At 35.7% G+C, this 72,089-nt stretch overlaps 1 protein-coding gene across 2 annotated transcripts; it reads left to right on the forward strand.

Moving 5' to 3' along the window:
• The first annotated feature begins 5,462 nt into the window (after positions 1 to 5,462).
• LOC121415936 (very long-chain acyl-CoA synthetase-like) lies at positions 5,463 to 35,705 on the forward strand. Of its 2 annotated transcripts, none has more exons than XM_041609337.1 (9): positions 5,463 to 6,122; positions 13,992 to 14,207; positions 20,123 to 20,284; positions 24,202 to 24,326; positions 25,118 to 25,318; positions 28,925 to 29,018; positions 30,604 to 30,802; positions 32,883 to 32,980; positions 34,117 to 35,705. In XM_041609337.1, exons 1-9 carry the CDS (start codon positions 5,609 to 5,611, stop codon positions 34,422 to 34,424), a joined length of 1,917 nt encoding a protein of 638 aa, XP_041465271.1. In that variant the 5' UTR covers positions 5,463 to 5,608; the 3' UTR covers positions 34,425 to 35,705. The 2 variants fall into 2 exon arrangements, with proteins under 2 accessions (XP_041465271.1, XP_041465272.1); XM_041609338.1 differs by lacking the exon at positions 5,463 to 6,122 and adding an exon at positions 10,234 to 11,219.
• Positions 35,706 to 72,089: the final 36,384 nt, after the last annotated feature.

The raw sequence follows: 72,089 nt of genomic DNA on the forward strand, positions 1-72,089 counted from the left end.
GGGCAGTGACTTATTTTGATGAAACTGAAACTTATCAGATTGGCATCTTCAGAGAAGATCACAGTTAATTATTGCTATCATGTGACATTCGTTATTATTATTGACTTTCACTTTCTGATCAGCATGACCACAATAAAGGTCGATTAGACAATAGCTCAAGCTATGAAGAGTAAATTAGTTTTCCGTTAAATAATAATATGAACAAGGGCATAAGTTGTGGGTAAATTATAAGGTGTGTTCTGAACATGATCTCGTTTGCAGTGAGCACGATGATGGTTCATTTACTGTTGATATTGTTCTTGCTAGCTATGAATTGAAAAAAAGTAGAGTAAATGTCCCAGTAATGTAACATATTATTGAATTCATGCACGGCCTCTCTGGCTTGCTTGTCAGGCATGATACACATAATTAGTCATGTTAAACGACAAGTCCATCCCAACAAAAAAAATTGTTTGAATAAAGAGAGACAGATCTAAGACAAGCATAACACGTACTATAGTAAAAATGAGTATACGTATAGCAATACGAATTGTGGCAGCGATGGCTTTCCATAGCTTTTCATATCTACTACTCCACGCTAGTGCGTACGCTGTGGACATATTTATCTAACCTTTTTATTTTGAGGAAGTCAACTTGGCAAGATACTCTATGTCGCCATGACGATATAACTTTTTATAAGTCGACTAGGCGATATAACGCATCTCGCCATAAACACATTACTTTTTATAAGTCGACTTGGCAAGATAACGTATCTCGCCATGTTGACATATAACTTTTTATAAGTCGACTAGGCGAGAAAATGTATCTCGCTATGTCGACATGTAACTTCTAAAAAGTCGTCTTGGCAAGATAACGTATCTCGCCATGTTGACATATAACTTTTCATAAGTCGACTCGGCGAAATAACGTATCTCGCCATGTCGACTTGACAAGATAACGTACCTCGCCAAGTCGACTTGCAAGATAACGTATTTCGCCATGTCGACATAATAAGGCTATTAAGTCGACATGGCAAGATAAAGTATTTCGCCATCTCGCCAAGTAGATGGCCTTTTAAAGGCTCCATAAGTTTCACTTAATTTCACAAAACTGCCATCCTGGACGGTATATGCAAATGGGGAGACTGATGACGTCATCCACTATATCTTTTGTATTTTATTGTGAGAAATATGAAATGTTTTAATTTTCTCCTCATTGCCAAGTGAAACAATTAGCTCTTCTTAGCTCTTCATTTCTAGTGTGAATTATTAATGAAATTAAATGAAAGCTGTGGGTGCGGTCGGACTATTGAGGGCATGGGAGTCGATCGGTGTTCATGGTTGGGAATGACTGACAAATATATTGTTATTTGTAAGGTGTTTTATGAGCCTAAACTTTTTAGGGGGCCAGACATGGCATTCAGGGCAAAATTCATTTAAAGGTGCGAGTTAGCGAGCAAAAATTTAGATTTATTAATACACAATCTGATTTAGAGATAGATGTTTACTTCATACATCAAAATATATATCATATTATCTCGCCCTTTTCTATTCTTTCTTGGTAGTGAAACTTTCATTTTTTTTGGGGGGGGGGGTCCAATGGCTCATCGATTATCACTGTTATTTTTCTGTTATTCCCCGTATCGTTTGTTTGTTCTCCACTTATTTTATAACATACCTTAGAAATCTATTAAAAAAAAAAAAAAACAAGTGATATTAAAAAGTGTGTAAAATGGGACACATCACATGCATCATGCGCTTGGTTGTGAGGAGGGAGTAAATTAAACAAAGATAATGTCCTGTGTAAGAACATGAAATAAACATGAACATGTTATTCTATTTCATACTTTTTTATATCAATCTATTTGTAACGGTTTATACCAACTGAATGGTTCCAATCAAGAGCATCAAACATTAGAACAAAGTGAAAAACAAAATTTTAGGGTCATCACCAATACGGTAATCATATCATCATAATCATAATCGTCGTTGTTATAATTACTATTATTATTATCATTTTATTCATTTATCTATTTATTCATTCATTTGGATAATCCATCTGAAATATTGGAAGGGATATATCCCCCGGCACATGCACCTCCCTCTATACTGTAGGACAAGGGTTGTATCATAGTATTTTGATCTGTAGGGGTAGGGGCTTTGTAGGGGGGGGGGCAAACAACAATTAATAATGACTTCGGTTGTTTTTCTCGTTACTCAACCCGAAACTTTCCTATAATAAATACATTTCTTTTCCCCGTCTGTCCCACTCCTTCGTTTTAATTTTTATTTTTTTTGTATTCATTAGCACGAGAGATGTCCATTGTCGGATAAAATATGCAGAAGGGATTGAAGTGACAAAAAAGTGACAAACAAAATCATTTATCATCGATATGTTTGTATAATTATGTTTGAATCTCTTACAAAAGCTAAATTGTATTTGTTCATAATGCACACACCATTTTGTATAAACGTGCAGAGGGTTTTAATTCGCTATGTATTTTTTAGATATCGATCTAGTGTTTGGGGGAAGAATATGTTGAAAAATAATTTAAACAACACTGTTGACAACGTGAATCGCAAAGTAATTGTTTAAAAACTTTAAACAGATGGTTATAGATACAAACAACCATGCTAAAATTATTGATAATTATATATTTGAATTTGCACTTTGTTGTTTAAGATTTTTAAACACCTTTTAATTTTTTCAAACAGCTACTGTGCGATTCACATAGTAAAAAGCGTTGTTTAAATTATTTTTGACAGTGTATATACGGCATTATTATATAAGATATTCCTTCTGGCGGTGTCTGTGAGTCAATCTCTCTTTCACACATCAAGCAATGTTTTACGACAATCTAAGTTTCTCAATACACAGTAAAAACGCTGCAATTTGCATACAACTCTGTTTACTATATGAACCTTACAGTAATTGTTTAAACAGTTTAAACAAGTGTTTAAAATCTTGAACAACAAAGTTTAATTTTCAATATCTTATCTTCAATAAATTAAACATGATTGTTTAAACTGTTAAGAACTACTGTAAGGTTCATATAGTAAACAGCGTTGTATAAAATCTTAAACAGCGTTTTTACTGCGTAAAGTCATATTTTTCAGATACGACAGTCGGAAAGATTTCTACATATATACAAAATTGTAATCCCCTTTTTTACAAAGAAATAAAAACATTCTCACTATGAAATTCAATTTTCACACACTCTCTTCGATATATTTTGTATCTGACCTGATAATCATGATATAGAAGAATTTGGTTGATGGAGGACAAATAAGCATGATAATCGACTGGTAGGGTAACATATAATGTCCACTAGTTTCTTATTATCTTATAGGAATATACGCAGTAGATATCAATATTGTTTTTACTTAAAAGAAATATTTCTCGCCAAAACGAATGTTATCGACTTAGAATGTCGGTTGTTTTCGAGCAATACGAGTGGAAAATAAGAGTAATTTTTGACAAATTGCCATTTCTATCATCATTTTCAGTGAGGAAAGCTGAAACATCGCCCCTGTTTGGTATTTGGCAACAGATAGGATAGAAAAGCCAGTCTGATTAATAGCATGATAGTGGACAATGTAATAATGCAGATTCCCAACCCTGTTTCATCTGGGGGGGTATTCTGAAAAGTCTCGTAAGTTTCCACTTAAATATCCTTCATGGTCTTCATGGTTTATGTGTATGCAGTGATTCATTCATTGGAGTTGAGAATAGCGCAGATTGGTATATAGTCATTATATTATTAATATAATGCCATTAAGAAAAAAGAAAGAAAGAAGTATACTCGTTGACAGAATAAAAAAGACTCAAACAAAATTAAACAGTACATATACAAAATTGTACCGCATTTTTATTGCGTGCTATTGGGTGACAGTGTTTGACACGATGATGAATATGAATTGATATAGGACATAAATACCATCCCAAATCTCAAGCGCAATCGAAAGCAATAATAGTACAACAATAAAGCAATAAATACTTGTTTGTAATAATTATTGTCAATCAAGTTCCGATCTAAATTTCATTATGCCAGTGCTACTGGAATTTGACAAAATAAAGTGTATTATTCAGCAGGGGCGGAAATCTCTCCGAAGAGGTAGGAGGGGGGGGGGGACAAAGGTCTGGAAAATTTGACAAGCACAAAAAAGGCTATTACCTAAAATTTAAGGTCATTTCGACGAAAATATATTTGACAAGTAAAAAAAAAAAAAGGTCATCTCGTCCCAAAACGCACGTTTTATTTCCATTTTGAGTTATATATTTCTTAGCATCACCAAAGACCCAAAATAGTAGACATTTGATATTGTGTCCCCCCTACTATTTTGAGTAGGGGGGACACGTCCCCCCTAGGATTTCCGCCCATGTTATTCAGTGAAAATTGTTAGTGTTAGTGCAACGGTGTCCCTGAAATGGTAAATCGAGATTGGATCACGGTAATCGAAACTAGGAGGGGCGTTTACTAATAGAAATGATAAGCCCCCCCCCCCTTCCTCGACCCAGACTCTCTGCCAACACATCCAAACGCTCATCCAGATTGAAGTTACACCATATTTTCATCTGAAAGTAAATTATTTGGAACCATTGAATTTGTCACAAGGGGTAAAAAAGGTTCCTTTCCTCAAAACACACACACATTGAACGTGGCGGGAGTTGGATTTCAGTGTGCAGTATTTAGATATCTTGATTTCTGGCATCAAACTTCAGTCTCACAGGATGCATGCCTGAACTCCAATGAGCACCCCCTCCATCCCACCCCAATTTTACTAACACTCACTCTGATCTGTTTTCGTTCCCCCTTTTTCAGCTTGTTATTTTGATTTCTTTATAAATTAATTAATTTCTTATGTTAATAATATAGAACTATACATATATTTATTTCAATTATACATTTATTCATTCCTTCTTTCTTTTCTTCTATCTCCCTCTTTTTTCTCATCTCGATGTCTGTCTTTCTTTCTTCCTTACAGTTGTTCCTTCCAGGCTTACAGTTGTTCTGTCCACAGAAGCTGCAATAATTTTGATGGTAATGGCAACTATGATTTGTCAGGTTCAGTCTTAGAAGCCGTGTGTATTTCATTTATAACACAATAAAAACATTCACATTTAACGATGTATAATCATGCCAACACTATAAATTGTGATATCTGGTTTCCCCCATTACAAAAAATATAGGATCAATTAAATTATCGATATATATGTATAGTAAACTGTATTTCATTTTCTTTACTAAATTGTATTGCCCTTGGTAACACAATTCTGGAAATATAAACGACGTTGTAGTCGAGTCGACCAAGATTCATTGATCATGTTGATTGCAATACTTTGTTCCCCTTTCACATATTAAGCAGTTATATCACACTCAGTTGAAAAGTATAACAAAAGAAAGAAACATCCAAATTTATTTACTCTGGATTATTTTCTTCTCAGGACTATTATTATGATTCACGGTTGGATAGGTTATTTCAAATGAGCGGTTGTGCTCAAGGTAATACAGGTCACCAAAATTATACAACTAATGAAATAGACATTGTGTCGAAGAGCTTATTTCTCAGCGATGATATCCACACTGATGTGCCTATTTTGATTTTTGTATGAAATTCCAGTTATCACAATGTCTGGTGCGTCGTTATGGGGTGATTTGAAACATTTGATTTCCATCAGTAAACTGGTTTCGAATATAAAGCGTGATGCAAATGACGGTATCACCGTATATCACAAGTTCGTCCAAAATGTGAAAGAGTTTCCGAAGAGCGTGGGGATACTTTTTGAGGATGAGTCCTATACATACGCGGATATCTACCACTCGTCCAATGAGATCGCAGGTTGGATCTTCAAACAGCTCGAGTCCTGGACTTGGAATGAACATCGTTCTACGGCGGAGACGACCACAGAAGCGACATCGAATGGGTCAGCAACCGCAAACCAAAGCGATGTCTACGACGACGCCGGAAGTTGTAGGGCTACCGTAGCCATCTTGATGACGAATGAACCTGCATTTGCTTGGCTTTGGTTGGCATTGATCCGTTGTGGTATGACGTCGAGTCTTATAAATCATAACTTGAAGTCTAACGCGATAATACACTGCCTCAAAGTCAGCCATGCAAATGCTCTTATCGTGTCACATGGTAAGCCTTTTGCTTCCTTAAAGGACAAGTTCACCCCGAAAAAAGTTGATTTGAATAAAACGAGAAAAGGTCAACAAGCATAACACTGAAAATTTCATGAAAATCGGAGGTGAGTTTTTCTTAATTTCACACAAGAATTATATGCACATACTGGTCAGTATGCAAATGAAGTGTCTGATTTTTTTTTATTATTATTATTTGTATTTTATTACATAAAATATGAATTATTCTTATTTTCTCCATCCTGTGAAAAAAAGAGTTTTGTCTCCCCCCTGAACATGTAGAATTACCAGTGTTTTACATTTAATGGTTTAGTCAAGTTGGTCCTTGACTTCCTATTCTTAAAAATTGAAATATAGTATATTTAAAACAGAACATATTGTTTTGTGAAAAATAAGCGAAACTTTAAAATGCCATGATAAATTTCTTATTTTGCATATACGATTTGGAAGAAATTTTCAGTGTTATGGTTGATTGATTTTTCTCTATATTATTCAAATTAATATTTTTTCTGGGGTAGACTTGACCTTTAAGCAAATAAGCGAATCCGTCAAACGGATTGATAATGAAAGTGGCGGTGCGGAGGGGGCATGCAAAAATAAAAAAAAGTTTGGAAATCTGTGTTTGGCTATTAATTTTATCAAACTCCCAATTTTACACAATGCATATGTTACATCATTCAAGAGATCATTCATTTCTCTTTAAAATGATACCATGCTTGTTATGATCATGCCATCACGAAAAGAGCAGGATTAAAAAGTGTTGGATGAGGTCTAAATTGAAAAGCTGCAAAACGAGCAAAAAAAGTTTGGAAATCTGAGTTTGGCCATTAATTTCTCCCGACTCCCAATTTTACGCAACGCATATTCATTCAAAAGATCATTTAATTCTCTTTAAAATGATGCCATGCTTGTTATGATCATGCCATCACAGAAAGAGCCGGATTCAAAAGGGCTAAACTGAAAAGCTGCAAAACGAGAAGAAATAATCATGAAAGGTCAATACAGAATTATAACATGATTAGTTTGTCTGTGTCAATGGTAGTGCATAGTGTATTGATTGTTCTGTGAGATAACATGGTTTGAGTCGTGGTTTGAAATACCCATGCATGTTTGTTTGTTTGTTATGTGTTTGCTTGTGCAAAGGTGAGTTTGATTCCACGTTAACGTTGATATTAAGGTGCATGAAAAAAAATTGAATGAAACTGCTGAGAAACTCACTCATCATCACTGAATAAAGGACAGTGACTTTCAATATTGTGTCATTTTGCAACTTTTGAATTTTGACCTTGTCCCACATTTCAAGGCACTGCACCTCCATCCATGTGAACCATCATCATATCACGTAGGGTATAATAAAGAGAATTAACTGTTCTATTCATTGATGTTAATTACACATTGATATTTTCTAAAAATGAGGAGGGATTATCGATCAAAGTCAGATTTCCAAACTTTTTGAGGAGTTTATATAATAAGCAAATAATATAGTATGATTATTAACTATTATATAGTATAGTATAGTATACTGTAGTATAGAATTAAATATATAATTTGTATTCAAACAAAAAATTGCACACATTCATTGAAGAGAGACAGAGAAGGAGGAGAAGAAGAAGGGGGAAATAAGAAAAAAGGGAAAATGTTGTGCATAAACTCTTCTTCTTCTTCTTCTCATCCGAGAACAAAATCAATCTCCAACATTGGAAAAATCGTAGGTCACGCCATCTACGGCAGCTGCATTATCTCGATTATCTCACAACACGAATTAAACTTCTTTCACAAGTCCACAGTTGCTCTCATACCATTCTTCTGTACTGCAAACACAATGAACAACAACAAAAGCAAATTAATAAATAAAAACAACAACAATGGAATACCCGATTATGTACTGGAAACCATGATAAAAGGCAGTTAACTTGATGCCCTCATTAGTGCATGTGAGCAAATAGGGGCAGTCCAGCGCTCTCTAGCAGGAAAACTGTGACAAAATTGGAGGGGGAAAGGTCATGAGCGAATGAACGAGCAAAAACTGCATATGAAAAATGTAATTTTGTGATAGAGTATAATATAGTACAAGGTAAACCACTAAATGTCTCATAACTGGCTTGATCCTCGCCCCGCCCCCGACTCAAGGAAATGAAGATTAATCACTGCCGTATAATGATAATAATCAAACACTGTATGGGGAATCACGGGCCACGGTAGGCCTACTCCTTTACAAACCAGTGAAACAAAATAAATATTACATTACACTGCCTAACTATAGATTTTGCACAAATATAAACTTTACAGCAAGTATACAGATAGGGCCTATATTTTTAACCTAATTGCCTTTGTCATTAATAAAAAATGGAAAAACCCAGGTCTGTCCAGTTTAGACATGAATTGCTGTAAAAAAAAAACTCCAAATATGAAGGGCTCAGTTCCAAAAGGGGTAGGTTCATTTTTCATCTTCATTTTTTGTCTCACTAGACTTCCAGTTTCTATATAAGAAGAAATCAAAGAAAAGTTGAATTTTCCATCAAAAAGCGAATAAATATGGCAAAAAAATCACCTTTTTTCATTAGGAGTCAGGTCCATTTTAGTTTGGTTGCAAAATAGGTTAAGTCCACATATTTAAAAAAGACACATATTTAAAAAAGAAAAACAGAATATTTAAAAAAGTATGAAGACAGGTAGATTTTCTTTTATACCCAATTTTATGTTCACATGGTAGGGTAATAGGGTATCATAGAATTTAGTTTCGCATGGGGGTCGTGTGGTCCAGTGAGAGCATTGGACTCATAATCGCAAGGTTGTGAGTTCAAATCCCAACTCTACCATTATCTCCACTTTGATAAAAAGGCCCGAGAGTGATATCTGTCGTCTATAACGTCAGCAGCTATGACTGATTAACATAAACGTTAAATGTTTCATTGGTAATTGGTTATATACCAGCTTGGCGTTTGCCAGCAAAATGCTGTCCTGCCGAGTTCCTACGGGAGTTACCACAAACAGAAACAGAAACAGAGTATTGTAATATGAGAGAATAAAAAAAAAGATTTTTCTTGGAGTGGACCTAACCCCTTTTGTAACCAGACTTTTCTGAAGAGCTCATTTGTCGAAAACGGGTTAGATCAATTTTTCACAAATTTCGTTGTTTTCTGTCTCAAAACCTATAGGTTTTCTGCTCTGAAAAGCCTCTGCTGCAAGAAAAGCCTATGAAATAGCATGAATGAAAGTGGCAAAGACTTGTTTGTATTGTTATCCAAAAGAGATTGGATTCATTTTAGTTTGCTTGCAAAAGGCGTCAAGTCCACTGTGATATTTTTTGAAAAATAGTATAGAAAAAAATTAAGACAGGTAGATTTCTTTTACACCCATATCATGTTCACATATAGTATTATGACAATTTATGTATTGCAATAAGTGAGAATAAAAACAGATTCTTCTCGGAAAGGTCCAAATTGGACCTAACCCCTTTTTAGAACCAAACTCTTCATAATTATGTCGGGTCTCTGCTTTGAATGCCCCCCCCCCCCCCTGAGTCTCCTTCGATGCTGCCTTTGACACTGGGATTGACCTAATTCAAAATACTGTAGAAATTTGGTTTTTAATAGGCTTTAGGGTGCAGTGTTAAATATATCGCAGAATCGAATTTCATGGAGCCGACACATTACAAGCAAACTGAACCAAGGGCAAAAAAACGACGAAAAAACAACAACGAAAAAAGTATGTAAAAAAAGATGATGAGAAGGCGTTCACCCAATTTCATTTTAAAACATTACTTTTTATGTCAGTGTGCATGCATTATAGCCCCGGTGCATAGCTAATACTACGGCCTATGAATGTCACTACTACTAGTATTGGGAAGTTTCTAAAAGTTACAAAATACTAGTATGTAAAGCTGTACGATTTATTACACAGATTACATATCTCTTCATGATCTGGCAGGCCCTGTTCGAATTCAAAATACAGTTATCGTATTTAGGTCTTGTTTTTTATCATTAATTTTGTCTGTTTGTATTAAAATATAATTATCTCTTGATTGCCGCACAGGATTCATTCATGCCGCGCTCGCACGATCCACGAGGCCGAGGCCCCGCCCTCATTTTTGTTTCGCAACAATTTTCTGTTTGCACACTTATAGCACTGCGAGCCGTGCATGCTTGCGTCGACTGGCAACATTTTCTGTCATATTTTCACTTAATTGAACGATTGATTCGATGATTGGATACACTCTCTGGAAAGTCAGTTGCGAGCTTCACTATAAGAGCAGGTCTAAGATTTATTCATCTTTCGTTTTAGACATTATTTTTGCAAAACATTCGGTATGTACATGCCGTATTATGATGACAGTGATGTTGTGATCATGTGCGCCGCATCTGCAGCGGACTCAAGTACGGTACGGAACAGAGGCAGTGAATCCCGCCCGGGCTTAGTCAACACTGGCCGCTGGGGTAGCAGTTGAGCGTTGTGGACATCTCCTTATAATTCGGCCTTTCTGGCCGCCAATGCAGTGCAGGGCACCCCATCTTCAAAGTAACTATTTATCATTCTCTCAATTTGTTCACTCTATCTCTACCGGCAGTACTACACAGGCTCTCGTCTCTATCTCGTTTATGTCCATTTTCCAAGATGGGAGACTGGGAAGTTTTTGGATTTTCAGCCCTTGTTGTGAGCCTCATTGTGGCCGGAGTGAAGAGGAACTCCATTGCCAATTTCATTCAGGATTTCAAAGATGTATCCAGCTTAGCCAAAGCTTTAATTGGCATCAAAGGGGCAGAAAGGAAAAATAAAACTGTCATTACTGTCTTATCAGATGGAGTGTCACATTATCCAGACCGTCCCTTTTTGCTGTATCAAGATGAAAAATACACGTACAGAGATGCAGAGTCGGAGTCCAACCGCATTGCTCGATGGGTAAAGACGAACTCTGATTTGAGCCAAGATGAAACAGTAGCAGTCCTCATGAAGAATGAACCATCTTTTATATGGATGTGGCTAGGTTTTGCCAAGCTAGGAGTTGGAACAAGCCTTCTCAATTACAATCTGAAAGGAGAGAGCTTGATGCATTGCATGAGAATCAGCAATGCAAGATACTTAGTGATGTCAAGAGGTACATGAAAAGGGAAATTAAAGTAATGTGGATGAATAGAGACTAATACCCTTTTTTTCCTGTTATGGAGTTTATTAATCAGCTCGAATAATCTATCTTGATCAATTGATTGGTTAATTAAAATTAAAATGGTTCTTCAATTTATTGTAAACATACTAAATATGTGTACAATACTTGTGGACTGGTTTTGCATGTAAGACTTAAAAAAAGAGAGAAAAGTTCCAGTGATAAATCAAATTGATGATCCAGTCTCACAGGTTTATTACCAGGGTTGGCGGATTTAAATCACATTGATTTAAATCGTGATTTAAATCGCGATTTAAATCACCATGATTTTTTTTAAAAATCATTGATTTAAATCACTTCCATTGAAACATGTACAAATCATGGACAAAGTATTTGTTAAATGCAGTTTTAATTCTTCAAGTCAACTGAAAAACTTTGAATTAACTTTATATCAATGAAAGATCAACATAGTCTTCATATCTACTTAAAACAAATTAAAACCAAATTAATAAAATCAGGTAATTCCTTAAAAACTACAGATGTATGTTGTCGATAGGTACTCATTTTTTGTAAATTATGTCGAGTTTTTCTTCTGAAATTTTACATTCTTTGTCAGTTATTATTAGTCAATTTCTTTCTTAACGTAAAGTTTTCACATAATCCAAAGACTTTTCAGAGAGCAGTTTGTAAAAAAAAATATATAATATATAAAAGTCGATGAGAAAAGGTTTGTTGGCAGTTTTCCAGTTTTGATCCTTCGCCTACACATAACTACTTCTGTCATGTAAAATAAAAAATGATACCTGCATGTAATCAACATATTTAACATGCCTCTTATTTCGTATTGTTACATTTATCATACATTTGATGTTTTGAATAACATAAATATAAAAATCACATTAACATAATGTAGTACAGTCATAATTTGACTGTTGAGAAAAGCTTTCTCTTATAAACCTTTTAAGTCACTGCAGCCCATTTTATGTTCAGTGCTACAAATAATGGAAGTTTTGTATCTGCATGTAATAATGGAAAGAGCTCTATAACAACAATTTGCAAAACTCAGAATAAACATTTAACACTGTATTTTAACGTTAAGATGCAGGTACTTCAGTTACAATCATTGGCAGTTGTAAGCTGTGTCTCATTTAAAATAAAATACTTCTTTTTGTAATACATATGTTGTAATTTAAGCAGTTTTGCAGTTTTTATCCTTTAAGATAAAAGTAAGTAGATTTTTTTTCATACTTCATGGATCAAACAGATTTTTTTGTAGAGAATATGGGAATAAAAATTGTAGATAAATGTAAAAAAATCACAGTAACAGAATGTAGTATAGTCACCCTTTGACTAAGCTATCTCCTATATTGTTCTCCAAAACTGAGAGTTTTGCATCTATATCTGTAGCAAGAGAAGAGCTTTTTATCAAAAAAATCCTTAACATAAGCAGTTGTAGTCTCTCTTTGACTATTGTAAAGCTGTGACTAATTGAAAAAAGTCATTGATGAGAAATATTTCTCTTACAATATACATGAATACTAGTAATTGGCAAAGGGTTTGTTGGCAGTTTTGATAAGGGATTTTTTCTCTTGGATTTTTTTAAATATTTGAATGAAAAATCCCAGAGGGGAATTTTCTCTACTCACTGGGAATACCCTATGGAATATTCCTTCATAGGCCTATGTATGATAGAATTAAGTTCAGATACATGATTCCTCAAATTTATTTTTAATTGTCCATTTTTACTGGATTTTAATTACAAAATATGTGGTTAAGAACAATATTAGGGGTGAAATGAAAATTAGGGATAATTACCCTTTTTTCGAAGGAACTTTAAAAAAATAAAAAAAAATCAAAAAAATCTGATTTAATGTAAATCAAAAAAATCTGATTTAAATCAAATAAATCCGATTTTTTTGATTTTTTAAAAAAAATCAAAAAAATCGCCAACCCTGTTTCTTACACATTTAACCTTTGTAGCAATTTCGACTCATATTTCAATGTTACTTTATGTTTGATGAAATAAAGATTGAAATGATAGAATTGAATCAAATTGCCACTTCCCTAGATAAGGAACCAACCCTTTGACAACAATTATTTTGAGCCATGTTTTACGCATTTAATACTTGCCTGCGATATTTGTTTCTGCGCTTGAAACATATTTTGTTTATGCTTAATTCCCATGAAAGTATAATTGCAAATATAATACACTGTAAGTATATTTTCCCTCAGCTCAGTGTTCATTTGTTTTGCATCCATGGTACAAAAATACATGTAAAATAAACAAATAATCTCCAGGAGTTGGGCTCCAAATAAACACATTTGTTATCACAATATTAAATTCAATGAGCGAGATGAATTTATGCTTCATTACAATTTTTTTTTTTTTTGGGGGGGGGCGGGGCGGGAAAATCCTAAGAAAAAAGAAGAAGAAAGGTCTATCAACCCAATGTCGCCTTCAGTACTTTGCACAGACTGATATTTTGGTCTGAGCTTCATTAATTTTCTCAGATCTTATTTTATCTTATTTTAAATTTTAATCCAATTCATGTTCAAAATGCATGGCAGGTTTGCAAAGAGGGGCTTAAACTCTTTAACAAAGTTTGAAAACACAGGTCCTGTTCCTATGCTTTAAACGATGATTCTTAATATAGAGAAGTCATAACCTCCCACTTCCCTGTAAGGTGCAAGAATCCCTACGAGTATTATGTACTTCTGTCGTACATTCACCTGAGCACCTTTATTTTTTATTGTTTTTTCATGTAGCTTTCATCGACATCGCCAAGGAGCTCCTTCCTGAACTGCAGCAACTTGGAATCAAGGTATGGGTTTTGGGTAGTGTCTCCAATGGTACAAAGCTTCCTGATGGAATGGTTGCCATGGATACCGGTCACGTGACAGGAAATCCACTCCCAGTCGATCATCTAGCTCCCATCACCCATAGCACAATAGCATCTCTTATCTTTACGTCTGGTACTACAGGTAAGACTACAGACTTTTTTCATACTTTCTTGGTTCAGTTCCTCTACCCAAAGAAGCTTGGGGGGATGTACATGTATTTCTTTTCTATATTAGTACAAATTACAAATGTACATTGCGATTGTACTGAGCATCTTTTTCAACATGCTACTCCTACAGCAGATTCTATGTATGAAGTCAACTTTCTAAGTCAAATAAAGCGCTTAACTCAAAGCATTGGGTATTTTAGGCCAGAATACATGTATGCAACACAAAACATGGTGAACATGAAACTTGAAAATGGCTGAAGCTATTTTGAAAAGTTCATATTTAGCTTGAACTACAAAACCAAGGTGTTTGGGAATGGTCTTAGGAATGTAATCTATTATTATTTTATCCTACATTGTGTAATATCCTTAGGTTGTAATTCCACTTCCATCAATAACATTGAATGCTTCCGATACTTAATTGTTCCAGGGTTCAAGGTCAAGGCCTAAAACCTATCTGGCGTTTTGTTCGGGGACAATCATGAGATCATCATTATTGAGTAATTGAGGAAGTTGGCTTCCTTCCATTTCTGAAAAACTATATGGTAATAATAAGAGCAAGGTTTTTGGAGTGTCAACAAACCTCCACTGTGGCTTGTGAGCTTGCCATGAAGGCCATTGTAACGTACAGTTTGGAGAAATAGGCTACAAGGGATGTGGTCATTAGAGGCCTTTTTATAAAGTGTTTACATTTCTGTTTTCATTTTGTTCATCATAATTTTTTCAAAGACAACACCAATTTTACATAAATTTTATTAGCAGTATTTGAGTATTGTTGCAGTTTGGAAAAATTTGAAGAAAAAAAATCAAAAGTGTACAAAATTAATAATGAACATTCTGTTTCATGTTCTATTCCTTTTTTGTGTGTACAAGTACAAGGTTATTATCGTACTTTATAACGGAATGAATGACGAACATGTATGTACAATGTAGGTTGAAGTTTATTGAACCCTGCAGTAATGCTGTTGGGACAGGGCAGAGTAAAAAGGAATAGATCTCCCCCTGCCCAGTTTGTTTGGGTAATGGAAAGAAAAGAGATGCGAAGAGATTAGTGGAATTTGGATGGCCAATTTGAAAGGTTCCAATGGAAGATTTTTTAATTTTTTTTTGGCGGGGGGAGGGGCAGGTTGGTGGGGGATAAGTTAAGGTGGGTTGGACTTGAACCAAGCAATGGGAATACATGTAGGTACAGTTTAGCTGAAGGTGAAAGGAGACAAGGGTGAGAATCAAGAGGAATGTGGATGGCAGCTACATGTACATGTACAGTAGTCTGTTGTTCAAACCCTTCACTTATTGTGGTCTGAATACGCAGCCTACATGGACAATAATGTGTGTATTGAACTGAAGGCGCTCTCATTCACGTATAGTTTTATATGGGCTAGTCTTGTGTGACGAACCACTTGTTGACATTCAAAGTTTCAATTAGGGTCTGTGCCTGCAGATTATCAAATTGAGAAGAGGGATAAAATCACAAATTCCATGCGAAAATGATGCCCAATGGTAAAAAAATCATGAAAACAGAGACACAAGAATGGTAAACTTAGAGTATTCTGGAATAAATACTATACAAGTACAAATTTGATAAAATGTGGCCCAAGTCAGGAAAGATATATTTGTTTGTCCTGTGGACAAAAGAGTTACTTTCATAAAGACGTTGCCATATTAAAATTTGTTGCATTTTTCTTACCGTGTAAAGTTTTTATAAAAAATCTAAAGTAAAAACTGTTGCCATACAAGTACTTTCAGCTGATATAAATATAAAAAGCTCTAAGCAACCAAAATTACGTCATCGAACATGATTTTGGTAGGAAATATTTTCTGTAAAATTGTCATTTTAGTCTGCAATTCAAGTATGTAGCATTGAATAATAATATAAAATGTTGCCAATTTGAAGAACAAAGGGTGATCATGAAAGGCCTCAAATAGAATTGTCCTACAATGTACATGTACAATGTACATGTAGATGGATCGTGTCCACTCCAACAAATAGTTGATTTTCATAAAAAGAGAAAAATCCAATGAGTATAGCATTGAAAATTTGTAATGATGACATTTTTTAAGTTTCACTTTTAATTTCACAATTTTGTTACAGTTATGCACATCGTGGTCAGTATGCGAATGAGGGGACTGATGACATCACTCACTATTTCTTTTGTATTTCATTAGGATATGAAATATGATTTATTCCCATTTTCTCCTACATGTACATGTACTGGTAATTGTCCTTTGAAACAAAGTTTCCTTCCTCACTGAAAACATGGAATTACATGTACCACTGCCTTTACATTTTATGGTTGTCAAGTTATTGTCAAATCTGTAAAAATTGAAATATTTTATATTTCAAACAAAAGAATCAAAAGATTTAGTGAATGAGGGACATCATCGACTCTCATTTGCATGTCATTATTGTTGTGCATATGTAGGTAAATGTGAAAAAAAAGCAAAACTTGTCATAACATTTTACATCTGATTTTGATGAAATTTGAAGTGTTGTGCACTTGTGCTTGTTTTATTTTTCTCTATCGATTCATATCAACATGTTTTATACAGGATGGATTTTTACAATAATTACATTTAAGGAGCTACAACTGTACATGTACATTCGTGAACCAGAAGTGAACTTTCCGCAGTTTATAATAGATCTACAAACAAAATCATTATTTACTTGTACTTTGGCCGCAAGATTGTGAGATAGATGTATACATACATGTATCTTATCTTCAATTAGAAATGTACATGCATTGTCTACTACATGTACATGTATGTCCATACCACAATGGCATAATAAGCCCAACATTTTGAGAGGCATGATATGGTGTTTGTGTGGGGAAATTGAGAGCAAGCAAAGATGTTTGAAATAAAAATATTGACTTTGACTTTACTCAGCAAGTTTTATCATATTTTACTTTTCCTGTTTGTCTACAGGTCTTTCTTTCTTTCTTTCTTTCTTCCTTTCTTTCTTTATTTCTTTCTTTCTTTTCTTTCTTTCCTTTTTTCTCTCTTTCTTTCTCTCTTCCTCTCTCTTTTTTTTTTTTGGGGGGGGGCAGAGTCAGTATTGTATTAAAAGTCATTACATGTACACTCAGCAAAAAAAGTTCTTGGACACTTATAAAAAGTTAAAATATTCCATATAGATATTTGATTAAAGGCAAATTATTGTATGTCAACATGACCAGACAATATTCCTCTTCCAGTATGACATGATATTTTCATGTGAACAGTCATGCATGGGTGGTTAAATGCTTTAAACAATAGCAATGTCAGTAAAAGAAAATTGCAAGAAATTGACCGCTCAAATGATAAAAATCATGGCCATCCTGTAGGCATACATGTACATTCAACAATTTCAATAGGTGGTTATCATTCGAATTAAATGCTTAGGGATGCATCATGAGATGCATAATGAGATGGATCATTTGGACATTCACTTTCAAGATGAAGCTTTCCAATAAAGAGCATGCAAGGGCAATAGGAATGCATTCTGGGCAATCATGTAGACTAGTGGCTCGATATTTCCAAGTTTCACCAACAACAATTTCAAATTTGAACCAACGGCCATTTGGCTACTGATGAAGTCAGAGACCGCCCTAGGAGTGGTCGACCTAGGGCCACCACCCCTGCATAAGATAGGAGGTTAAGGATGCTTGCGTTGAGAAGGCGATTTGTCACTGCACCAACTATCGGATCTGAAATTCATTAATCCCAGTGGAATAGTGATGCGTCCAAGTTGGATTACATGTACATGCATTTTCTCTTCACTTTTAGAGTGGTATTCGACTTTAAGTTTGCTTTTATCGTTTAATGGATATTTATGCCATATAAACTTTCACAACTAAAAGAATGGCTGATCATTTTCTTGCAATTTCCTTTTACTGACATTGCTATTCTTGTTTAATGCCTGTAACCAGCCATGCACTGACTGATCCATTCTTGCAATTTTCTTTTTTTATACTGAAATTGCTATTGTTTAGAGCATATAACCACCCATGCATGACTGTTTACATGAAAATGTCATGTCATACTGGAAGAGGAATATTGTCTGGTCATGATGACATACAATAATTTACCTTTAATCGAATATCTATATGGAATATTTCAACTTTTATAAGTGTCCAAGAACTTTTTTTGCTGAGTGTATAATTATAATCTAGGGTAGTAGAGCATTATAAACAAAAAGAACATGAAAACAGTTTCTACAAAAACATGTATTAATACATGTACTGTGAGGTCAGAGCACTTTGTTCTATTAAATTACATGTGTAGTTGTTGTGGTTTTAAAGTCAGTTCAATACACTTTCCATGAACTCTGTTTCTCCAAAATATTGTTGAGCTAAAATCTAATAATAGTGAACTGGGAGAACAGTTTTCAGAAATGAAGTGTTGACCCGGGTAAATAAACCGTTATTATTCATAAAATTTCTTACCCATAGTATGCATCATGTGTGTACATGTACATGTATGTGATTTTTTTTTACTCGTACTAGTACTATGCATAATATCGCACAATTTATTTTTCTCTGATAGAAGACTGAAAGGGAAGAGAACTGTTGAAAAATTAATATTTTTAGAACTAAATAAAAATTAAAAACCATCAATGAATATGAATAACAGTGCTTTCTTAATAAATTGTACAGGTAATATCATTGAGTCAACATTAAAATGTAGATACATACATGTACAACTTACATGTAGGCCTAAACATGTACAATGTACAGCTTGTGTTTACACATTGACTCGGCTCGCGTGTTGAATCCGCGAGCCGGGTCGAAGACTGCGAAGAAGGGATCAGAGATCGCGTTCATACGTACATATGAAAAGGCGAGTTCAACACGGCTCGCGGATCTCGAACGGAAGAAGAATTATGACGTCGCAAAATAAAGGCGGGAAATTCACCGCCGGAATCGAATCTTGTCCGTGCGAACAACAACAATGCCAAAAGTGAAAGCGCGCGCAGTGACCTAGGTCAAGAGAGTTCGACACGGCTTTCTGTTTACACATGAAAAAATTGCCGAGTCTGACTCGGGTCGCGAATTGAAACCTTCGATTTTGTAGGATCGATAAAGCCGTGTTCGACACGGCTCGCGGATCACTCTGATCGCGTTTACACAGCATAAAATTGCCGTGTTGAGCACGGCTCTCGTGTTCAACCCCCCGAGCCGAGTCAATCTGTAAACACGGTATAAATGAATAATAGCTTCATGCTCCAACCTTGCCACTCAAAAGTTTGGTGACCTACAGTAGCTCATCCTAATTGAACTCATGTGATAATAGTCACCTGATACTGCTACATGTACTTATTTGGCCTTGCATAGACCAGCCAACTTCAAATCCTACCAAACTGAAACTGATAGTTCATAATGTGCATTAATGTTCATGAACACTAAAAAAAATAATTCAAGGATTACATGTACATGTAGGGAAAAAAAATCTCTGCTAAATGTACATTGATCTCAAATTTTGTTTGCTGATTTTCTCCTGAGCTACAAAAATGCATGATGATGAAGTAAAAGTTAGATCTTCTTCAGTTGCCATCGTCACTGTTACATTGTATTATATGGTGTCATTTTTGTAAATTTGATATTCTAATAACCATATTATGTATTAAGATCTGTATACTGTAATTATTGATGTTATTGAATATAATCATAATGCCATTGATGTATGTTTGTTATAAATGTATAGACATAATTTGTATTATTCTGATGTTCTGTTGGAAATAAAATTGGATTTGAATTATAATTTTTGCAAATACGTGTGTGCATGTACTTTTAAACTGACACATTCAAATGATCTTGAATATATTAATGATGATATGATTGCTCTTTAAAATATCACAGACCTGCAGTGTAACTTCTTTAATTTTGCACAAAAATTTCTTTTTTTTCTTTTAAGGTCTCCCAAAAGCAGTGAAAGTGCCCCATAAAACCCCAATAAAAGCACACTATGCATGGTCTTTGTGTGGAGGTCTCAAGCCAACAGATGTCCTGTATGTCTCTCTTCCTCTCTACCATTCTTCAGGCCTTTTAAATGGTGTCCTCAGCTGTCTCAGTGCAGGTAAAAATGTATAAAAAAAAGTTATAATCTACATGTATCATCAAAATTTGTTTTTTCTTCTTGCTTTTAATCCCAGGCCTCAGATTTCAATACCGTAATTTTATTGCTGTTATTTTGTTGTACACGTACAGTATGTATTTAGATTTTCCCCCATTTAAATGTTATTCTTATTCTGTATTATTATTATTAGTAGTAGAAGTAGTAGTATGATGAGCTCATCACCATTATCTTCGTCATCACCATCGTCATCATCATTTATTATTGGAGGGGACAGGAGACTTTGTCAAAATAGGTCATTTTATCACAACTAGGTGGAACAGATACCAAACAAAAATCAATATTTCATAATTTTTCATTTTACTTCGGATGATTCAGACAAATTTTTGAAATAAAACAAAGCAGCTATTGGTCTTTTGCAAAATATTTATAACTTTTCTGTTTTTAATTTCCTTCTTGTGTCCTTCTTCTTGCATAAAATTTAATAATTTGATGCTCTTTATCTTTCTTGCATTTATATTTGTTTATTTATTTTTTAATGTATTTTTTTGTTTATTTACATACATGCAGTCATTTGTTTTTCAATAACATCCTTTGCTCATCAGTCATTTCACTAAAAATAATCAGCAGATCTTTTATTGTTGCATAATTTCCATTTTGTATGGGTTCTTACAAGTATGTATTACCTATTACTTTTTGCCTTTATTTTTTTCTTCCTCACTATGCCAAGCACTGTGTTATCATAACCTCCTCTGGTACATGTACATAAATGTACATGTGCTGTTAAATTGTTTTTTGGCAGGTTTATTTACAAATTACGGGATCAGGAGTACTTGTAATTTAAACCTCCTAGTGGCATGTGTTTCATTTCACCATCCCAAGTGCTACTATACATGTATCTGGGGCATACATTTTCTGTTTGTTGTTGTTGCAAGCCTTTAGGCAACCTGCCAAGTTCTTGGGTATTGCCAACTACCCAGGATCACAAAAATCCTGGTTTTCAAGTTCATTGTAGAAATAAAGTAGGTCAGGTCAATGGACCATCCGTTGCCATGGTGATGCCCTGTTCATCCACCAGAATTTGTGGTTTTTGTCTCCTGAGATTTTGTGCCAAATTGAGCTGGAGTCTGGAGATGTTTTTTCTTGTATACAAACAAAACAAGGTTCCGCATATACCTCTGGATTGTACCCCTTTTCTCACCCATACTGGTCAGTGAGGTTTAGGGGAATCTAATACAATAGTGTTTTCTTTTTTCATCCTATTAAACAAATTATTTCACTGCTAAGGTAAAATTTGAAGGAAAAAAAAGAATACATTTTGTACACGTTGAATTAACACTACACTCCCGTACTAATTTTACCAATTCTCTCTTTTTTTTCTTTAGTTTTAATACTCTCCGCGGGGGGGGGGGGGGCACTCAGTATATAATGCATAGTGGGTATGTGCCACGAGGGGGCCCCCATTTTCACACTCAAATTTCTGTTCCAAGGCGTAGCATTTTTTGTCTTATTGAGAAAAAGAACAAAGAAATCCGCTCCAAAGCTTTGCATATTTTCCGTTACGCCGTTCCGGCCGTATCGATCTGCGACAATGAACCACAATTTTGGTGAAAAGCGGTCGCAACGCGCAGTCCGACCATCACCTCTGCTAGCGCACCCCGCGCCCTTGCCGCCGGGCTAGCTGCATGCGCGTTTGCCCGTTCCATAGGGATGAATACACTGTACGCACTCACATGCAGGCAACCCGTTCCAAGGACCCCCGTTTTCATTAACATTTGTAGTTCCGAAGCCCATTCCGAGAACACTCCTTTTTAACAATAATCCCGCTCCAAGGCCCCCGTTTTTTGTCTTGTCTCACCCGCGGCACAGACTTCTTTTTTGGTCAAGTACCCCCCCCCCCCCCCCCCCCCGGCTCTTCTTTCAATGTTATTCTTTTCATTCTCCTACAATAGTGTGAGCTTTTTCTCATGTTTCTGCTCCATACTGCTTTTTATTCTAAAAATATTTCTTTTATTTGTACACGTAATGCAGAGCTGCCCAGTTTTACTGATTTTCAGTACTTACATGTAGTACTGAAAAGTGAGAAGAATACTGATAGTTTCATGTAAAATACTGATTTCTAAAGTTTCAGTTGTATGTGTGGTTCTATGGTATTTTTTAAAATACTGATTTCCTCACCGAAATACTGACTTTCAGCTTCAAAAATACTGAAATGTTCGTTTTCAGGTTGGCAGCTCGGGTAATGTGCAGCTTTTGAAATGAATATTAGCACGTTAAGTACACTTTTTTCTTTTTTTTTCAATTGGTATTTGTATTTGCACAACAACAAATCTTGGGTGTTTGTACAGTGACATCGAGTGGCTCAAACTCAGGGAGTAATGCTTTTATAGGGAAACACATGAACTGCAAGCTTCATATCCATTTATTCCATGTTTGACATCTTTCATGTCCATGTACAGGTACTTGCACAGCTGTACCAGAAAAAAAGGTGATTGAACCAGATGTGACTTTACTCATGTGTGAAAATGAACCACAAATGGCCTTGAATCTGTTTTTTTAATGAACATATTGATTTCCTCTTGCAGTATGGTATTGTGGACAATACTGTCTTGGTTTGAATAGAGCTAACGGTGTTCCTTACTCAGATCGATGCTAATCCTTTGATTAGTGATATTGATTGATTGATATAAATGTGCTAGTGATAAAATGCATATGTATATAGGTCTTACGTCTACCAAAATTTAATAATAAATTCTCAATTTAATGAAGCGGAGATTATAAAATCTGTTTTTTCTTTCAATATTGAATGTAAAATAACAACAATTACAAAGTAATTACAAATACACATCATGAATAAGAAGAAAAAAAGACTTGCAGCACATGAAAATTTTATAAAGTATAAACAGGGAGGAAAATAATATCAGACGAATTAGGTACCGGGTACTCAAATCATATCCCAAATTTTGAAAATGAAGCAGATTAAATATGTTAAATAGCCATTTCAATGTTAGAAATATCTCAAAACTCAGAAAGTGCAGAAAGCTTTATTATAAGAATCAGAAAAATGCTTTTTGAATATTCAGTCTCATGCAGTTGTCTGAACTATAGGCCTTTATGATGCAGTGAATAATGCATATTGGTTGGGTCTTTCCACACCCTTTTCTTGTGTGTGTGGGGAGGGGCACTAATGTGTACATGTAGCTCTACCAGTACCACTATACTCATGTTACATTGGTCCTGATGATACCTTCCCAAGTATTACAATTTGCAAAATGTGCCTGTCTATTTTTAAACCCAGAAACAAGTGTAAACCCCAATGCCTTTATAGAACTTTGAGCAATTCCAAAATCGCACATAAACAGACCAGTGGGAGAACAGATAAGAAACTTCAGAAATTTACCCTTGACATAATTCTTGCAATTTTGATGAATATTTACAATGCACAAATTTTCTCATTTTGGTACATGTGCTGTACACCAATGCAGTTTATTTGTCCCCAGCCCCTGGTTTATGGTGAAGGTGACATGATGATAATCAGTAGGGGTGGAACCAGGATTTTCCCTAAAAAAATTGGGGGAGGCCCATTTTTCTAATGAAAATTTGACCAGCAAAAAAGAAGGTTTTCTCCTAAAATCGGAGGTCATTTCGGCCGCGGAAAATATGAAAAATAGGTCCTCACTTTCAAAGGGGTGGGGGCACTCTTGGGTATTGCTGTACATATTTAGATTACAAATTTGGGTTATGGCTCTCAAAGGGGGGGGGGGGCGCAAGCCAGCTTTGCTTCCCCCCCCCTGGATCTGCCAGTGAAATCAGTATTTTCATCACTTCATAGAAATACATGTAGTCTTATACATGTAGTGTACTCAATATTTTTCCCTTTAGTTATCATACCATTTCGTACTCATCTTTATTGTTTTTAGGCTGCACAGTAGCTCTGGCACCCAAATTTTCAGCATCACGCTTCTGGGACGATATCCGCAAGCACAAAGCCACAGCCTTTCTGTATATTGGTGAACTTTGCAGATATCTTCTTGCGCAACCTGAAGTAAGCCTTTTCAATCTTTCATCTAATTGCATTTGTAGAGATAGTGGTTTCCATTTCAAAATGGTAAAAAAAACTTTATTTTCAGACTTGATCTGAAATAAATCTGTTTTGTCATGCACACTGCAAAAGCATGAATCTCGTTTTTAATATCAAAGTTTAATTCACTGAATTTTCACATAAAAAGTATTATTTTAAAAGCCAAAACAGATTTTTTTTTTTTTTTTTTTTTTTTAATACAGTGTACATGTACCTGGTTTACCAGTAAATGTGGAAAATCATTATCCCTACAATTGAGAGATTCGGTTAAAACAAACACCTAAAACTCTTTTTTTCCTTTTGATTGCTGTGACTTTGGGGGAACAGAAGGGGATATTTTTTTTTTTTGAAAGATGTTAAAGTGCATATTTGGATTAGCTTGCAGGCATGCAGTACACCTATATTTTCTTCAGGGGTGAGGAAGCTATTATAATTTGCAATTTTTTATGTTGACAATGTGTTTATGGAAAACATTTTTGTTATTGAAAAATTTATATAGCAAATATATTTCAGATTTTTTTTTCTGTACAAAGCAGCTATGCCCTAACTTGTTTAATAACAACCATGTACTAGAAGGATTTTTTTTGTGCATGCATTTATTTTGCTTGATTTCTGTTGGTCTACTCTCTAGCAAGTGACTGCTGTAAAATACTTTGGTTGACATGATCCGATTATTAAAGTACATCTTTATGGTAGTAAATTTTCTTGTCAAATGCTGTCTTCACTCCTAAATTCTCTCGTTTTTCATTTCATAGAAGCCAAATGATGGCCAATACCCAAGCCCTTTGAGAATTGCTTATGGCAATGGCTTGGGGGCAGATATTTGGGAGCGGTTTCAGAAGCGTTTCAAGATCGAGAAAGTAGTAGAGTGGTACACCGCCACAGAGGCGTCGGGAGGATTCATCAATACCGATGGGAAGGTTGGATCCGTTGGAAGGTACTCCTGGTTGGCAGAAGTAAGAAAGGTTTCATTTTCCTGGAGCAAAGATGAACCAAACATGAAAAATATGTTAACAGCAGTGACAGTATTGTGGCCAGTATATGCATTAAGTTTACCCAAATTCTTCATGTTAACTGCTGGAGAAGATGGGGAATGTTTTCTTTATGTAAACTGCTGGAAAAGATGGGGGATGCTGTCAACAATTTGAAACAATACATTTATCGGCCACAATCCATTAACTGTCAGTTGCAAATGCTGTATGTTTGGACTATCATTTTTTTCATGAGGTTATGCATACAAATTCAATTTTAGATTGAAAAGTTTATTGATATAAAATCCTGATATGGAAGGATCATCATCAACCCCCCCAAAAAAAAAAACGTTTATATGAAATAAACATAACAACAATTTAGGCAAAGTCAAGGGATTAAAATTTTACATGTATGTACATGTAGTGAGATCATTTATTTTTCCATATTGTGGAAACACTTTATTGGGTGTTTGATCACTTTGTCATCTGCCAAAGTTTCAGGGTCAGACATGGCCTTCTAATCCATGTACCTGCTGTTGACTTGAAGCCATAGTAAAGCTCACAAAAATCTATAGTCCTGTTCATGAAAGGACTTAGTACTGCCCATACTTTATCAATTAAATGGGGTCTTAGGAGAATGAAAAGAATGTAATGTACTATTCAAAGGTTATGTCAGTTTCAGCTTTATAATAGTCCCTTAATCTGTTCACAATGTCTGAGGAGGATGCTTGAGCCAACCTATTGTGCTGTGGAAGTTTAATGTCTGTATGCTTGACTGGTCCCACTCTCCCATGCTCTTGTTTCCATTGTCCTAGAAAGTATCTGCAAACTCTTCCTGATTTTGCCATATACATGTATATTGTTATCCCAATGGCTTTGTTTGCAGTTGAGCACAGCAGGGACCTATGAAAGATAGACATTAATCGATTAGTCAATGAATTCACCAACATCTGACTGTCAATGTTATGTGAATAACATTCTCTAAATATTTATCTTCTGTGACCCCATCATGGTCGCCGCCAATTATGCCATGAGTTACAGAAGCCTTCGGTGATTAGACATTAACATGAGACAAATTGTATGCCCAGAAGGTAATAAATCACCTAAATTCTGGGAAATTAATGTGCAGTTCTGGTTTACAAATGGTTGTTGTAATTTCATGGTATTTATTTGAGAAATGTATGAATATTTCAAGATAGATGCTGAAATGTAATTGATTGATTGTAATTTATAATCACAATTTACAGACTTTCCTCATAATATTCCAGAGAAATATGGTGGGTTTCTTGTAGGGGTCATCCCTCTCTCGTAGCGTGCAAATCGATTATAAGATATTTGATATCACAAAAATCGTCTTCGTAGGTTGTGGGGGGCTTTTCAATTTGCTGTTCCAAATCTGAAGCATCTCGATTGCAAGGTATAATCTTATACAGGACATCAGCTAACAAATGCCAAGAATAGAAAAACGATTCCTTTGTAAAGATCTGATTCGCCTTGGTCATGTTGGTAGCTGCTATTGTCAAAACACCTGTATGTTCTCATTTATATGCACATAATCAGGATACGGCGACTATGATTGCATCAAAGAATTCTCGCATTAATCATCCATTTCAATATACATGTAGGTCCATGAGCACAGCAAGTTAGATATCATTTCTTAATAGAGTGTACCATGCTAATTTTGACACATTTGTCAGTTTAAGGCAGATGTCACATTTTGTTTCTTCCTGCAGCCATCAAAATCCTGCCTCCATGCTTCAAGTCTATCCGTCAGTAGTCCAATGTTTCATTTCCCGTTTTGTCTAGCTGTTTACGATATGCTCATGACAGGGTAAACCCCTGCCTCCACTCTCCCGGTTTAATAGTCACATGGTCTATCCTCAACCCAACCCTCCTATTCTCCTCTACGTCCTTCTTCTACATTAGGTGGTTTCAAACCGCCTCTATCATAAGAATTCCCGTAAAATTACAAGAACTTTTTATCCATTAATTATTTCTGCATTAACACTGCCCTGAAACATACCCTTCGGGATAAATTCCTGAAGTTAGGAGCATGTGCAGTATGGTCTGATAAGCAGGCAAGGCGTGAGATTCAAAACCACTAGCTCAGCAGCCACCCACGGGGCCCGCGCCCAACTTCACGCGGGGCTAAAAGTTCCCGTAAATTGCTTTCACATTGCCAAAATACTTGCGACCTTGGAAAAATCTCCGCAAAAGTTCTTGTAATTTTGCCAAGTACCTACTATTTAGTGGGTATTTTCTTTCGGGGATATTACGTGTGGTTTGCTTTCACATTGCCAATATTACCTGGTATTTTCTGATCAGGTAAATTTCCCAATCAGAAAATACCTGGAACTGACGAACTTAGAGGCGGTCTGAAACCACCTAGTGTATGTCTTCTTTGGCGAGCCCCCCCCCCCCCTTCCTCAAGCCACCACCCTAAAACTCAAATCTGTGTATCTGTAGCATAATGCTTGAAGCTGTCACACTTGATTTGATCTCAATAGGTTGAGGTTTTCCCCTTTTTGTTTGATATGAAAATCTTAGGTATCAAAAATGTCAAGGTTACAAGAGAACAATAAATGATGTCAGGGTTTACAAAAATAGAAAATATAACATCTGGATAATTTGCAGCTTCTGTGATTTTTTTAGATCTGTATGGAATATGCTTTTACAGATGAATAAAGCCAGCAAATACATCATGATGATGTATTTGCTTGCTTACATTTTGTTATAGTCGGATGAGTAGTTTTACACATACATGTGTATTTGATTTACAATGTATGTTCCCATGACTAAGCTTTAGAAAATCATTCACGAATAAAATGACGTTGGTGGGTAAATATTTTTGCTACAGATTTGCAGAGATTTGTTTGCTACGTTTCTTTTCCCATAGCTGATTTGCCTCTCTTTTTGTATCACTATTTCTCATTTGATTTCACTTTAATAATCCAAGTACAATACGCTATCATTTGGCAGCTCTAATATGTTTTAGCCGTATTTCCTACTGGCCTGGGTGTAGTAGAATTGCATTAAACTCTAATGGATGACTTTACTGAAGTAATAAAATGTTTGTACAAAGATTAGGAAAAGACACATACTTTTGAATATACAGACTATTGAAATGGTGTAAATAAAGAGGAGTTTAAGTGAAAGTTTGAGTGAAAGATTTAGAGGTGATGATAAAAGAAAAATTTAGGGGATCAAAGGTTGGAACACAGCATGGTTTCTTAAGTCAATATTTCTTAGAGAGAGGGAACGGGTAGAGGGAAAAGAAAAAAAGTAGTGGAGATGAGAAAGAGTACAATAGCATCCTACATGGATGCACGGTTCTATTTTTCCTCTTTTTTTTGTGATTTGAGTATCAGTACTGAAAATGCCCATTATTGCTTTGAAAGGATGTGGCCTTGAAACGTGACTGAAAGAACTTTGACAACTTTGAAGTTTAAACTTTTTTTTTTGGGGTAATTTCTTCTTTGGTCTCTGTACAATTAAAACATTTTGCTTATCCTTGCCTTCTGTTTATATGCGACATTGAATATCAGTAGTTTCAATATGTTTTTTTGTTGTCATTTTTCCATTAAAATTTAGAAACTTGCAGGAAACTGTGTTGTGGTTGAATGTGACTTTGCTACCGCCCAACCCATACGAGGGTCTGACGGGAAATGTAAACCAGTTCCGAGAGGTGAGTCGGGCATTGTTTAGTTAAGTAGTTTGTTCTTCTTTAAAGGGGTAGCCGACCCCCAATGAAATTATGATTTGAAATAAGAAAGGTGCATGACATTGTAAAGTTTTTGCTTGATTTCTCAAAAGAGTTATATGCACCTCCTGGTCATTTGATATGCAAATGAGGTAGACAAAGAGGGCCATTTCTCTTGTATATGACTTATGACCTAGTTTTCTCATCAGTATTTTAAGTGAAAAAAGTTTGATTTTTTTTCTTAAAATGGAAAACTGCCACTATGCAACCTATTGAGATGCAATGAAGAGCTTTCTTATTGCCATTTGTGCAGAAAATGAAATATTGTGTAATTCAAACAGTAAAATGCAAAAGAAATAGCAAGTAGGTGTCATACTTTCTCATTTAGTTTGCATATTACTGTGTTGTGAGTAAATAAACATATATGTGAAAAATGTCACATGACATTTTAAAATTTCTTAACTTTTCAATCCGATTTTGATAAAGTTTTTAGCATTTGGTATGTTCGAATTTTATCTGGTAATTCAAATCAATATTTTTGGGGATGGACTTCCCTCCCCTCTTTAACTTGTTGACTTCCGAGGTTGCATTGTTGCAATAGCCAATGGGTTCACATAATAATGATATGTATCATTTATCTAGCAACTTAAATACTCTAGATGAATGTATGTTGATGATAAACATCAGTTTGCATTACCTTTTCCCCCAGTACATCCATGAAAGAAAGGGAAGAATATTGAGCAAAAACAAAATATGTGAGCAGCATATTGACATGCTCTTGACTTCTGTGGCAGCAGTGTGCATATAGCCTACGTTTACAAAAGTACGTTCTCGATAGTATGGTAGTGGATCGTATAACCAAACACATTTCATGAATTTGATCATATCAAACACATTATTCCAATAAAATTTACCAAACTTTCACCATAAATACACAAATACCTACAAAATATAAATATGCAAAAATTTGGCCGAAATTGTTTTTCATTTTTACGACATAAACTTCCAATCGGACCTTTCTTTGCAAGTGAAATATTTTGGTCACTTGAAAAAGGTATCGTATTACCGAACGTGTGTTTTCTATGGGAAAAGTTGGGAAAACAACAAGGTCACTGATGAGCTATTTTGACCATATTTTATTGTTTTAAGGATATAAAGACTTCGAAATTGTGTTTTTGATCATTTTTCTATTCAAGTTCCTTTTGGAAGGATGTTGCAAAGGTTTGAGAGTATTTGATTATTTTCTGATGCATATGATGCGCGCGTTCGGTAATGCAAGGCCGGTCGGAAATACAATCACTCACTATACAGTCCATGTATGTGTGTATACATGTATGACGCAAGCTCAGCCCCCCCCCCCCCCCCCCCTCTTTGGCCTATGGACAACAGGCTAATAGGTGTTGTACAATATGCCGTGGAGTGCACTGTTCCATTGCCATGATTTGATATTAAAGCATTTCAACAACTTTTTTGTCAGACAAATTGTCTCCCTTGACAAATGTCTGATTGTGTGACGACTTTATTGGAAGAGAATCCATATTCTTTCCCATTGCAACCGATTCCCTTATAGGTGAGACAGGGCTGATGCTGTTCAAACTGGACAACTTCAACAAGTTTCTTGGCTACCGCGGTCCCTCGCATCAGACCCAGAACAAGCTGGTCCGTGATGTCAAGAAGACCGGTGACCTGTTCTTCAACAGTGGTGACCTGATGATGATTGATGTGGATGGGTATGTGTACTTCAAAGACAGGCTAGGAGACACTTTCAGGTAAGGTTTCACCAGAGGAGACACTGACTTTTTTTTGTTGCAGCAAACTAATACTTACATTCAATTTGTACATTTCATATACATGTAGCACCAGCGTTCATTTTCAAGAGAGGTGTGTTTGTCAACCACGTTTACTTCAGAGTTTCAAAACAGCAAGTGCTGTGAGTGAGATTTGAAAAATTCCAGAAAAATTTTATAATTAAACGATGAATCCCAAATGCAAGGAATGATAACTATTAATACTCAGTAGTATCTCAATGAGATGTATGAAAACTGTAGCGTTTAAATGGAGTTTACTCTGAAAGAGAGTCAATGATCAGTGTATGGTGTTGAATGCACTGGTTGACCTATCTCTCGGGATTGGCACAAAGGAGCAATATCACAATGAGGGTAATCAACCCACCATATGTATTATGAAACGCTTGGAATTGCAAATCTTTCAAGTGATGGATCACTTTTGAATACATGTATTACACATGTATCCATTATACTGTACTCTGTGTTGGTTAATAAAGAAAGCAAGAAGTACATGTTATTATGGATTTGAAATCAGTTGCAAGACTATGATTGGGATTTTTATGCTCTAATTACCATTTCCATTACATGTACATAGAAACTTGTCTTGGGATTATTAATGTTGTTTTGTTTTATAGCTTGTTGGTCAAATAAATATATACCGTAGCTTCTCACATAGTGTCGGTTCATCAGACAAAGAATTGAGTCACTTGAGTGCTCTCTACATTTATAAATTTGATTATTAAACCCTTCAGCTTATCTTGAAAAGTACATGTACGTGAATGTGTAATATGATTTGCAAGTTCAATGAACTTTGGCTGCTCCTACATGTAAATAGTGTATTATCTGTCATTTCAAGATAAAAAAGATTATTTTAAAAGAGTAATAGATTATAAATGAATGAAGTGGTTGCTTATATATGTATTGTACATGCTAGGTTATTTATGGTATCCATTACAAAACAGCTTTGATCTCGTGTTGAAATTTCCCTTATCAGTTATGAAAGCTTAGATCAATAGTTTTGCATAATAGATCAAATAGCATAATATAAATTTATCCTGCCCCCCCCCCCCCTTTCACCTCCATGAAAAAATTGAGACCCCAAAATATCCCCCTTTTCCCTAAGTCAGGATCGCTCATTTGGTAAAGATGACCACCCAAGTACATGTATGGTGGGGGGGGGGGTTAAGGGAAGCAAAATGCTTAGAGAGAAAGGGAGAGAGATTGGGGAGGTATATATACATGTTGATGTAGTGGGGAGAAAGAGTGAAGGTGGAGAGAGATTCTATAAACAGACATTTAAAAAAGAGAGATAGAGTACATATATTAGAATTGGGATGGGGGCAAGGGGGGGGGGGGGTACAGTACCATGCATGACACAGAAGCATGAAGACTCGGTAGTAACTACTTTGTTGTACATTTCTATATAGTTTTCAAATTCTATCACCTTAACTTGCAAGAAGGGAGTCCCAGGCACTGTTTTATTTAAAATGCCTTGACATTCAAACTTCCAGGGTTCACATTTTGTAATGAATCGAGACTATTTACTTAAGGTTGAACATGTGGTCTATTTCTCAATATCTGATCAGTCATACTATAAAGGGTTCTAGTGGATCACATTATTTACTTTAGATCAAAGGTGAGTTGTTGATTGTGATATCTACAATCTTTAAAGTATGCGCATTGTCAAATTATCTAGTATCGATAGTATTGTAGTAGTTTGTTTGAATTGAGATCTGATGTAACTTAAATACGTGTTCGTTGACCTTATTTTTCCTAACTCATGACATGTGTCCTATGCCATGAACTCTTTCAAATGAAGCAGATTTTTGTACACGTTTGTTGGCCCAATGACATGCCTCTAGAATGTACATGTAATGCATGTCCCTAATTTGTAGAATGCTTTGTCTCTGCCCAATACATGTATATACTTTTGTTGTTTTGGCAGGAAATAGGCCTACATAGAAAGAATATATAACACTTGATCCCTGCCCTTCTGACTACCTGTAGTACTCATATCTTTCTTTCTCTATTACTCTCCATGATATCTTCCCTATACATGTAGGTGGAAAGGGGAAAATGTATCCACAATCGAGGTATCCAACATCATGAACAGACTGCCATCTATAATGGAATGCAATGTCTATGGAGTGGAGGTCCCAGGTAAGTATGGAAAGAAGGATGATTTCATTTTTTTTTTAATGACTTTGGAATATGGATCAAGATGGAAGAAGTTGGAGACGAAGAAAGAAAGTGGAGAGAAGGTGGAATTGTAGGAGGAGGATCTGTTTACAGTTGAGAAAAAAAGTTAGTGAATTCCATGACACAATGCACTCCTTCATGTGGAGTGATGAATGTAGACGACAATACTCAAATGTTTGGTGAGCCCAGAGAAATAAACTTTATTGAGTCTCATATATTATCACATGACTTCACAATTAGATATTGAAAACACTTTGAATATGTTCATTTTCGGGGGGGGAGGGGGGTCATTAACTCATTGAGTGCTTCGTGCACGCTACGTATCCTACTATAACATGCCACACTCGTGCTCGCACGCCTACTATTGATTGCTTTGTGCTTGCATTGTTTCCTACCCTCGCCTGCTTCGTGCATGACTGCGCACATTCGGAATAACAATCATTGTTACGCCGTTTTGCATTGTATTGCGCATCGCATGCACGCCATAATTAGCACTATTGTGTGCAGTGTGAACTCTGCTTTCTGACAGATAAACTTACTCACGTGGTTTACATTCGACTTTTTCGAGTATTTCTACATTTTTTACAAGATATGGCTCCGCCTCTGAGAGGGAAGAGACCTAGGTTTTTGATCCATACAAAACACTCCACAAAATGGAACTACTTGATACAACTCATATTTTAGCGGTAAAGATAATAACCAATCCATATAATGAGGACATCATTATAAGGAGTATGAAATTTCCTACAACTTTACTGCACAATATTTTGTGGAAAAACTAATCGTTAGAGAGTTACAAGCAATTGTAATCATGACTATTGGAAGGAGTGAATACGACTCGCGATCCCAAAATCAATGTGGCACAGGGGGGTTTTGTGGCTGGCACAGGGGATTAGCATCGGATTAGCACTGTGGCATTGGGTTAGTAGTGTGCGTGGCATGTTAAGAGTTAACTTTCGAGAGCACCACTGTTATATATTACATCAATACTTTGGTTGTTATTTTTTTCAAATCAGTTTGGTTTCATTATTTAATTGCTACCACAACCCAAATTCGCATTTAGCATGTATGTTCCTTTTTTTATTCCACATTTTCAGGTTGTGAAGGAAGAGCTGGAATGGCTGCTATTGTTCTACAAGATGGTCACAATCTAGATTTCAAACACCTCTACGACCATGCCACCAACCATCTCCCGGACTATGCATGCCCCAAGTTCATCCGTGTCATGCTCGAGATGGACATCACCACTACCTTCAAGCACAAAAAGAAACAGCTGGTTAGCCAGGGATTCAACATAGAGACGATTTCCGATGACCTCTACGTCGTCGACAAGGCCAAAGGTGCCTATGTTCAAATTAGTCCAAACATTATGGAAAGTATACAGCAAGGAAGCTTCAAACTTTAAGCTGTTTGGGGTTCATACTTCATCTCTTCTCTTTTGCTGACTCTTAAACAATGAATCTTTGAAGGGTGTAGTTTTCTTCACGAAGTGCTTTTTCTGACATCTTTATCTTTTGATCCATTCTTTCGTAATAATATATATATCTTTCCTTTTTAAAGTATGAAATGTGAATATTTCTTCAACTTTGCATATGAATTGCAGTAAAGCCATCATATTTCACATGCTATTTTTTTATATCCTTATTTGAATTTCTTTTGGATATAAATGGTAATTTGAAAAAAGGAGAATGCATTATTAGTGATACCCAAAACTCATAAAACAAGCTAAATAGTGGTGCTTATAATATAAAATGTTGTTCTATTTATGATGGTTTGTTATTGTATTGGGAATATTGCTGCTTTCAAGATATAAAGCCATTTTTGTAAGAGATTCTATATGCAGTACTTGGTTTTATGTTTTCTAATGAGGGCTGCATGCATTGTCTTTCTTTCTATTCTGTGTTTTGTTTAAATGGTTACTGAAGATTTATTGTTCTGAAAACTTTAATTGCAAGTTTCAGGCATTTCACTATAAGATTGAAATTTACCATGCGATTCACGCCAATGATTTCTCACATGTGTAACAATGTTATTCTTATTAGGACAAGATTTTGTAGCAAAAATATAAATATTTCCAAAATTGTCAATGAAAGTAATTAGTAAAACCAAAGTTTAACAAGTTTTCATATGCTGAAGTGATTTGGTGGCTTGTTAAATCATAAGCTACGCAACCCATTATCGGATGTTATGCAAGAATAGTGTAAATATGAATCCCCAAAAATTCAAATAATAAAAATATTTTCATGTGCTCCAAAAGAAGTGCAAGTGGCTGTATATCACCACTTGTATTTTCCTTTAATAGCCTGAAGCCTGCCACACAATGTGATCGGATCACATTTCTTTTATTAAAAGACCTGTTAAGATCTTTCATTGATATGAGTAATATAAATAGTTGAAAGGTTCATTTATGTTTGTCAGTCTTTGTTAATTATTCTGTAGCCTCATTTTATTATACAATTATACTTTGAAAAGAAAAATGATCATATATTTTTGTCATATATTTTTACTGAGCTACATACAGGGTATATTTTGATTCATTAATCAGGTCAAAATGATTCGTAATTTTTTACATTCGAAATTATGCTATTCAAAATCACCTTCAACTTCTTAGCTCTTGGCATATAATGCATCTTATAGACAAAAAAAACATGAAAACAAACGCTGTCAGAATTATTGGACAAATGTGTCAGAAAGGCATGAATGAAATTTGTTGATCTCTGCAAATTATGTATTTCTATTTTTAGTACAGCATTACAAACAAATTATTTTATTTTTTCATTTGTTTCCTGAAGTACGTTTTTAGGAGCCCCGCTGGCATTTTGTGTGTGTGTCAAATTTATAACTTTCACTGCCAAAAGACTCTTTTTTTGGAAATATTTTTTTTTTCATTAAATAGATGCCCAAAATATATTGCCCTGTGTCTCACACTGTCCACTGTGCCTGCTTTTTAGCCACAAGTTAAAGGTAATAGGGTATTTTTGGTATGAAAAATTGATAAGATGGAGTGATCGATGTGGTGTTCATACTTTCAAGTCTTATACAGGTATGATAATTATAACATAGCTTTTTTGTATATTGGTCACAAATGATGATCTGTATTAAAATTACTTGGGTTACTTGGTCCTTTGAAAAATTCTTTTTTTCAGTTTGGCTAATTTGTTTCTCTTTTTTTTTGCTAAAAGCAACATTTTTCTTTTGGTGAAGTACCAAAGTTTAATGTTTTATCCTAGTTCTACTGCCTTTACCTATAGTTTCAGAAGATGCACTGTTTTTGGTTGTAACTCTGAAACTTATCGATGTCGCCTGAGCTAGAGCAAACTTGGGATAGAAGCGTTTTTTTATTATTATTATTTCTTGTAACAAATGTTGAAAACAAATTACAGATAATTGTAAAAAAAAAGAAGAAAATCCAGTTCATTCTTTAAGAATATTGATATTTATCATTTACATGATATTACCTTTACACTACATTGATGGTGACGATGGTGGATATCAGTTAATGTGCTTTAGACTGGATGAATTGACTCACAGATGTTCTTGTGAATATCCCACCAATGACAGGCATGTGAATGCAATGATGGTGGCTTTGTATACTCAGGGAAACTTTGATATAAACTCTACCAATTTTTAATAAGTCACACATATATACATGTATATGACATTATGTACTCCTATTTTGTATCTATAGCACTTATATGTATAAGGACAGTTGTTTGGTTTATGATGGGTTTTTATTCAATTGTGCATGTATATATTCTTTTTTTTACAAAACAATATCTGGCTTTACCCAAAGTGTTTTTGTGTGTTCAGGAAACTAGTGTACTCATGGACTACATGTAACATATTGTCTACATAATTATTATTTTTTATCAACATAGCATACTTTAAATATCTATCTTTCCAAGGAGGATGCAATTTAACAAATAAATTTGGAGATTACAAAGATATTGCGTATGAATACTAATTAATCTATGAATATACCAAAAAACAAAAAAAGATTAAGGTTTACAAATGTATTTGCCTTATGATAGAATTCAGGGATTTTCTTAATAGAATATGATTAATGGATTAAGTTGTCCTTTCTTGAGAGTTTCAGAGCTATTTCTGTCAGGGGAAGGGGATGTATTTATATTTTTTTGTATTTTTGTATTTTATTATACCCCTTTGACTGTCTGATGTGTAACATTAATTTTGGTTAAGAAAAAGGCGAGGGCTTAATTAATCAATATACTTAAAAGCTGATTTGATGCTAATAGTGTTGTGCCACACTGCAATTTATACAATGTAATATGATATTAAAGCAGTGAGTCTTCGAATCCATTCCATTGAGTATTTGGGTATTGCACCTTTCCTATAAATCAAATTAGAATACATTAAGGTATGAGTCCTTGTAGAGAATGTTACAATACCAAGCAAGAATGTGAAAAGACAAATAGAATGGATATTATTCATATTCTGTTATCCTTTAAACCCTTTTTTAACCGCGCTGCTCGCTGACTTTTTACTTTCAAATCTCGCACAACTTCTGAGACCAAATTTGCGATGCCCGGGTACACAGTTACAAAATTATGCAACATTATGTAAGTGCATGTCAGACCCAAAATTGCTCAAAAACGTGAATTCATGTACAAATCCAATAGAAATTGTGTATTCAGCCAAAATTCATAAATGCATCATTATTTCTTCTTTTACTGACAAAACTTGATTAATTTTGTATTGTTTATGATCAGAATTAAGTCTGCAACAATTTCATTGAAAAAAAAACAGGAAGTCAAAATACAAAGAAATACAAAGGAAATTCAAAAAGCAAGAAAATGAATAAGAAAAAAAAAGTCTGATACCAATTTTTTTAAAGTATATTTGATCGGGATCCTACAGAGAGTCTGTGATTATAAAATTTTTGGTTTTTGGGGCCGTATGATAGTTGATTAGTGCAAATGTCTTATTTCATGCGTAATTTAGCATAATCAATTCAATAAATGAAAATCTTGTGAAAAAAAAACAGCCATACAGCCTTGTAGATTTTATCGTACACAACCTCTGTGCAAATTTTTGCGGCGTTCGCACGATCGAAGGCCCAGATCTCCTCATTTCCTGGATGTGAGAGCGGTCCAAATAACCCAGCTTTTTTAGGGTTAACTTTTAGTTGACATCTGTTGATGATAATGAAAATAGCTGGATTTATATAATGCTTTTTGTTCCATCACTGGCATTCAGTGCATGCAAGGAATTAATCCTGCCAGGTACCAATTCACCTCACCTTAGACTTAGTCGAGTGCTGCACAATGTGGATAAATTTCGTGCTGAAGGAAACTCGCCATGGCTAGGATTCGAACCCACGGCCATCTGTTAAAGGCGAAAGTCAGAACCACTAGACCACAGTGTGCAAACACTTGAATAATTTAATTTTTTTGTAGGGAAAATATCTCGAGATGAATATATATGTGATTAAACTGAAATCAAGATTGGGAAGGCATCAAAGTACATAACACTAGGAAGCTGATGAATAGTTATTACAGGACCTTTTCACACATGAATCTTGAATTACGATGATTGCTATTGTAATTGTGACTGTGATTAGCGTTTGTGATTCTAATCATGTTCTAGTTTGGTTTCACACATGCTAAATATTCGTCATTAGCCTTATTTTTCACTGGAATCATCATTCAAATTGCAACTTTTTTTACCATGTGAAAGGGCGGACAGAGGTATTGGAGGGGTAAGGTTGTAATAATAGGAACAATTGATGGAAGTATATATACCTATTATGATGCTAAAGAAATTAGGTACTTAGAAAGAAAAGTAAATGATCTTTACTATGAATCTTATAGTAGATAAGTCTTGTATGGGAAGAATGAGTATATTTTTTTTCTTGTTACTTTGGATGCACTGATTGTTGAATTCTGTCTACATGGTGGGGCTGTTGATACCTCAAAAATGAAAATGAGTAACTAATTGTTAAAGTATGTTCACCATTGAAATGTCTTCAAAGATCATAGATATTTTGTATCATTTGTGAAAATCAAAATTCGTATTCCTCCAGCCTCTTAAAGAAGAATACAGTTTATTTTAAACTAATCACATTAATTATTCAACAGCAAGAAGATATTGTGTTGTAAGACTTTTCCACGTATTTTTAGAAGGGGGTTAATATTTTCACTATTTTAAAATTTACTTTTTTGTAAAAGTATTGTTTATCGATTTAGTATGATATATATTTAGTTATATCAATGTTGCACTTTGCATGTTATGTTTTGATATTAATTGTTAAAACCAAATAACTAAGAAAATAAATTTTTGACAGATGAAGTGATATGCAGTTTAATTTAGAAAAAATATTTTTCTTGACAAAAGTATTTTATTAATGTCTCAGTTGAAAGAACACAGATTTGTGAGAAGAAAATGAATTACTGTGTTGTTCTCAAGGTTGTGCCATTCATTATATATATATATTTTTTTCATTTTGTCATTACTATTTTTCTGAGGGGGGGGGCATTGTCCATTATATCCACTTATTAGACTATTAGACTGCTGTGTACTGTTTTTTCTACATGTGTTTATGTATTGTGCCATTGCATATTTAGAATAATAACATGTACTCATTTTGTAAGATCCAATTTTATTGTCGGTCTGTATCTCACTGTTGTTGAAGAAGTTGTATTTTGTATGGGTATTATTAAAATGAATTTATGATATTTTACTACAAGTGTGCAGATGTAGATTTTGAATGGTTCGTCAAGATTGATGTGATTTTTTTATATATTGTGAAAGAAGTGAATATAGAGAAAATGGTGAACATACCTATTGAAAATTTTGGTGAGACCCCGAAAAATGTCTCTGTAGGGAATTGAACCTGGGTCCTCAGCTTAGAAGGCCAGTGCCTTAACCACTAGACCACATACGTCTCAAATCAAGAACCATGCAGGGAATGTTTCAACATTTTTTTGTCCGGCAAGTTGGAAGGTCGGACAACTCTCCTTGAATTTGATTGGCTGAGTTGCACTGTTACTATGGCAACTGTGAGATAAAATGGGACTTGTCGGATCATAAACGTCTGACACGTCCTTTCGTGAAACGGTTCCATGACATTTGCTCCGCTCTATTTTCTACATGCTAATCGAATGGCCAACTTCAATGAATCAATTGGTTTCAAAGTAAATGAAACCCTCATAAACACACACACATAAAACGATTTTGAAAAAGAAGGAACATATCACATGAAATTCGTCGTAATCCAATAATTAAAATAAAATATCAAACTAACCAGGCCTTAAAGTTACTATTTTTCTTCATATATTTGATTGTTTTATACGATGTACGGAAGATCAGGAATTCCTTCAATTGTTATTAAATCCTGATTTAAAAGCATTTAACGACCGACTGTTTCTTTGATTTTACATTGAGGTTGTTCTACCCATCCCATTATTGCAAATACCCGACTGGCCGCACAATATTCAACGTAATGGTATGAAGCACAACCCTAACTCCACTTCTTAGACGAAATTAAGCACAGAGCAATTGTGGTGTCACCTCATGAAACGCTCCCCTGACCATAGATATATTAGTCTAGATGATCGGTGCAAAAAATAGCAAGAATTGTTCAGATTATGGTAAAAGCATGAAATTTGGCTGACAGGTAGAAAAAAATAGTGCTGAACATTTTTAGCAGGGGGTGCCAACCTGACCTCTTCTCATATAGCCACAGTTGCTAGGTAACATATTTACCTTGACAACCACCATTTTTGGGGTATTATCTACTTTTCAAAAACTATATTTTTACTTCGAAGCTCCCATTTTACAATCACATATCAAGAAACATTCCAACCATGTATAGCAACAGTTGCTAAGCAACACATTTCCATAGCAACTATAGATAATATTACTTAATACAACATCTGGACAGGTTTGAATGAAAGTGGTTAGAAAATTGGTCGAGGTATGACTCCGGAGTGAAAAAAATATACAAGATCCCTAAAAAGTTCAGACAGTCCAAATAATCATAATGCCTGAATAGTAGGCCTAATCTTATCTAGGTAACAAACTTAATTTCGATATACATAATTTTACTATTTTTGCATACTTTTTACTCACACATGACAAGGCTAACACACAGACAAGAATCATCATTGGGTCATTGAATGTGCAGATAGGATCTCTCTTGTTATGAAACTGAAACAGGGTATTGTAGTAGATCTAACATGGAACACTCGGAAAAACACCGAACCTTGAGGGAAAAGGGAAACTGAAATTTTATTGACATTAACTAATCACTCCCAATTAAATGACAAACCTTCTTGGGAAGTAATGGCGAGTAATGGATAGGCAGTTGTCAGTAAAATTTTGATATATTGTCTGACTTGTATATATATGTACAGTAGACCTGAAACAACCTCAAGAATCATTTCCTGTATATGCACTGCAGAGCATGTGCAGTAGATCTGAAACAGCTCAAGTATCATTGTCTGTATGTATGTTGGGCCTTTTTTATTTGATTATAATGCTGGACAGTTGAATCATTTATTTTGTAAAAGTTTCTATGTAGATATTGAAGAAAAAGTATCTTTACTGTGCAGTTCCAAATAGCTTGGGACTTTGTGCACCATTCTAGCGAATGAATAGAATGTACATTTTATGTGTCGCACATGCCTTCACAGAGTTGGGCATATATCTAGTCCAAAATTTAGGTTAAGACTGTCTGGATTGATTATTAGTCGGGAAAAGCAAAACCACTATAAAGCATGCATTATGCTCGACAAAGAATATTAGAGGCAACAGAGGAATACATCAAGAAAGTTACAGCCATCATCATCTTCGGTGTAACAATGAATTGTTCGTCAATCAGAGAGACATTTCTCCTCCTAACGACATTATATAAGGTGATAGTGCAATCAGCAAATTCATTTCCATCTGAGTTTTTTATTGGAGGTATTATGAAAGAAGAAGCATATCGGAACTTATAATGCTAATGTTCTGTGCCGGGGTTTTGTGGTAGAGTATGGAACACGTCCAGCCAACCTCGGGCCTGTTGCAGAAAGAGTTGCGTTTAAACGCAAGTCCTTAACACGAGTGCTTTATTGGCTGAAAATCAAGTTGCGCAAGATTTTTTTGATTTGCGTTTGATCGCAACTCTTTCTGCAACGGGCCCCAAATATTACAAGTGCGTTATGGTACATCCTGCAAGATCTTTCAAGTAATGATCCATGAAGCTGCAGGATCCCAGTCAAAACACCTGCAATCGGAACTGACTGGTCAAAATCAACTTCTGCGAGAGCTTTCAAGTCATGATAGACCCCGGAGCAGCAGGATCCAGGCCAACAAGCCTAGAAACAGAACTGATGGTCGGTCCAAATCAACTCTTGGGAGATCTTTCACGTGATGATAAATCCTGAAGCTGAAGGATTGCACCAGGTCAAAACACCTACAACAGAACGGACATGTCCAAATCAACTTCTGCAGGGTCGAGTCATGATAGATCAATCATATAGCTACAGGATCCGGCCAACATGACCAGAAACGTAACTGATCGGTCAAAATCAACTCTAATATGCAGGATCTTCCACGTCATGATAGATCACAGAGCTGCAGGATTAATCCAAGTCAAAACACCTGGAGACGGAATTGACAAGTCAAAATCAACTCCTGCACATGGCATTAGGTCCAGAAACGGTATGGGAAGCTAATATGATCTTTATTGCATGCTTCGAAAGGGAGGGGATAAACCAAGGCAGAGTTTGTTGTCTTTAAAGAGAACGACTACAGTTAGCTAGAGATAAAGTAGTATCCAACCGCTCATTTAAAAAAAAATTCTGGCGGAATTTTGGTGTTTGAAATAATTTCTAACTTAGTTGACTCAATCAATTCTTGGCGGTCATTTTTTCATCTCTCCAAGATCAGAGATATTCAACTTGTAAGCACCCATGACATCCTGGTGAGCTCTTGTAACTGTTCTTCTCTTGGTAAATGTTGGTTTTGTGGAATTCTTTCCAAGGGCATTTGTACATTTGTAGGTGTTACAGAGGGTCTTAAAGGATATTCATAGCCTTAGGGCAAATACATAGCCACAAATTTCCAGAATGTCAACGGTTTCTAGACTTGTAATTCTCGATGATAGAAACTCGATCAATTCTATCTCCATTGCCAATCATTTAGATAAGTAAACATGAGGTCTATTATCATTCAATGATAAATGGGTAACTAAATTATGTAGTAATAACAAACATTAACAAAGTACCCTTTGCTATGAAAGACACCAAATAATTTAAATCGATAGCCGATCTTTAAAATGTGTTTATGTTAATCCATAATAATAAAATGGTTTCCAAATGGAGAAAAATTTGTGTTAGGGTGATTTTTTTTAACCATGCAGCAATGATTACTATATCAAGAATATAGAACCCATAGGAATCTTCTATGGAAATATGAACCATATCATGAGGTAGTTTGATTTGTGCAAGATTTTACGACAATCAATATCATCTATTAATAATCTTACTGTAAGACCTTTAACCATTGTTTGCTACAGAAAACATGTTACATCATCTGGTATTTCGCATGGACGTGTATACATGGTATAATTGTTCTTGGATAGTTGTAATTAATGTCTTAATGCTAGAAGATATGGTTCATATGAATTATGATAATGAAAAAAATACCCTGTACGAATTGGTTACTGTGGAAAAATGTTATCTAGCAACCGTTGCTATGGTGCTTATTACGTATACCTATGAGAAAATACATCACATGAGGAATCTATGGGCCAGATTTAATTTCTGAACTATTATGAGTAAATCATATTGATCATATTCATCTGAACAATGATAAACAATTTGTTGCTATGGAAAGTGGTCCATTAGCAGCCGTTGCTGTGAATAAATGGATCAAAACTGTTGTGATACAAAGGAACATGCTTTTTATTAAAATTCATGCAACACATCGCTCATGAAAATGTTACTTAAGCCCAATAAAGCTCCGTTACTAAGGTAAATATGTTACCTAGCAACCGTTGCTATGTTTGGCAAATTCAGGTTGGCACCCCCTGCTAAAAGTGATTAGAATAACTTACTCTACCTCTGTGCCGATTTTCATGCTTTTACCATTTTCTGAACATTTTTTTCACCAATATATAGAACTTCACTAATTCCTTCTGTCTGAGTGATCTCTCCAAGCATTCAACTCGACTCGACATTCAACTTTAAGGACGCCAGCTACTGTCCAAATTCGATCGATGTATATGTTTGTGAATTTATTATTCAGATCGATCGATGCTTTCCCACACTGAATTGGCTTTCCACTGATCAAAATAGTTGTATGATATTCATCCATATGCTGCGGTTGCTAGTTTCTCGCTTGTCTTGACAGGGGTGGTCGGGGCTGAAAATAGTTGTATCTGTAAGAAAACTAATTCACTGAGTAAAACGCCGAGAGTTATAAAAATCTGATAATGAATATTTAAGGTAGCAATATTATGTGAAACCAGCACAATATCTCTAATTTCCACATTAGTCTACAAATGTAGACCCACATCTGCAGTGTGTGTACCACACCCGATTCAACGAGTCTTCAAAGCAGACTAGGTCTAACTATATATGGCTGCAGAAATGGCTCGCTTCGCTCGCCCTTTCAGCATGTTCAGGCTGGTTTGCTTTGCAAACCAGCATCAACCCGCTGCGCGCGCTGAGATCCCACCGAACGAGCCATTCAGAGTCTGCATAGCAGACTATTTCCACATTGACACTGGCAATTACTTAATGAATATTTAGTAGATCATTGGGGTTTCTTGAATATCATCTGACCTATTTGCCCTTTTACACGGAAAGATAATTACGACATTGTTTATCAAGCTGGAATTTATTTTTTGTTTCATTTTACTTGTTATCTTTACCCACTTGCAATTTGTTTTCAATATTAACAATCGGCCTCCTCAATCTGTTTCGTTCACGCTAAATATTGAGTCACCCCCCCCCCCCTTCCAAATAATACCAACCATTTGGGTTTCACGCAAAAGAAGAGTACATGAATCACTGAGGTATGTTTCTATTGTTTTAATCCAATTAAAATTCATATGCCAACGTTCACACATCACCAAAGAAAACAATTATTCACTCTCTATCGCAGGCATCTCCCAGAGGCCTGTATCGATCGAAAGCTCTAAATCAATGCGTGCGCACTCTGTGTGTGTATGGCTCTCGTGCATATTCATGTATCTGACGTCAGTCGCCGCGTCGGAGCGCGCTCCTTCGCACGCTCATGAATATGCATTATTTGAAATAGCTTATACGCCGATTGCAAGATATAAACACATTTTCACACTTAAATTGCAAATATTCGCCGTTCACATGCGTATCATGCAGTGAAAATGCACCAGTTTATTCTTCTACTGCACATATATACAGAATGTACTACATCGAGTTTGACGTTTGCAGGGATCGAGGAAAAACTTAGCTATATAAGTACATTTATTTAAAAAGGCTAACCGTTTTATTGCAGATTTTTCGTACGAACTATTACATATACCTCAACGGTTTCTATCGTAGTTGCGGTCCGGAGGTAATGGCATAAACCCACATTGATACTTTGAATTCTCTCTTATGGAATAGTCTGATACTTACGCCATTACCATTCATTGACCGTTTTGTTCCCTGTATGTAGGTAAATTTTGTATGACAGATTGTCTAAATTGGTCCTTGAAAGCATGTTGGATTATCAGTAATTAGTATTTCATATATCGCGAAGTCTCGAGATAACAATGTTAGCTGATTAGGGAAACAATAATCACGCAGAATAATTTATTATAAAAACAAACACAAAGAAAAGTGAAAGTATATAGTAAGACGGAACTAGAGGATAAGAAGAAAAGAAGTCAGACTAAGCTTGTGCAAGTTAATCAAAAGAAACCTCTCGTCCAGTTAAAGGTCGTTGATTATATATATAAAACATTTCCCCTTTTTGAAAAGTCTCAATTTTCTACGAATGAGACATCATTAAAATTGTATCTTCATAATTATAATGTTAAACTGCATTTCCAAAAGTTTGGTTGCAAAATGGGTTAGATCCACGTTCAGATTTCACAAAATAAAATACGGGACAATCGACAAAAAAGATCAACAAAGAGAGCTACACAGTATTAGACTTGTGAAAAACTATAATGAATTGGAAGGGAGGGTGAACGAAAAAATGAAAGAGAAGGAAAAGTGATGAATTGAGAAGAAAGAAAAAAATAAGGGTATAATGAAGGGAAATGAATAAAAGAAAGTCAGATTAAAAAAAGATGAAAGAAAGAGTAAAAGAGAAAAGGGTTTCCGTCATTCTTTGAATTGAATATACAAAGAAAGAAAGGAAAGATGAATACATGTGTGAAAGACAAAATAAAAGAGAGAAAGATAAAAAAAGAAAGTAAGAAAATGGAGGAGGAAAGAAGTAATGAAAGAAAAATGTTCTTTGTTTCTTTTGAAAGAAAGAAACAATGAAAGAAGAAAAACTGAAAGGGAGGAGGGAAGGAAAGAAGGAAGGAATTAAGGGATTGAGGGAGAGAATAAGAGAGAGGGAGAGAATAAGGGAAAGAATTAAAAGAAAAAATAAAAGAAAGAAAGAAAGAAAGAAAGAGGAAAGAAAGAAAGAAAGGAGGAAAGAGAGGGAGGAAAGAATGAAGGGAGGAGAGAATGAAAAAAAAGGGAGAGGGAGAAGGTTAAAGTGAAAGAAAAATTTTAAGGAAAAAAAGAATGAAGGGGGAAAAATGATAAAAGGGGAAGGCAACAAAAAGAAGAAAAGAAAGAAAAATGAACAGAGAGAGAGAGAAAGGATCAGGAAAGACAAGCAGGAAATGAAGATAGATGAAACAAACACGGGCAAGCAGGAAGGATAGAAGGATGAAGAAAGGATAGAAAAGACAGAAAAAAGGAAAAAAGTTCAAACTTCAAGCAAACAAAAAAAAACCTAATCATCTAACAAAAATCATAATTATATTTGGTGTTTCAATATGTTTTTAAAATAAAAAAAAAAAATGTTTTAGAAATGAATAAAATTTCAAAGTGAAACATTGTCAACTTAAAAATTAGAGGAAACATTGCGGCATCATACACAACAAGACTCAAAACGAAAACCGAAACAACTAGATCTAGTTATGAAAACTTAATAACTTGTTCCTCCGAATACATCTCTAAATCAGTAATCTGAGAATCCATGATATAATTATACAGATTTCCCGCCAATTTTGTGATTATTTTGGTGGAAAAACTGTTTATCATGTCATATTATTTGCACCATTGAGATTCTGCTCCGATCATACATCTGTACATGCCTACCTAGTAGCCTGCCACACAATGTCAGGAGGCCAATTCGTTTGCAATGTATTGGGTTAGAAAGAAAATCACCGCAGAACTTGCAAAAGTTTTTATTATTTATTGTTGTCTCTGCTTCGTCATTCTGTTGGTTACTTGATGGAAATCCGTCACTATTAAATGTATTAACTACATTTTGTTCAATCAAAAATATTCTGAAATACGGGACAAATAGGCGTCCCGGGAAAGGTTTGTCGGAACGCCGGGACAAAAGGGCAAAATACAAGACGATCCCGGGAAAAAACAGGACGTCTGGTCACCATGACCACGTTGGACCATTCCATTCTCCCGTATTGCCATATTCTTATGAGAAACGGAATAGTCATGATGTACTTTAATACCTTGCCGTGTGAACATAAAATTGGGTATAAAAGAAATCTACCTGTCTCCGATTTTTTTTTGATATCTCTTTCAAAAAATTACCATTGTGGGTTTAACCCTTTGCCAGCAAACTGAAATGGATCCAATCCACTTTTAATATAAAAAAACGATCTTTTTTTTCTTTGCCACTTTAATCACGTTCCAATGGGAATTTCAAATTTTCTATGGTATCACCAGAGCGACTAAAAATTAAAAGGTTTTGAGAAAAAAAAATTATAAAAAATGGAGCTAAACCCTTTTGAAAAATGAGCTCTTCAAAAGAGCTTGTTTGCAAAAGGGGCTACATCCACTCAAACTGAAGTCTTCTTTTTTTTCTTTTTCCCATATCGCAATATTCTTATGCGAAACAAAATTTTCATGATACCCTACCATGAGAACATGAAATTGGGCATAAAAGAAATCTACCTGTCTTCATATTTTTAAAAATATTCTTTTCTAAAAAATTCCTTTGTGGATCTAACCCATTCTGAAAAAGGTGATTTTTCTTTGTCATTTTTGTCCATTTTTTAATAGGAAATTCAATTTTTCTTTGGTATCATCTTATATTAATAAAGCTACCTAAAGTCTATAAACTGAGAATTAAAAACAAATTTGATGGAAAAATGGAACTAACCCGTTTTGCAATTGAGTTCTGCATGTATACATGTATAATTACATCGGGTTGCCTTGAAAGATTAACTGGCTTTTATAAGGTCTCGACATTCATGTATAGGCCTGCGATTAGTAATAATAGCCTCTCTATACAAGGAAGGGCTCCTTCATCTCAAAGTGTGTTGTTGTTGTTTTAGGCATAGTATTTAGATTAGTTAATGACTGCATTTTTAAATTAAGCTGATTTCATAGAGTCATTACTTTTAACACATTCATTTCTAATTAACAGCCAAAAATAGATTTTGAAAGTGCTTGCTCTTTCTTTGATTTGGATTTGAGTGAATTTATTACCAGACAAGTATATGTATATAGACAGAACATGCAGAGGCGGGGGAACAGCAAACGGAACAAGCAGTAAGCGCGATCTGGAGGCGTTGGTATGTAGACACTTGAATATAACATTGAATTTTCCATTTGAAAACGAAAAACATCAATTACGTATACGTTCTTAACCTATTATGGATTTATCTCTCTTTCTTGTTTGTTGAATTATAATTGTTTTCTCATCCAACTTTTTCCCTTCATAACACTGTTTTGTTATAGGAGGTGATATGACAAATGTATAAATACAAAAATAGTTCTTTGCCACGCATATTTGATTCTATGTTTCACCAAAACCAATCCCTCCATAACAGTACTATCCCACCAGGCAGTCAAATGAATATCACTTGCCCCTCCTCATAACGCATCTAGCACAAAATACTTACTTATATACAGGTCCAAGATTTTGGAATTCCCTTGACGATGAGATTAAAGATGCCCGTTCTTTACTGTCCTTTAAAAACAAATTAAAATTTATGCTCCTAAATTCCTAAAGAATAATATTCATTATTTAAACTAAAGTTTTGCATCATTTTTTGCTAATCTATTTATGTTTATACAGAACATAAAGCCTTATTGTTTTTCCAGTTAGACATAAAATTTGAAATATAAAAGTTATAGCTTGTCTATACAATATACCTTTTATATTGTATGTGTGTATGTCCGAGTGTGTGTGTATGTGTGCATGTGTAAGGTGTAATTGTATGTGTGTGTATGGGTGGGTGTAAATGTGTGTATGTATGTGTAGACATAATATATATGCAGCAAATTAGCTTTGCATCCCACTCCCTATCTCTATTTTTCTTCCTATATTCTACGCAGTTGTCATCGTACTATTGTCCACCTCATGTTCCTGTGTTATGTTGTTTCGTGTTATTTACTATTATCATGATTATTATTATTTGCCCTTTTCGTTATCTTCATGTATTACTTTACGTATATTTCTATATTCCTTGTATCTATTTTTGAGGGGTCCACATTCTACAAGCTTTGCTTTTCAGTGGACCCCTCCATTCTTCTTACAATATATAATTGCATTGATTTAATTATATTTAATGATATTGATTATATTGATTTAAACGTGACATGTATATTAATTTATATTTAAATCACTTTCAAATATGTATTTCATTTTTTTTTCAATATTGCATTTTGTTCATGCTATTATTTATTCAAATTGAATCAATCTATCTTGTACTTATTTGTATTATTTTGAAGAATGAAAATGAATTGAATTGAATTGATAACACAGATCGGTGGACATATTTTTTTTTTGAAGATGACAACATGTTTTTTTTTCTCGCTGAGCGGCCTACTCGGGAAATCGTGCCTTCAAAACATTCACTTCTTCTGAATTGTAGCTATCAAGTTTCATGAACCAGTTGAAAATATATTTTCCATACATCTTGTCGCCAGTGATCTGTAATCTGATGCTTTTGCAACTATCGACCCGAGAGGGAGCTAATATCAATTTGTTATACTTTGTACTCGTCATGACTCCATTCTTGGAATGCAGTTGTTTTTAAATTCGATTTGTTTATCATGCATTCCGCTGAGCCGGAAGAGACAAATTTCTGACATTTGAGATCATTCAAAGCCCAATTTAGGAATATTGATTACAAAAAAAGAAAGAAAGATGGAAAAACAAAACAAAAAATGGAATGAAACAAGGAAAAATGTCCATGTACGGGTTTGGGGGGAAAAACAGATTATACGCGTTCTAATTTTGTCTGCTTTCGGGGGCTCATCTTGTACTGGCGCAGCAGCATTGTGTATAGACGAATTAGGATGGAAATACATGCGTTAGTGATTGAAGGAATAAACCCGAAGCTTAGTTGTTCGATTTCTTTGAGTGGATGGGATAAGATAAGTATCTGTAATGTCTTAGGGTCGAGTGCTGGGCACTGCCTTTCAAGATTCCTTCGACGATTTGACTCAAAGACATAATGAAAAGAAAATGCACAGTTAGTCCACGGCATAAAGTGGGGAATCTTGTAGGGATTTTTTCTCTATTTTCTTATTATACTAATCTATTTTGTTCGGGTTTTTTCATACTTGCATTATCTCATTTACACTATTATTATAACATTTTATAATAATTTTGTAATATTTTATGCACACTTTTCCCTATTTTAACATTCCTGCCGCTTGCTCTAATATCGTCAAACAATTACATAAATCATTGTACGATTTTGGTAGACCTTATTGTATACGTTACCAAATTAAGAGGCAATAAAAAGATTCGAGGTGCCGTGGCCGGAGTGGCGGACGTCCATGCAGATACACCATGAAAGTCCGGGGATCGATTCCCGGCACGGTCCTTAACCAAGGTATTTTTTAAATCTACATTGCTCTTTTATCTTGCAACAAATAAATGTATTAATGATACTAACTTGTGGATACCCGTTCGCTCCCCTATAGGCGTTGTCGAGGATTGAATAGAGTGAAGAGAGGAACCGGGGGGAGAGAGGGGAGGGGGGGGGGCTTCTTTACCAAGATATAATGTTTTGATTATTGATATTAAGTGTAGTAGGCCTATTCCTATTAGGGTAATGAATTTAACACAAAAAATTACAATCGGTGTAGAAAGAGAGAGTAAGATAGAATGCGGGATGGCAATATTGAATTTGACAAGTTTGGCGTTGTGCTCAAACTTTTGAGATTGAATATTTGAAGAAAATGAAGGAATATGCATAACATTTTTTAACGGGAGCATTGAGAGTCGATTCTCATCACTATATGCACAATGCGTTCACCGCTCCTTGAAAAAAGCTTGATTGGCAATTAAAGTATCTAATATACTAGTAATTCTTGAACCCTTTTATCCATCTTAATGTTTGAGGGAGTACCATTATATTTTGAGATATAATTATTTCATCTTCCCTGTTGGTTTCTTTATTAAGCTTTGTCCAAGATTGTGAATTATGTTGTTCCCGGTAAGTCAATATCACAGTACCGTGACCTATACCATGTATACTATCATGAATAGCTGATGCTTATTTTATTAGTACTCCTCCCCCTCCTCCTCCTCCTCCTACTACTACTATTACTACTACTATTACTACTACTACTACTACTACTACTACTACTACTACTACTACTACTACTACTATACTACTACTACTACTACTACTACTACAAACACTAAATAAAATTTGACAGCATAATTCGAAAATTATGACACAGATAATGAAAAGGTTAAGAGGAAGTCTGCTGATTAGCAAGAAGTCTGATCATCATAATACTCATATTCTGCCATTCTGGCGCAAGCCTCTTTTTGAACCCCCAACAAAAACGTCCCGAGTTCGCTCAAGCATTAACAAATTTTTTTTTTTTTTAAATTGCATTTCAAAGATAAGATTTCAGAGCATCTATTAACATCAAAATATAGATATCAAAATTTAAAATAATTTTTTCATAGACTTTTCAAGACTGTCCCGTTTTTTTATACGCACTGTATTACTACTACTACTATTACGATTACTTCTTCTAAACGAGATAGTTACAAATGGCAGCTTAGTATTGAATGATATAAGTTATCAGAAACTACCAATCGACTCACTGACTAAAGTATGGAAAGTCTCCTCATATGGAAAACAGACATGATCAATAGCGTATGCCCCAATTTAGTAAAGCACCCATTAAACCCAGTTTCTGAAATTACAGTCGAATGATGATCTCCAAATGACCACCGAATCGAGGGCATTTCGTCTTTTTTTTTACGTAAGACAAAATAGAAATATTCTATTTTACGATGCTGCTTTAAACGGGTACTTACATGTATGTGTGGCTTTTCAAGGAAGCGAGGTTGTCTTTTCCGTTCGTAACCACATTTTCTGGTGTTTGAAAACAAGACGATAAACAACTATTCAAGCTCGCACAGTTTACTTTTAGGCACTATTAGGGGAGAGGGATCATTTTCTACAAAAAGATTTAAGAAATATTTTCGTAAATAAAAACATTTGACAATGGAAGGATCGTCATTTGCCTCGTTAATAATTCGACCAGAAAGAAGACTAAGAAAAAAAGGTAACAGAATGGTGAAGTAAAAAAAAAAACCCACATGGGGAATACGAAAATTTACATGGACTTCGTAAAGAATGGAAACATTAAGACTTTTTGTAGATATCAATTAAGAAACTTGATGACTAAGGATTGGAAGTTGCCAAGGGAAACTCTTCAACTTGTCCCGACTCTTTTTCGCCTCACTAATAGGCCCAACCTAGGAAGCTTCGTGATTTTTTCGTCTATATGAAATACGATATTAAACTGCGAACATAAATCATATGGCATCTAACTGGAGTGGTTGTCCTTATCCTCCATGTATATCATCATTATGTAGGCACCATGTACACATTATTCTACTTCTCACCATTCTTGTTTTTTAATAAATGTACGATTTGACCACACTTTAACTCATCCTATTACGTAAACAATCAACTTTGACTTTTTGCAGTTTTTTTTATTCTTTCCTCAAGTTCAACGGACCTGATGCAAACCCCGTCAGTAATCACGCGTAAAGGATATTGTGTCACAAGCATGACAACGTGCGCCGCTATAAATGAATTAGTATGTAGGCCTACATGTACTCATACAGCTAACATAATGTTATTATCATTTTCACTCCAACCTCAAAGCGATTTAATATACATTAATAACTTCATTTTCAAATTGTTGCCAGCTTCAATACAGCTTCATTTAAACATGCATAATAATTTCCCTAAATATTGGGTGAGCCGTAGCGTAATTCAAAGAGAGTATGCAGCTGCAGGTGCCGCGAAATCGGGGGCTGGGGGCTTCAGCTCTTCTTTTTCCAAGAACGTGTACAAAAACGTAAAAATGACCAGCCCCCCCCCCCCCCTTTCAAAACCGTGTCCCTGTGCAGTGCTGCCCACAGGTTAGGCGCATTGTTATTACGGAGGGGGTGGGGGGGGGGGTAATTGACCACATCGTTTTATATTATTTCGAGGACCCAAAGGTCCTCAGTACCTCACCCCCTATATTGAAATAAATAATACATACTTTTGTATTTAAAGGTCAAGTCCACCTCAGAAAATTTTTGATTTGAATCAATAGAGAAAAATCAGACAAGCACAATGCTGAAAATTTCATCAAATAAGAAAGTTATGATATTTCAAAGTTTCGTTTATTTTTAACAAAATAGTTATATGAACGAGCAAGTTACATCCAAATGAGAGAGTTGATGATGTCACTCACTCACTATTTCTTTTGTTTTTTATTGTTTGAATCATGCAATATTTCAATTTTTACGAATTTGAGGATTAGGACCTCCTTGTCTGAAGCACAAAATGTTAAAATAATGGAATTCCACGTGTTCAGGGAGGAATGAAACTTAATTTCACATGACAATGACGAGAAAATCAAAATATTTTATATTTCATATAATAAAATACAAAAGAAATAGTGAGTGAGTGATGTCATCAGTTCCCTCATTTGCATTCCAACCGAGATGTGCATATAACTGTTTTGTGAAATGAAGCGAAACTTTAAAATGTCATAACTTTCTTATTTTACATCCGATTTGGATGAAATTTTCAGTGTTATGCTTGTTGAATTTTTCTTTCTTTATTCAAATCAAGTTTTTGTTGAGGTGGACTTGTCCTTTAAGCGTATTTCTTGTTTAAATGTTGTCCTTCACATGTACATGAGTTTATGCAATAGATGAACATGCCTCTAGTTCAGTGATGTTTAATCATACACAAATCCAGACCACCCTTGGGGAAGATATATGCGACCCCCTCCCCCCTTTGACTTTCCTCGACGTTTGCCTCTAATCTTTGAAAAAAAAGTCGGTTCGTGTGGTCTAATGGTTAGAGCATTGGAATCGTAATCGCAAGGTTGTGAGTTCGAATCCCCACTCTACATTGTCTCCACTTTGATAAAAGACCCGAGAGTAATATATGTCGTCTATAAGGTCAGCCACTGTGACTGATTAACCTAGACGTAAAATGTTTCCTACCAAATTGGTTACATACCAGCTTGGCATTTACCAGCAAAACGCTGTCCTGCCGAGTTCCTACGGGAGTTACCGTGAACAGAAACAGAAAAAAGTCTTATAAATTTTCTTATTTTTTTTTTGTGACTGGATATCCCCAAAACGCGCAACGAGCGTATATTGCCAGAAAATATCCCCTTCATAATTACATAAAACATATTTTCTGGAATCAAATGTGTAATATTTGTATTGTGTCATATGTTTTTGTTTGTCTCTTTATTTATTTATTTTTATTCATTCATTTTTTTGCCTTGTTTTGTTTCTGAAAATGGCTCTTCTAAACTGCTGATACCCCCATCTCACTAGATGGCGATTCCGCTGCGATCGTCAAAAATCGACAAAGCGTGGTATATCGTAGCTTGAACGTGGCTTGATCTTCTCAATCTTCTCCGTCGTACCTTGATCTTTTCTGAAGCGGCAAGGATCGCCACCATCTTCCTGGTCGCCACAAAATTTTGAACATGTTCAAAACTTACGTAGCGAGATCGCGGAGGTGCTAAAGCGCATCATAATCGAGTCAAGAGCGTATTACAAACGACATATTCGTAGCTGTAACGAAGCTCCAACGCACAAAGCGTAGTAGGAGCGCATTAAAAGCGGCACCGATCGCCCGTGTTTTTCAGGCCCGTTCCCAAGACAATTCTGCTACGCTGCTTCCGTTTACGAGGCGACTGCCTTGCGCTCGACACGCTTCATACCGTTTCCACCACGACGCCTTCCCTTTGGGTGGCATGTGGCACACGTTCTCAGCCCGCTGCAGGCATTCGCGTTGCGCTTTTGCTGCGCCGCTGATGACTGGCCAGCGATTGAGCAGCGACCGTCTGCGCTGCTATGAAACAACGTGCCGATGGTAGCGGATTATCACATTTTCAACAGATTACGAGGCGACACCACGACGTTTTCAAATAAACTTCCCAGAAAAAGGACCAAAAAGGGAAGCTGCCCAATCTGTTATGCCGGCGGTCCAAGAGGAAGCGAACAAGAGGTTATGGTGGTGGTAGAGAAGGAGGAGGAAGAGGAGGAGGATGAAGATCTAACTTCTGAGCCAGCTTGAAAGAGAGAAAAAAGAGACGCTCGGATGTCTTGATGACGAAATGGGTTACCTCCGCAAAAATATATAAATTGAATATGTTTTAAAAATAGAATGAATTCTAACTACAGTGACAGAAACAATATCAAAATTTTAATGATTCGATCACTGATGTATTGATTGGGAAAGCACACTTTATGGGGATTCTGGCATTGTGCCCCCCCCCCCCTTATGAGTGCTCTCACATCAGTAGACTACTTCTTGAAAGCAAATTTGAAAGCAATTTACCTAACAATTTTGAGTGACAAACTTTTGTGGAAAAAAAATAAACATTTTTATGCTCTTTTATGAAATTCTGGATGCATCCCTCATAGTAACTATTAGGCTCATCGACATCTTTTGAGTGAAATTTTAATATATATTGTATATTATGACTTAAGTGACAGCCAGGATCGGACCCAGTATCTTTTTGGCCTCCTCCTTCTACTGTCCTCGTATCAGGTCCTCGTATTCAACTTCTAATTGAAGTTGTTGTATAATTCTAAGATGTATAAGTCCAACCAAATTCTGGACATCCATCTTGGTCGGAGGTTGGCAATCGACTGAAAAATGTCTCATGTGCCGCGATCAATATGCCGATTGCTTGAAATCGTTTCAAGAGCCCATCATGAACGTAACACAATCGTTCCATTCGTAGCACCACCGTACCGAGGTCCTAATTAGCGTATGGGCCTCGTTGTACGGTCGGTTTGATCGCAGAAGCAGCGCATCACATCTGCCTCAAATCGTGGCAAGAGAGTCGCAGCGTCGTATTACCAGCGTATTACCATCGCCTTCAGCGCAGGTCCGTCGCAGTGAAGTTGTAGTGCAATCGCCTCGCAGGCTAAAAATAGAATTCGAGGACGATTCTGCTACGCTTTGCGGGATTTAGACAGATCGCCATGGTCGCCATGGTCGCCATGATCGCCATCCTAGTGAGATGGGGGCCTAAGTGTTTCAGACGCGTGCGATGTAAGTGCTCCCTATGGCAGCTGCAGTGCATGATGTCTGGATACGCCGCTCGGTCGGTATGGGATGAGAGATCGTCTTGGGCCACGATGTAATCCCTTGGTCATACTATACATGACATCGTGGCCGATTACACGGATTAGGATCAATCGGACCAAATCGATGGGTCACTTTTTAAGATCACCCTTCTGTAATTTCAGCCAACGCGGGGTTACAAGGTGTTTATCAGAGATCAGCACTGAGGCTTCACCTTTTAACAGTTTACTTCGAACCTGCATTAATGTGCCAATCCTCCCTGTTTTCCTGCCATTCTTTTTCTGTACCCCCTGAACTTTTAATTTGTGTGTGTGTTTTTGCTTAATAATAATGTTATTTTACTTTTCAAAACCATTTCTTCTCATATTGCCCCTTGATCTTTTTTTTATTCCAAAGTGTGTGGGACTTAAGCCAATCATTAATTTTACTAGGATCCAATGGATCCTAACAAATCATAATCATGGATAACGACCAGATGAGATTCGATTGGTATGGACGCTCTACGTCAGACGGATAAAATGGAAATATCATAGCTCTACATAATCATGAAAAGTAAGGTATCAGGTGACAAGCTTAAGCTCTTCTATTATTCTTTAGTGAATTTATTTCATTGTCTTGGGAAATAAATTTCAAATCTGCATTTTTCGAACGCCGAGCTTTATCCCTAGAGATAAACTTGCCCTTTATTAATGATAATACATTCCTCAGCGAAATAGATTTAAGTTGGCAATAAATGAAAAGTTCTGTTTTATCAGATTCTTAAACTGCGCCGATGAAGAAAGCATATAGGCCTGCAGACACGTGAAAGTCTTGCCGCTGGGACATAAGACCGAGACGTTGATGAGCCAAGGTTGATAACTAATTAAATTATTGCTATCTTATTGAGTGGTATTATAATAGCCATGACACCTGGGTTAACTTGAACCACATTTCTTTTATGGAGTCCCAGTCGTCAACTCATCCGACAAAGCACAGATCAGAGGACAAAACATATTTTTTACAATCATTATTATGGATACCACCGGTGTATAACTGGGCATGAAAACACCCCTTCCCTAGTTCCAAGAAAAAAGGAGGAAATGGGGAATAGAAGACATCATAATTATTGTTTCCTAAATATCACGTTGAAATCTATCAAAAACTTATTTTTGCTATCTATTAAGGTACAAATTAAGGTCTCTAACTTTGAATAAGAAGAAGAAGAAGACGAAAAAGAGCTACTACTATCTTTATCATTATTATTGTTTTTATCATTTTTAATATATTTTCATTTTCCATGGCATAAATGAGTTTGAGAAGGTTACTTGTATGTTACTCTTTGATATTACATGTTGCAAACACATAGTAGGCAATACTTAAATAATTTACAAAGATAACCCTTGAAGTTTACACTTGAAAACAAAACATAAACAAGACTGGTTTAGAGATGAAAAAAGGCTTGCTTGAAATCCAGCTGAGCCAGGATGGAAAGCATAAACAAAGTTCAATTTATTCGTATGTGAAACAAAACTCTTATCAAAATGAGTAAGTAAAAATCCGAAACACATTACTAAGACTTGAGTCTGTAAACCTAAAACCGGTATTTATACTGGGTAAAAGGAAACCCTGAAGTGAAATAACTTTCATGAAAGGACAGATTTCAGCGTTAAAGCATCACTTACTCAAAAAATGTATCACAAAATATAAGCAAGAAAGGTGTATATGTTTCATCTTCTCTTTAAAGTCCGAATTCTTTCAACAGTCTGAACTTGGAAAAAATGAACAGGACTGTTTTTCATTCTTGTATTCCTATACTTTTAGGTTCAACACAAATAACGTTATTTTCTAAGCTCTCACGCACTACCATGACTACGATCAACTTAATCTTAAAAGCACTGCGAGCAAAGGAAAGACACGACTGGACAGCACCTGAAATGTTGCAGCGGTTTCTCTAATGGCTTCAAGCGAAGAGGCCTCTTGGAAGGAAACATTCGAACTTTTGTTTTAAAAAAGTTTTCCCCACAGTAATTTATTTCTTGGGATTGTTTGAAAGTTTACTTGTTTTATCGTTCATCATGTTCAATTCTGTTTTATGAGAGAAGAGAATAAAAGATTACTTAAAAAAAAAAAATTCGGAAACTTTTGTAATTCCTTTTTTTTTTGGGGGGGGGGGACCAACTAGTAAGAAACATTAACGCCCTGAACCATATTCAAATGCTAAGAAGCTGGGGTTAGATAGTTAGAAGCTCAATGTTTTCCACGAAAAGAAGGTAGATATTGACATATCTCGAAAGATTATCCTTAGATTTGCATGCACAATAGCGAGATAATTAGAACGTTGGGTATTATACTACTAAGAAGACTATAAAGAAGTCAAAAGTCTCAGTTGAACTTAGTCATGAAGGGGATTTACGTAATTCATTCTTATGTTTCAGGTGAAAATAATATATTTGAAATTCGAGGGTTACATTATCTCTTCTTACATGCATGTCTTAGTGCTAATATCCTTTTAGGATGGTCTCATTCAATGGCTTGCAACGTCAGAGGCTAAGGTAGCACCCCCTCCCATATTACCAAATTCCGACCCATTTTGTTTTCCCTCCTGTCCTGATGCTCTAGTATATAAAGCCTTAGTAATTTGACTAATCCTCTGACAGTTCAATCTTCAAAAAGTGTAAAAGTTTCGCTGGAACTTTTTTAAAGTGTGTGAAAATTTGACATTTGAATTTGTAGGAACAGTAGGCCCTAGCACCCCGTTTCAATGATGTTTAACTTTCTTTTAAAGTATGGCCCTTTGTGCTCATATATATATATATATATATACATATATAAGCATCTTGGTTTTCCACGTATTGGCAATAAAAAGACATCAGGAATGCGAAACAAATTCACGAGTAATGCAGTTTTTGTAATGCCAACAATTAAGTTCTTTTATTCACTCTCCAAATTTTCGGTAGACCTCTACCTTCTTCAGGGAAGATTCGTATATATATATATATTTATATATATATACACACACACACACACACATATGAAATGCAGGAATTGGGACTGTAGGTAACTGTATTCCACTACTCCTACTCTTCTTCCAAGAGCATTAAAACAAATTTTGCCACCAGTGCATCTTTCCTACGATTAGCATACAATCTTGGTCATGGCTTGTTCTGTCCACTTTCACGTGATATTGCTAAATTAACGGAATTGGGTTGCATAAAACGTTGAATACATTAACATTTTGTCAAGCGAAGAGTTATTCTATTTCGTCCTTTGGATTATGAACCATTGTTAATTCATACCACCACTTTCAGGGGATTACCTTTCGGAAAATGTCCTTTCTGCAAAGTTCATTCTTGACAAGCCAATATGAATTTGTAATAGGCAGTCCTTCACTTTCATGGTACTGTTCCCTTCTTTACAGAATGTGAATAAATTGAAATGATTCACTGTGATGTATTCAAAGCCAAGCCCTTCTTACTGTTCACCTTTAACATTTTAAAAGCGTCATTCTCTCGTCATTTCTTATATCGTATCGAAGTTTGAAATGTCTTATAATTAACCATCGAAGTTCTGACGCTGACATACACTATCACTATAGTCTGTCTGTCGCGCGAATTAAGCTGCGTTAAGCTAAGTGCGGAATTCAACTTTCATCGGGTTCTAGTGTCATTACCAAGCATTGGCTGACATTTTGATATCTTCTTACCTTCTTAGTACCTCTATTTAAAATGTGAAATATAACTGTCAGGACATGAACTTTGGAATTACTTTCTTGGCAGGTTGAATGTCCATGTATTACAAGATGGCTTGAATAGTTGGAGAAAGAGAGAGAAGGGGAGGGGGCAAGTAGTTAATATTTTTCAAAATTATGTTTTTAAAGGAAATAAACTTTACATATTTTAGTTTATTCGTTTCACACGATGTTATGATAACGTTCTATCGGAATCTTGAAATACACTGCACCTAAGATGTAAGATGAATAATAACAAGAAAACATTTGAGCCCATGTCGTACAGACAGGACAACGTATATTTAGTATTTGCCAATCACAGCTTCCCCTATTAAGCGAAACAATTAGATGACAATCTGTGAGAAGGTTCAAAATATCATGAAAATCTGAAATGTGTCAGTAAAGCAACCAATTTTATTCACCTTATCTCATCAAGAAGTGGCAATCATTGAAAGACAAAAAAATGTGATAGATTTTAAAGCCCCTTAAGGCCAGCCTGTACGTCCCTCGAATTATGCAAAGCTTTGCATTCCCTCTGTTTAAAAGCTTGGTTAACACAGTCATGTCACGAAATCTAAAATTGATTGGAGATCCCTGTCCCAACATGATTAATTTTATTGGCGAAACTTGAATTAACTTTCAACTGTATCCTGCGGACCCCTCAGAGCTAGTATGCTTTTTACCATGATGTTTACGCTGTTGATGGCCCGTTATTTAAAATGTTATATGCCCTTGCAGAACAGTCGGAAATGAAATGAAATAAAATGATCTAACCACTAAAAGCTGATAGAAAGTAAGGATATGAGAGTGCTTGAGTACCTGCTTTATAATATCGTGTTTGCTCCCCCCCCAAAAAAAAAATAAGTTTAAGGGAAAAGAATTAATACCATATTTATGTGGTGTGTGTAAACGCTTGGATAATCCGGAGGTACTCTTTGTAAAGTTCGAATTGCGCCAAAGTAAGATATGACTGTATAATGAATGAAACTCGATACCAATGATGGCATAATATCATATGAGTTGTAAACATATTTGCAAACCGCTTTTCAATGAAATTACCTTGAGAATGGACACTAAAAAGTGTTTATTGAGCAATGTTAATGTTAAGTATTGGAAAGGAGTTTTGTTATGGATGCAATCGTTGTAGAAATATGACATCATTGACATCTGGATTCATTAATTGGAGTCATGCCTTTATACTTTGGCGCAAGTCAAAATTTACATCGCTGCAAATAATACCTGGTACTAATTATCCAAGCGTGAAGACCACATGAATATTGTTTCAAATTATTTGGGAGACGATACTTTTTTCAGGCCATTTGATTTTTTTTACTGTCAGGAGTGAATAAGAAAGATTGAAGGAGATCGATATGTCTTACATCGATGTAATATTATCAGTCCTATCGCGCATTATTTATGAACAAGTATATAACGGAAATGATTTACTGATTGTTTTAACAATTGTTTTAATAACAATGTTTCAATACACTGTTAGAAAATTTATCCTTAAAATAAAAGAAGTTCCTGCAGCAGAGTCTCGAGATCATCTGTAATCTTATTGAATTGCGTAATCTTACAGGAATTTGGTACTTGGTGTATGGAATCTTACAAATTTCCTTGAATAAAACACCCTTTTTCCCCTTTTTTAACAGACCTGTTATGTTAAATTGCAGAAAAATTCCTGTTTTATGAATTTACAGAATGATTCTGTTATTGCTTTCTGCAAAATCTTCTGTTTATTTTCTGTAAAATCACGGGTTTTTTAACAGTGTAACATTTTGTTGTGTATACAGAATCATTCGTCCTCCGATCTCGTTTTGAGTTTTAAAACAAAGGCGCTAGTTTGTTTCTTATTCTTGCGAGAAAGAGAGAAGGAGAGGAGGAGGGGGGGGGGAGTGATTTGTAATGTAACCGACATGACCTAAGTTCGGACGGGATGAAACAGAAGAAGTGACATAAAATATGGTGGAGGGGGTGGGGGAACAATGAGGAAAGTAGATGAGATGTTTACAAAAGTCAAGGGTTTAGGGAAAATTAGCGGAAGAGCATTGAAGTGTTTTCCTGCTTTCGGCGCTTTTCTCCCTTTTTCCGAAATATCATCCCGAATTATGACATTTAGCTCGATGAAGTACATTTATGTTCCACTTTGTGGTATTATCATAACGCGGTGATTTGTTTGTAGAGTTGAAAGCATTAGCCTGGGGGAAAGAGAATCAGCGAATTTAGAAACGTCACACCAGCTTATCAATATACAAGGACAATCAAACCGCCTAGATATCAACCGAACACAAATGGAACTTGTGTTTTCTGTGGAAATATTTTCAGGTGTTCCAGTGCAGTTATAGATATTGTTTTATGCTGACAATTTGTGTTGCTCCTATAGGGCTCTCATCAGCCCCCCCCTTCCCTCTCTTTCCTCCTGTCTTTCTGACTGTCTTTGGGCCTTTTCACACGTAAAACCTAAATCATTAGTGTAATGATGATTCAATTCGTCCTAAATCATCGGACCTTTCACACGCTCACTCGAAAACTGATTTGAATTCGAATTCCCGAGCGAAGGCGGTGTTTTTCCTTGGTTATTGTCAATCAAAGCACTGCATCGCAAATACATATACGACGAGTGTGTGACATATTGTGATATCTACGGAAGTGCTTAAAAGGTCACATAAGTTCGCCCCTCAAAAGATGTTTTAGAGGTCAAGCATTTCACACGCAAAATTCGTACCGTAATTTGAATGAAACTTAACTGGAATTCACCTCTGTAGTAAAATTTAAATTAGGAATCGTGATTGACGTTCATATTCCTAATCATGTTCTAGTTTGGTTTCAGTAACACTTGCTAAAAGTTCGTCATTAGCCTTATTTTTTTCTCTGGAATCATCATTCAAATTACACTTGCTTTTTGACCGTGTGAACGGGCGGTAAGTCTCTATGTCCTATCTCTTTTCTCCCCTCCTTGCAGGCAAAAAAAGAAATGCTAGCTTGGCAAATGAACATTGCATAACAAGGAATTCCCCATATAATGTGGACAATAAAATGGAACTATCATATTTGCAAGTCAGGGCAACAAAGTGTTCGTTGCGTCAGCGAATAAATTCTGTATTTGTGTTTCTCTCGTGCAAATGTATTTATTTTCCAGTATTATATGGGAAGATGCCATTATCTTGATTGACAAAATGTCGTAGTGACGAATTTCAAATATATTTATATTATTACATTAAAGCATTTCTGGATGTAAACCTTCAGAATACGCAATGACGATAATGGCAGTATTATATCAAACAGAATCATCAATTTTCTAACAGAGCAACTACCCCTTCCTCCGGTTGTGTGAAATGATCCTTTTTTCCCCAAAAGAAACAACATGATTATTGTATCCAGCACCCCTTAACCGTTCGTACTCATTTTATCCATCTATACATGTCGCCTCTTTTTTCTCGCCCATCTCAAGACTCCCTTTCAATAACTACACATGAAATTACATTAAACAAATGTACTCTCTTCCTAATTAATGACCTGTAGTAACTAAGGACCCGGATTTGAATTCTCTTGATTAGTATACAAATAATGCAAGTAAGCGCGTGCATGCAGGGCCAAATAATGAACAATGTGCGAGAAGAGACAATGGATATACCGCACTGAGGTCCGCAGGACCGAGTGCGGAATATCCATTTGGCGAGTAGAGCACAGAGTTCATTATTTAGGTCCTCTATGCACGATAATTGCGTGCATTGTTTGTTTTATATAACCCCTCCTTCCCCATGTTACTGAGTTGTCCCGAATGCTATATTATTTTTATCTAAGTTCTAGATATTTCTAGATAATTCCAGACCTCGCACTATCCTGCACTCCGAAGTCAGAGTGCAGGATAGTACGTTTGGAATGACGTCAGAGTGCAGGATAGTGCATTTTGGATGCACTGAATATCATGTGATCCGATTTGGACAAATCAGATTGCAGAACATTCTTGGGAGTTGTACGGTATATACGCTTCACGCTGTTTCAGATTGTTTGTTTCCTCATAATTCCTCGTAGATGAGATTATTGTAGAAGAACGAGCATAATATAATCTGAAGAAAATTAACGAGTTATGAGAAATTGACACGAATTAATTTCGCGCTTTTTGTAGTGAAAATTGGAATTGATAACACTTAATTCTTCTACTTTTCAGAAAAGAAAATAATAGTGAAAGAGTTAGTCTATTTCTCAAGAATATATACCTAGCAGTATAAAAAAAAATAACGGAAAGGAGAAGATTATTTATTTTCATTTGGTCTTTGATAAATGTCAGATGCTGCTGGTCATAATCTATCCTGTCAGATCTCAAAGTACTTGCGCTCGATCATAAACTTCTATACATATTTAATGGAGTGAAATGTCATGTTTCATTCTTGTCAAAAATATTGTATAGATCGCCACCTGTCCTCTTGCAAAATTGATTTCTTTACCTGTGCGTGAGTTCCTTCCTTCTTCGTTTTGCTTTTAATAAAATTTCTGAACTTTTAAGACACGCAACATTGATCTGTATATTCATTTTTCAAGATATGGTATAAACACTCGATTACTACTTGCTTTGATCCTGCTACAAGGTCAACAAATCTAATAATAAACATCATTTTTTTTATTGACAAGCATCATGACTACGATGGTAGGCGAATTCTAAAGTTAAATTTTTAATCGATCGACCTTCATTCCTCACCCCCTCCCCTTTGAGTATAGGCACAACTTATTAATGTACGCAGAAAATAGGAATAATTGTCACATTTTGGGTTGTTCGGTGTTGTTTGTTTTACTACATGCTAATTTCTCAGTAATTTGACTTCTTTGACATAAGCAATGACGATGATGATGGCAATGATAACAATGATAATAGTAGTAATAGTAATATTAGTAATGATGATGATTATGATAATAAAATAAATAATGATAATAATGATAATAATATTAATATTAACAATAATGATAATGACCTTCGACCTTTCATGCTTGTAAAGTGCTCCAAAACTGCATGTTTGCGATTCAAATTGTGAGAATTTTCTCATCCGGTCACTCTTAGCCCCCAACACCATTAATCGCTAACGGGGTCCGACCACTTGACCGAAGGTCTGCGAGGCCGAGGGTCCGCTAGACCGAGGGTCCGCGAGACCGAAGGCCCGCGAGACCGACTTTTTCCCATCATCGGTTGCCGTGGTCGAGTGGTTTAAAACGCCTCATTGCAGCGGCGTAACAGGTGCCTGTTATCGGGGAGGGGGGGGGGGGTCAAATAATTCCCTGTAACTAAATAGAATCAGTGGCGTTGCTAGGATTTCATTTTAGGGGGCGGTGGTGAGCACGCGAATCGTGCGAAACACGTACTGCGCGCACGAAACGTCTCTCTAGGGGGGTGTAGGGAGGGGGTGTTTCTGCTACTTACAGTATAAACTAACGATGCCTTATTTCACTGACACTACTTAATCATTAACTCTACTCATTTAACGTTTTTTATGGTAATTCTGCTTCATGATCTTGTGCATTTAATGTTTAACAAGAAAACTGGAAATATTATGGAAATATACAAACACCTGGAACATTGAACCTTCATTATGGGCAATCCTATCTTAGCTTTTTTTTTCATTTAAACAGAATAATAAGAAGAACAAGAAGGTGAAAGTTCTAAAGAAAAGAACGTACATTAATACCTGTCCTCGGGAAAATGGTCCTTCGGGGGAGTTTTCATTGGGGAGTTATCATGGGGGAGTCGCCCTCCGGAGAAGTAGTCCTCTGGGGGAGTTCTACTAAAACCCATTTTTTATTGGTGTTGTTACTATTTTTGTTATGATGTCAGCAGCTGCAGCAGTAGTAGAAGTAGAAGTCGTAGTAGTAGTAGTTGTTGTAGTAGGAGTCGTATTCACATTCGTAGAAGTAGTAGTAGTAGTAGTAGTAGTAGTAGTAGTAGTAGTAGTAGTAGTAGTAGTAGTAGTAGTAGTAGTATAGTAGTAGTAGTAGTAGTAGTAGTAGTAGTAGTAGTAGTAGTAGTAGTAGTAGTAGTAGCAGTTATATTATTACCGTTGTTTTTATCATCATAATTATTATTATTACTATCATTTAAATTGTTAATATTATTCGGCATTTTGTTTTGCTTTGTTTCATTTTGTCTCCTTTATTTTATTCAGCACTTTAGTTTATTCAATCAATTTTTAAAACCGACACTCCAAATATATGGATGAATATTTTTCTAATACCAGACAACGTTTTATAAACAGTCCTCTTTGTTAAAGTTATGTATACTATGGTATGATTTCGTTAGACGATAAAGTAAGAGAGGGGATGGGGTGTCCGATTTCGTAGTATTATGAAAATCATTTTTGCAAACTATTCCCAGTCTAATAATACTAATTGATATGAAAAAAGGGAATCTATTAATGAATAGTTGAATAAATGAATGATCGAATAACAAAAATGAACAATAATTGATAACAACTTTTTAGCCAAAAGAAGCCACCCCCCAAAAAAAGGGGGGAAACGTGAGCGAGAAAATAAAAAGGTATAGGAGAACGTAAGACGAGCGAGAGCAGACAAGGAACAATTCGAAGAAAACGTCAGAGCTTCCATGCTTCGCGCGGGAAGGGGGAAACTCCCCTTAAAATATGGATCGCCTTTCGCGCGCTCATTATTAAGTAATTCTCACACTTCGCGTGCTCATCACCGCCCCCTAACATGCCTAAAATGAAATCCTAGCAAAGCCACTGATTCTGGACTTAGTTACCGGGATTTTTTTTTACACTGCCCCCCCCCCCCTCTGATAACAGGCACCTGTTACGCCGCTGCAACGAGGCGCCTTAAACCACTCGACCGCGGCAACAGATGAAGGGGGGGGGGGAGTCGGTCTCGCGGGCCTTCGGTCTCGCGGACCCTCGGTCTCGTGGACCCTCGGTCTCGCGGACCCTCGGTCTAGCGGGCTGTCACCATCGCTAACATAAGTCTATATTGTTATGGCTAATGGCTTGACCTATCTGACTCATCATACAAATGAACTGCTTTACATTGCTAAGTGTTACCGTGAAAATAATCTTTTAGGTCATTTAGAAATCAAAATTTTGCTCGCTCTTCGCGCTCGTATAGTGGCTGTTGAATGAAATGAATGCTATGATCTGTTCAATAGGATAACATGGGGCTTCAAAAATCCAAGTTTAAGTCTATATGCAGCAACTACTCGTTTCGCCATTTGAGTTTCATCATTTGTGTTGGCAAGCTTGGCAACCTGCAAGTTCATAATTAAAGAACATAAAGTCTGAATATCAAAATTGTTCACCTCGCATGTTTGTTTAATTAAATAAAAACCCTGTTCATGGTAAACAAAAAGTGCGCAGGGCGCCCAGTTTTCACCTCGGCATATCAAACATTTTCAGCTCCCGCTTTGCGCTCGCATTTTATTTTTTAAATCTAAGTGATATATTATTTTCGTGAGTCACAGCATATAGTTCTTAACAGATCCTTATTAAGATCGTTATATATATCGCGCTTCCCTCTCGATTTTGTGAAAAAAATGCACCCCCAAATTCCACGTTTGACCCCAATCCCCCTAAAACAATGTTCTTTTACACAAACACCCCCTTGCCCCCTAGATTCAAATGTACTGGTCAGCAGCGTTTCCAGGGATCCAATGTCAGGGACACAAATTAATTATTCCTACGAAGTTTTTATCCGTGGCACATGCGTACCTGACACCGGAGTACTCAGTCTTAGTATTGAGCTACACATGTCATGCATGTGTCATGCTCGTCAGACCATATTGATCAATATAATATGTACACATCTAATGTAGATTCCGGTTTATGTTGAAATTTAAAATGTGTCATCATTGTTTTTGTTGGGTGTAATTTATCAGTTTTGTTCTATAATGGTGCGTACATAGAAGTCGTGCGTTTTGGGCCTATTTTCACCATATAGCTGAGGTGTGCGAACGATATGCCTACTTTATGGATGTTTCCTGCATTTTGCATGATATTAAATCTTTCAAACAACATATTTTCATCTTCATTATGTCTCTGCTGATAAATGAATTTCAGCAAAGATTGATTGCCCACTGGGTAGTCTATATAGGCTACGTTTTCAGCCTAGATGTCAACAACGAACCTATACCATGTATGACAGCATTATTGAAGGCTCTTGCGGGTGTGACTAATACCCCTTTCATAAACCCAATTATGCGGCTAATATCAGCATAATTTGGTATTGAAATCGGAGGACAAGAATTATCTGCATTATTTTGATGCTGCAGTTATCCGCATAATAGCAGCATCGGGATCAGATTTTGACTTTATGAACGCATTTCGAAAGTAATGTGGATAATTGCCATGGAGCGGTCACAAGGACACCCTTTTCCAACGCAGCCGCATCGGAGGGGGTGTGTGCGGTTGCCATGACGATTATCCTCCTTTTTTCAGGACGGGCGCTCGTAAAAATAGTGCGGATTATATTCGGAATTTATGAACGCAATTTTTATTAAATTACCCGCATTGGAGGATAGGTTTATGAAAGGGGTGTAATCGCCATGGTGCAGTCACAAGGTTACCCTTTTCCAACGCAACTGCATCGGAGGGGGTGTGTGCGGTTGCCATGACGATTATCCTCCTTTTTTCAGGACGGGCGTTCGTAAAAACAGTGCGGATTATTTTCGGAGTTTATGAGCGCAATTTTTATTGAATTATCCGCATTACTCTTAGGCAGCTAATTGGAGGATAGGTTAATGAAAAGACACAGAGATTGCTTTTTGGCGTCATTCTATCGCAATGTCGATTAATACATGGTACTTGCCCTTTCACTAAGCAAATTAAGACATTAATATACACTGTCATGAAGCGTTTCAGTATTCTCGGCATTATTTATATCATTTTTCGAGTCGAATGCATATATTTTGCAATAGTTGTTGATGTTAATGATTGAACCAATAGCATGACAATTTCGGGATCAATTTTCATTTATTTTAAAATATATTAGCCGGACTGTCCAGAAAACTATTACAACCGATTTCTGCTTTCCGAATCAAAGTGAACGTATGCGTATTCATTTAAGATTGTCTCATTGTCATGATTGTCACACTCTGTTCCAAAAATATGAAAATAATGAATTTTCATTAAAAAAATCAAGAGGGCCGCCAGAGATATCAATTTTGATCCCCGTGCAAAGCGAACATCAAGATTCATTAACTAGACACTTCAGGCAATGCAAAAACGTTGATTAAAAATATATTTTGATGGTGCACAGGAACCCCCTATTTCCGACTCGACTTCAATAATGCAGTCATACATGGTATAAAAAACGGTTACACTTCGTAATTCCGAAAGTTCGTAATTCCGAAACACGTAAATTGCCTATATACCTCGATGTTCGTTAATCCGAAAACGTAAAAGGGTTCGTTAATCCGAACATTCGTGGCGTTATTCCGAAGGTTCGATAATGCGAAAAAAATAAGGTTCGATGTTCCCAAGGTTCGTTAATCCGAAAACGAAATAAGGTTCGCTGTTTCGAAGGTTCGTTAGTCCGAAATTCGTTAATCATTTCGTTTTCGGACTATCGAACCTTCGGAATTACGAATCTCATTTCGTTTTTGGATTAACGAACCTTCGGAATTACGAACCTCACTTTGTTTTCGGATTAACTAACCTTCGGAATTACGAATCTCAATTCATTCTCGGACGATCAAACCCTCGGAATAACGAATCTTCCCAATATCCGAACCTTCGGAATAACGAAGTATCGGGATTACGAATGTATGCAGAAAATTATAGGGGCAGCAGGTATCCTTATTGCTTTGGCGCCAATCATCGTTGATGTTTAAGCGATGTTTAGATGTATCGATACCACATCACCACTTACTCTGCTTTGCGGAAAAGCAATTTAGTGGGAAAAGAGTGTCTTAGTTCTTGGTGACCCGATGTTCTGGAATTTTACATCTTCATTCGTCCCCAAGTAACTCCTTTATATCGATCTGAAGCACTCTCCAATCACAAGTGCACTTGCGCGAAGAAGTCAAAGGCATTCTATATTGACTGAGGAAGAAGGGACTACCGCATACTTTATAAACCTACACGTAGATACATTATCAGAACCTTAAAAAAAGTTGTCTTTACTTCGACATGCACAGAGTCATGATAAAAAGTATTAGGCATTGTGACGCAATGGGTCTAACCTCGAATGCTTTAAAGGGGTGTAGAATATGAATATTATTTGACTGAAATGAAAATTAAAAAATAGTTATAGACACAAAAAAGGAAACAACACACAGAGCATTAATGAATCCACGCTAGAACGCAACAGAGAGAGAGGGGGGGGGGGGAGGATGGGGGGGGGGGGGTGAGGATCAAGACGACAATTTATTTGCTACATATCAATAAAAATATGACGAAGTCGGATCGGAAATACAGAGTTGTCTTTCACAGCTTGAAATAAATCTGCGCGACAGAGACACTAAAATGAATGAAGGTCTAATATCATTATCAAGATGTTTTCAAATAAGTTGTACTTAAAAGAGGATAAGAATAGAATCTTATTTTCGATTTCTGAGTTAGTCGTTACTTTTCATGATAAGTGCTTTCATTCCAATTATCATGATTCTGTTGCCTTTCTTTATTATTGATGGCAATTGTCATAACTCATTTCTCATCAGTTTATCAATGGTGCCGTTGCAAATTAGGTTCTAATAAGGTAATTTTAACCAAAGTCAAATTTCATCAATATCATGACGATAAGAGGAAAGAAAAAAAGAAAAAAATTGCACCCCTTCGTGGATTTCAAATTGGAACAACTTTCTGATTAGGGAAATATGATTGCAAAGCTGTAAATATCACCAAGACTCATATAATGGGAAAGTTAGGGAAATGATTTTTGGTTGTCATTAGATGGTTTTTAATTACTACATTTCTTTTCTTCATCACCACCTTGGCGCTTCTTTCTTTCTTTTTTTCAGTTTGTGTTTTACAAAACAATGATTAAGCATACAAAGTCTCAAAAATTTGTTGAAATAGAATATTCCTTGGCTGAGTGAGTTTGAGCTTAAATTGCGAAGTTAAATGAAAAAAGTGGAGTGGAACAATGTTTAAAATGAACGAAAGAAAATATATAATGAAATAAATAAAGAAGGATACTGTATGGTGTCATTGAGTCTACACAACCATGCATGCTGTGTATACATGTAAAGTACTCTTTTGTAAAATGGGAGAAAGTTATAGATACCAAATCCTTGTTTATTACATCAAACTTCAATCAAATTTACAGAATAAAGCTAGTTGTTGTTTTTTCCTTTTTTTCATGAAATTATTTTTTGGAAACTGCGCGTGGCCTTTGATATTTTCTTTCTAGCAATTTCCTTAAGTGCATAGATAATGATAAAACATTTATTGGGATTAAAATGAATCAACATGAAAACGAAAATCAACATTTTGAAATTAAGAAAAAAAAGTCATTATATGACCAAGCAAAAAAAAATGAATCCTGTCATTTGCATGTAACGGTTTCACTTTGTCTAATCTTCACATGGGCTAACAACATTCGATCACTTCGTTCAATAAACATTTGGTCTGATGACCACTTGGTCTAATCCAGTT

The sequence above is a fragment of the Lytechinus variegatus genome, chromosome 5 (assembly GCF_018143015.1).
Source record: "Lytechinus variegatus isolate NC3 chromosome 5, Lvar_3.0, whole genome shotgun sequence".
In the NCBI taxonomy this organism is placed as follows: Eukaryota; Metazoa; Echinodermata; class Echinoidea; order Temnopleuroida; family Toxopneustidae; genus Lytechinus; species Lytechinus variegatus.

Excerpts from the sequence above, each read along its gene's own strand:
- LOC121415936 (XM_041609337.1), top strand. The coding sequence starts at position 5,609 with ATGTCTGGTGCGTCGTTATGGGGTGATTTGAAACATTTGATTTCCATC. Across the intron at positions 24,327-25,117 it reads ATCTTCTTGCGCAACCTGAA|AAGCCAAATGATGGCCAATA; the intron begins GTAAGCCTTTTC and ends TTCATTTCATAG. Across the intron at positions 25,319-28,924 it reads GGTACTCCTGGTTGGCAGAA|AAACTTGCAGGAAACTGTGT; the intron begins GTAAGAAAGGTT and ends ATTAAAATTTAG.